The sequence below is a fragment of the Nycticebus coucang genome, chromosome 18 (assembly GCF_027406575.1).
Source record: "Nycticebus coucang isolate mNycCou1 chromosome 18, mNycCou1.pri, whole genome shotgun sequence".
Taxonomy (NCBI): domain Eukaryota; kingdom Metazoa; phylum Chordata; class Mammalia; order Primates; family Lorisidae; genus Nycticebus; species Nycticebus coucang.
In genome coordinates this window covers 43040727-43101674 of record NC_069797.1, presented here as the reverse complement: position 1 = coordinate 43101674, position 60948 = coordinate 43040727, and the positions used below count along the sequence as shown (strand labels likewise).

General features: G+C 41.7%; 3 protein-coding genes and 1 pseudogene across 4 annotated transcripts; 2 read left to right on the top strand and 2 right to left on the bottom strand.

Annotated features, from left to right (window-relative positions):
* The first annotated feature begins 598 nt into the window (after window positions 1-598).
* On the top strand, window positions 599-53587 carry GDPD1 (glycerophosphodiester phosphodiesterase domain containing 1). 2 transcript variants are annotated; one of them, XM_053567799.1, is made up of 10 exons: window positions 599-861; window positions 21935-21977; window positions 28140-28275; window positions 32866-32911; window positions 40372-40490; window positions 41140-41229; window positions 47896-48029; window positions 49360-49419; window positions 51020-51071; window positions 52285-53587. In XM_053567799.1, exons 1-10 carry the CDS (start codon window positions 720-722, stop codon window positions 52405-52407), a joined length of 945 nt encoding a protein of 314 aa, XP_053423774.1. In that variant the 5' UTR covers window positions 599-719; the 3' UTR covers window positions 52408-53587. The 2 variants fall into 2 exon arrangements, with proteins under 2 accessions (XP_053423774.1, XP_053423775.1); XM_053567800.1 differs by lacking the exon at window positions 49360-49419 and having other exon boundaries at window positions 652-861.
* Window positions 4455-4906, bottom strand: LOC128570171 (NADH dehydrogenase [ubiquinone] 1 alpha subcomplex subunit 5-like). The gene is made up of 2 exons (XM_053569135.1): window positions 4886-4906; window positions 4455-4852 (listed from the first exon to the last, which is right to left on the bottom strand). Exons 1-2 carry the CDS (start codon window positions 4904-4906, stop codon window positions 4520-4522), a joined length of 354 nt encoding a protein of 117 aa, XP_053425110.1. The 3' UTR covers window positions 4455-4519.
* On the top strand, window positions 14898-16887 carry LOC128570170 (bublin coiled-coil protein-like; annotated as a pseudogene).
* Window positions 39461-40067, bottom strand: LOC128569601 (60S ribosomal protein L17-like). Its single transcript, XM_053567801.1, has one exon. The coding sequence runs from the start codon at window positions 40036-40038 to the stop codon at window positions 39484-39486; it is 555 nt and encodes a 184-aa protein (XP_053423776.1). The 5' UTR covers window positions 40039-40067; the 3' UTR covers window positions 39461-39483.
* Window positions 53588-60948: the final 7361 nt, after the last annotated feature.

Below are 60948 nucleotides of genomic sequence, written 5' to 3'. Positions count from 1 at the left end.
TAATATAACCTTGCCATAGTTTTTTTATATTAAATGGACTTGTAAATAAACAAACATTCCTTCCTAATGCCTCTCATGTATAAGGCATGGGGTTTGCACTTTAACACTAAAAGGTGGGAGGAGAGGAGCTAGTTGATCTCCCAGATGCTTGATAAACGAGTTCCTTTTATGGTATGTTTGGCAATAGGGAAAATTCTCCGTCGGCTAATAAATGGAGGGGTTTATTATTTGTTATAACAAGTTTTAACGCCTTCATCGGTTAACAGTTCTTTGCATTCCATAAAGGAGGGGTTAAGAGGTACCCTAAAATTTTTCCTTTTGATACGGATTTTCCATGTCAGACTTTTCCGAAGACTGTCCTTGGATAGCCTTTCTGCTTGAGCGATGGCAAAGACACTAGCGGGTTTGCAAGCTTTCTCCTCAGTTTGGAGCTTCTTGCAAACACCCCGGGTCTGACCGCAAAGCCAAGTGACAAACGCGCACTGTAGGACCTCCGCAGACTCCTTCCCGGGAGTCAGAGCGCGCCTGCGTACCGGAGCCCCTTTGTTGCTCGGCTGCTGGGGTCCGTCTGCGCCTGCGCAGTAGGCTGGCGCCCACTAGTGCGCTTCAGCACAGGCACCGGCTGGGGGCGAGCAGACCTCGAGCCGCCGCAGCCGTTGCGACTGCCGCAGCGGAGTTCAGAGGGCCCGAGGTGGGAGTCTTCCCACACGGTCATTGAGATGTCTTCCACGGCGGCTTTTTACCTTCTTTCTACCCTGGGAGGGTACTTGGTGACCTCATTATTGTTGCTGAAATACCCGACCTTGCTGCACCAGAGAAAGAAGCAGCGATTCCTCAGTAAACACATCTCTCACCGCGGAGGTGAGAGGGGTCCCCAGAACCCGGTGGCGGGGGTGGGGGAGGCTTTTTTTCCCGACTCGAGCTGAGGCTCCTTTGGAGCTTCGCAAAAGGCAGCGGGTGGAAATACAGGAGAGTTTGAGGAAAAATGGGGTTGTGTGAACAGAGGAGAGGGCTCCTCTGGAGGCGAAGGCGGTGTGAAGGGGAAGTCTCCCGAGGGGAGGGAAGGACAGGGGTCTCGAGTCCGAACCGCCGTGGGGAGTCTGGAGTGTAGCGGTGTCAGAGGTTCTGCGAAGAGGAAAGACCGGGGCGAGAATGAAGGGGAGATGGAGCGTTTCTCGGCGGATGGAAGGATAATCGCAAGGTCTCTTCCTGGCAGCAAGGTACAAGGTGGCGGGGGGTGGGAGGAGCGCGGTCCTGAACCGAGTGTGCCCGGCGGCGGAGACCGGGAACAGACTGCTCGGAGTGAGCTGTAGCTGAGCGGATGGGGAGAGCCGGATGACGAGCAGGCTGAGGATCTGCGAGAACTTAGAGCAGGTTGTAGCCCTGTGTCTACGGCGTCTGGTGGCTGATCCTATCCCACGCTCCCAGCATTCATAATTGAGAAGAGAGGGAAACCGAGTCCCCAAGACAGGGACATTTCCCAAGGTCACAGAGCTTGGGCTGGACTGGGACAGCAGTTCAAACCTTGCACCTGTTTTGTTTATATGTTTTTGTTATTTTTTTTTTTTGAGCCCCACCCTGCACCCTGGCAAGGACACGTGGATTTCCAAAAGACTAAAGGATGATTTAGTTTATGACAGGACAGTAATTGTTTTAAGAAAACAAACATAAATTTCTTTTGGAAACGTGTTTTGCTAAAAGGAGCCTAAGTAATCTGTTCTCTAAAAGGAGCCTAAGTAGTCTGTTCTCTAATTTCCAGATAATAGGCCAGTAATGTGTCTTCATTGCATTTCAAGCACGGTGTATAAGATGTTGTGAAATTGTATTATTTCAATTGATATTTAACTGCCCTTTATGGATGAATATCAAACCAGGTTAAAATTGCTTGGAATTTACAGTCTAACACATACTTGAAATGGTAAATTCTAGGAGTTTACAGTGTAAAACTTTATTTAGTGGCATAATCCCCTTTCTTTTTCTTTTTTTTTTTTTTTGTAGAGACAGAGTCTCACTGTACCGTCCTCGGGTAGAGTGCCGTGGCGTCACACGGCTCACAGCAACCTCCAACTCTTGGGCTTACGCGATTCTCTTGCCTCAGCCTCCCGAGTAGCTGGGACTACAGGCGCCCGCCACAACGCCCAGCTATTTTTTTGTTGCAGTTTGGCCGGGGCTGGGTTTGAACCCGCCACCCTCGGCATATGGGGCCGGCGTCCTACTCATTGAGCCACAGGCGCCAACAAGTGTTGGTCAAGGAATAAGGTTTTAAATATTACATAAATACATTATCATTCTTTTGTATAATTTTATCAGTTAAACATGGTTCTTGTAAGTTACTTCAATAATTGTTCTAGTCTCCCACTCATAAAAAGCACAACGGGGCTCGGCGCCTGTGGCTCAAGCAGCTAAGGCGCCGGCCGCATACACCTGAGCTGGCGGGTTTGAATCCAGCCCGCCCGACAAACAACAATGATGGCTGCAACCAAAAACCAAAAAATAGCCGGTGGTTGTGGCCGGCACCTGTAATCCCAGCTACTTGGGAGGCGGAGGTAGGAGAATAGCTTGAGCCCAGGAGTTGGAGGTTGCTGTGAGCTGTAATGCAACAGCACTCTACTCTGTGATGACAGCTTGAGGCTCTGTCTCAAAAAAACAAAAACAAACAAACAAAAAAACACAAAGGTAGGGTTGTCCACTAAATGCTGTGTTATTGCTTATTCAGTTTATCTGTTTTAATAGATACATGATTAAATTGTAGTATTACATGTAACTACTAATATGCCTTCAATGGTTACAGGGACCAACTTTTACTATTCAATTTGTTGCCATAGAAGCAAGTTTCAATGATAGTAGTCCTATTCAGGGAATAGGTAATACACACTACTGTTGTGTTTACTGATTGACAAAGAGAAAGGCATGCTTACTAAAAACCCTAAACCAAAATAAAACTAGATCCTCTAAAAAGCTATCTAAACTATCATTATGAATGATCAAAATTTTACTTTGGAAGAATTACATGTTAATCTTTGAAATTTTGTAACACTATACAGGTGAGGGAAAAAAACAGCATTCTGTAGGAGTTAAAAAATATGTGCAATCACAGCAAGAATCAGAGGTCTCAAATGCTTATTTATTGTTGAAAATACTTTTAAAATATTTCTCCCTAGGTAATAAATCATATCACTCCTTTTGTAAAAATTTTCATTTATTATTTATAAATGTGACATCAATATTTGTATATTTAAAGATGTAACTGAACCTTTCATGGTAGTCTTGTTAAATATCTGCAGACTCAAAATTTGTTTTACCCCCTGTATGATGGTCCTGCAGGCACTGTGGTAAGTTCCTGCATGTTAGTGCTTAATATGCTTTTATTGGGTATTTGCACCAAGTAATACAGTTGAATCCAGAGTGATAGAAGAGACAAAACATTTTGTAACTTAAGATAGTCTCTGGAAAATACTCTTATTCCATAGGTCTCTCTCTGTCTCCTCTGTCTCTCTCTCTCTTTTTTTTTTTTTTTTTTTGAGACAGAGTCTCACTTTGTCACCCTTGGTAGAGTGCTATGGTGTCACAGCTCACAGTAATCTCAAACTCTTGGGCTCAAGTGTTCCTCTTGCCTCAGCCTCCTGAGTAACTGGGACTTAGGTGCCCTCCACAACACCCAGCTATTTTTTTAGAGATGGGGTCTCGCTCTTACTCAGGCTGGTCTCAAACCCATGAGCTCAGGCAATCTACCTGCCTGGGCCTCCCAAAGTGTTAGGATTACAGGCATGAGCCACCACGTTTGACCTCTTTTTTTTTTTTTTAAACTTTATTCAAAGTAATGTGAGGGTACAATATTTAGGTTACATTGTTCACACTTCCAGGGTAAAATTCTATTTGTAGCATAGGTCTCTTACTGCTTTTAATTTTTGTATTGGATACTGATCTCTGTGCAATCACTGGTCTCTGTGCAAATTGCTAATATTTTGGCTTATTCTCTATTTCACTAATGGCAAATATGTGATATTTCTTATAAACCAGATGTAGGACTATTCCAGTATTGAAACATTGATCATTCTTTGTGTATAAATATATGCACCTGTATTGGTATAACTTGAAACTCTTATACAGTTTTTTTCTTTTTTTTTGAGACAGAGCCTCAAGCTGTCACCCTGGGTAGAGTAATGTGACATCACAGCTCACAGCAACCTCCAACTCCTGGGCTCAAGAGATTCTCCTCCCTTTGCCTCCCAAGTAGCTGGGACCACAGGCACCCGCCACAATGCCCAGCTATTTTTTGGTTGCAGCTGTCGTTGTTTGGTGGGCCTGGGCTGGATTCGAACCCGCCAGCTCAGGTGTATGTGGCTGGCACCTTAGTCACTTGAGCCACAGGCGCCAAGCCTTTTTTGATACTTTTTTTTTTTTTTGGAAACTCTTTTATGTCTATTACAAAAACAAAGATAAAAGATTTTTTTTTTTTTTAATAAAACATTTAATTACATCAATTTCCCATCAACCCACCAAAGTCATTCAACAATGATTATATTGGCCATTTCCACTGATTGGCAGGAGCCTCTTCCACTAACGGCTCCCATGGCTTCCACTGCATCATTTTTCTTGCCAGACTTAGTTCATGTTCAGCCTGAAGAATCACCTCTTCTATTTGGCCACCCTGAAGTTGGTCTTCTAATTTTTTAACATCTGGTTCTGCTTTAACCATAGCCAGCTTCTCATTTGTAATCTGTTCTGTGTACTTTCTATACACTGCAGTTTTAGGGATTTGCTCAAGAACATCAAGAATCTTTGTATACAATATCCTTAACCTCTCGTGTGGAGTCTCACATACGGCCAATCCCACAAGGCCAGTAGTAATCTAAACTCCAACAGTGACCTCCAGTCGTCTCACCTTCTTCAGCGCACCCGCCATGACAGCGCCAACTCAAAAACAAAGATAAAAGATTTTAAGCACCCGTGTTAGATTCTGGATTGGATCCACTAGAGGTTAGCCTTGGAAATAAGCCTTAGTGTCCTTATGTATACAATGGGGACTGTTTGCTTTGCTCCACTTGTTTGGATTCTTAGGACCATCAGGTACATAAAAACCTCTTTGAAACTGTGAAATTGTTTTAGAAAAGTAAGTGTGGATACAAGGGATTAACAGTTGTAGTTTGTGTAAAACTTTGAGTTCATTGAGAAGGAATGAGATCATGTTTCAAAGTTTTAATGAATACTTTTGCCTTTTGCTAAGATTGATTGTCCTTTAAAGTAGAAAACACTCTAATATTTTAAAAATCAAATGCTGTAGGCTCTTTTGTTGTCTTCTTAAATTTGACATTGCATTACATTATGTTGTGTTAGAACCTATTAATACATCTGCTTCCTTTATCAGACTGAGTTTCTCAAGAGTAATAATCATATTTATTTATTTATTTATTTAGAGACAGAGTCTCACTATGTCACCTTTTGGTAGAGTGCTGTGGCGTCACAGCTCACAGCAACTTCAAACTCTTGGGCTCTAGCGATTCTTTTGCCTCAGCCTCCCAAGTAGTTGGGACTACAGGCACCTGACACAACACCTGGCTAGTTTTTTGTTGCATTTGTCATTGTTGTTTAGCTGGCCCGGGCCAGGTTCGAGTCTGCCACCCTTGGTGTATGTGGCTGGCACCATAACCACTGTGCTACGGTCACCAAGCCAAGAATCATATATATTTTATTATTATTTTTTAGACAGAGTCTCACTGTGTCATCCCAGTAGAGTGCCATAGCATCACAGCTCACAGCAACCTCTAACTCTTGGACTTAAGCTATTCTCTTGCCTCAGCCTCCCAAGCAGCTGGGACTACAGGCGCATGCCACAACTCCTAGATATTTTTGTTGTTGTTGTTGTTGCAGTTGTCATTATTGTTTAGCAGGCCCGGGCCGGGTTGGAACCCACCAGCCTCAGCATATGTGGCTGGCGTCGTAACTACTGTGTTATGGGCACCGAGCCAGAATCATATTTATTTATTTATTTATTTATTTTTTGTAGAGACAGAGTCTCACTTTATGGCCCTCAGTAGAGTGCCGTGGCCTCACACAGCTCACAGCAACCTCCAACTCCTGGGCTTAAGCGATTCTCTTGCCTCAGCCTCCCGAGTAGCTGGGACTACAGGCGCCTGCCACAACGCCCGGCTATTTTTTGGTTGCAGTTTGGCCGGGGCCGGGTTTGAACCCGCCACCCTCGGTATATGGGGCTGGCGCCCTACCGACTGAGCCACAGGCGCCGCCCAGAATCATATTTATTAATTATCATGTCTCTAGCCTTTAGTACAGATCCTGACATATAATAAAAATAATAACTGTCTGCTAATTATCTATTGTATGCTAGATGCTTTCCTAAGTTTATTTGATCAAAGAACACTTTATAATTATCGTATGTTGATGAAACATCAGTAGGACCAAACATATACCTTTTGGATTAAATGGTAATTAAGTAATACTCTCAAAGATTATTTTCTTAGTTATGTATGAAATTATGAATTTTATTTTTTTTTGTGCTGTATATTTTTTCAGTTGCATAAGTAACTCATGTTCATTGTAGAAAATTTGGAAAACATAAAAAAAAAGAAAAAATAATTCTTTTTTTCTGTTTGTTTGTTTTTGGCCGGGGCTGGGTTTGAACCCGCCACCTCCGGCATATGGGACCGGCGCCCTACTCCTTGAGCCACAGGTGCCGCCCAGAAAAAATAATTCTTAAAACTTTACTATCTGGAGATTAACTCTGTTAACTGTTAACTTTATTTTTTATTTTATTTTTTTATTATTATTGTTATTATTTTTTGCAGTTTTTGGCCAGAGCTGGGTTTGAACCCGCCACCTCCGGCATATGGGGCCAGCACCCTACTCCTTTGAGGCACAGGCACCGCCTTATTTTTTATTTTTGGAGACATAGTCTCACTCTGCCACCAGAGCTTGAGTGCCAGGGCCTCAGTCTAGCTCACAGCAACCTCAACCTCAAATTCCTGGGCTTTAGCAGTGCTCCTGCCTCAGCCTCCTGGGTAGCTGGGATTACAGGTGGCATTGCACCTGGCAAATTTTTCTATTTTTAGTAGAGAGGGATCTTGCTTGGCTCACACTGGTCTCAAACTGCTTACCTCAAGTGATCCTCCCACCTTAGCCTCCTGGAGTAATAAGATTACAGGTGTGAGCCACCACGAAGGCCACCTGTTAACTTTTTTTTTTTAGAGACAAAGTCTCACTTTATCACCCTTGGTAGACATCACAGCTCACAGCAACCTCCAACTCCTGGGTTTAGGCGATTCTCTTGCATCAGCCTCCCCAGTAGCTGGAACTACAGGCACCTGCCACGACGCCTGGCTATTTTTTTTGTTGCAGTTTGGCCAGGGCTGGGTTTGAACCCACCATCATTGGTATATGGGACCGGCACCGCCCACTTTTTTTTTTTTGAGACAACAAGATCTCGTTCTGTTGTACATAGTGTAGTGCAATAACCCAATCATTGCCCATTATAACCTCAAACTCCTGGGCTCAAGCAGTCCTCTGCCTGAGCCTACTAAGTAGCTAGCTGGGACTTTAGGTGCTCTCCAGGGATCTTATTGTGTTGTCCAGGCTGGTCTTGAACTCCTGGCCTTAAGCAATCCTCCAGCTTGGCCTCCCAACGTGCTAGGACTATAGGTGTGAGCCACACTGCACGTGGCTTTCTGTTAACATTTTGAAGTATACTTTTGAAGGACATATTTTTCTACATTTGGAATCATACTGTATTACATTTATTCCACATGCCCACTGAGTTAGCTAGAGAATTAAACACTAGGATTAGGGCCTAGTGACCAAAGAATAAAAAAGTATCCCCAGTTGATCGAATTCCACATTTTCTACTAATCTTTTACCCTTGGTCTCAAGGCAGAGTACTGCCACAGTCAGATTGATTTGGCAGGTAACAATTTGAGGATAAGGATTGTTCTTAAGACAATTTGGCTGCTTGTTGTTCAGGGTTGTTCCAGGGGAAAATTGTGGTTATCAGTTTGAGCCTCAAAGTATCACTGGAAGTAGCATTCCACAATTATACCTGAAACATGTTCCATCTCAGGGTATTGATTCATTTCACCTCTTGTTCCTTCACTCATATTATCAGAAAACTCTTCCTTACTTATCAATGAGGACTTTTTACAGCTCGCTTGGTCATTCCTATTGATGGCATATTAGCAGTGTAGTAGTTTATTATTTGTCTAAAATAACTATCCTCCTTAATAAAATAAATTTTAAAATATACTGGTTTGGCGCCTGTAGCAAAGTCGTTAACGGCACATGTACCCAGGCTCAGCTAAAAAACGACAGCTGCAAAAAAAATGGCTGAGCGTTGTAGGGGGCACCTATAGTCCCAGTTACTTTGGAGGCTGAGGCAAGAGAATTGCTTAAGCCCAAGAGTTTGAGGTTGCTGTGAGCTGTAACGCTTTGGCACTCTACTGAGGGCAACATAGTGAGACTCTTGTCTCAAAAAATAAATTAAAATGTGTATGTAAAATAGTTATTTGCAGAGCCTAGAATTGTGTAAGCTCCTTATTGGAGGAAATGAAAATTAATGGGAAGCCTCTTCTGAGAATTATCTGATGATAATTGGAAGGAAAGGGATTCAAACCATTTTATGAGGCAAGAGTTACCACTAAATAATTCCTTGGAGAGGGATGTCATGCTATTTAATTAGTCCCTTAGTTACTCACCATATGGACCCAACAAGTAATTTCTGGGGATTATCATTGTGGAATTTATCTTCAAGCTTTACAAACAAATAGAAGTATATGGGACTAACGGCCAATATGAATAACTTTTCTATAAAGCTGAAATAGAAGGTGCTATATGAGTGGCAGCATAAAGCCTGCAGCATGGCTACTGATAAAAAGAATGGGCTTTGAAACCACACACTTATACTTGAATCCTAGTTCCTCTTTATTGGCTATGTGACTTCAGCCAGTTTTTTTGTGGGGATAGTACCTTCTGGTGGTTGTAAGGATTTTAATACAATAATAAATAAAGAGCTAAGCACAGTATCTGGCTTTTGAGAATTATTAATGCCTTGACCACCTTTCACTATTTTGATAATGACTATGTAAGTTAATGAACTTAAAAACATAGATGAAAGAATTGGACAATGTTTGCATGCTTAAACTGTTAGGTTTAAGTGAATTAATATTAACGTTAATATGTAAAGCAGACATAGAAGACATTAATAAGCATACTTGAAATACAAATATTAGTAGCAAAGATTTTCTTTCTTTTTTTTTTTTTTTTTGTAGAGACAGAGTCTCACTTTATGACCCTCAGTAGAGTGCTGTGGCCTCACACAGCTCACAGCAACCTCCAACGCCTGGGCTTAAGCAATTCTCTTGCCTCAGCCTCCTGAGTAGCTGGGACTACAGGCGCCCGCCACAATGCCTGGCTATTTTTTGGTTGCAGTTTGGCCAGGGCTGGGTTTGAACCCGCCATCCTCGGTATATGGGGCCGGCGCCCTACGGAAGCAAAGATTTTCTTAACCATGGGGAAATTTATTTTAGAGTACTGAATTTCTGTCCTATTTTCTTCCTAACATATTTTCCCCAAATAAAAAGATCAAACACAAAGCGTCTTTTGAACTTTTTATTATGGCACATTTCAAACATGTACAAAAGTAGTAAGGCTCGGGCGGCGCCTGTGGCTCAGTCGGTAAGGCGCTGGCCCCATATACCGAGGGTGGCGGGTTCAAACCCGGCCCCGGCCAAACTGCAACCAAAAAATAGCCGGGCGTTGTGGTGGACGCCTGTAGTCCCAGCTACTCGGGAGGCTGAGGCAAGAGAATCGCTTAAGCCCAGGAGTTAGAGGTTGCTGTGAGCTGTGTGAGGCCACGGCACTCTACCGAGGGCCATAAAGTGAGACTCTGTCTCTACAAAAAAAAAAAAAAAAAAAAAAGTAGTAAGGCTCCATGAACCCATGAATTGTATCATTAGATACAATTATCAGTTTATGCCCAATCTTTTTTTTCTTTTTTTTTTGAGACAGAGTTTCACTATGTTGCCCTTGGTAGAGTGTCCTGGTGTTACAGCTCACAGCAACCTCAAACTCTTTTTTTTTTTTAATTGTTAAATCATAGCTGTGTACATTAGTGCAATCAAGGGGTACAATGTGCTGGTTTCATATATAATCTGAAATATTCTCATCAAACTGTTCAACGTAGCCTTCATGGCATTTTCTTAGTTATTGTATGTAGACATTTGTATTCTGCCTTTCATAAGTTTCTCCTGTACCCATTCTAAGATGCACCGTAGGTGTGGCCCCACCCATTACCCTCCTTTCACCCTAACCTCCCCCTTCCCTTCCCCTTCCTTGGCCCTCAAACTCTCTTGCCTCAGCCTCCCAAGTAGCTGGGACTATAGGTGCCTGCCGCAATGCCCAGCTATTTTGTTGTTGTTGTTGTTGCAGTTGTCATTGTTGTCTAACTGGCCTGGGCCGAGTTCGAACCCACCACCCTTGGTATGTGTGGCTAGCGCCATAACCACTGTGCTACTGGCACCGAGCCTTTATGCCAAATCTTGTTTCATCTACATACCTGCTCATTCTTCTCACCTAGATTATTTTGAAACAAATTTTACATATCATGGGGCTGGGGCCAGCTATGGATGCCTGTAATCCTAGCACTCTGGGAGGCTGAAGTGGGTGGATTGCCTGAGCTCACAAGTTTAAGACCAGCCTGAGCCAGAGCAAGACCTTGTCTCTAAAAAATAGCTGAGCATTGTGGTGGGTGCCTGTAGTCCCAGCTATGTGGAAGGCTGAGGCAAGAGGATCAGTTGAGCCCAAGAGTTTGAGGTTGCTGTAAGCTATGAGGCCACAGTACTCTACCAAGGGTGACAAAGTGAGACTCTGTCTCAAAAAAAATTTTGTTTACATGTCATATAATTTCCAGCATTATAAATATTTAACACCATTTTGTAGTTACTCTAAAAAAAGTTAAGACAAAATTCTTGCCATTGGGATTTGAGGGGGCTAAAAGAGAGCACTGCTTATTTTTCCTTCTCAAATTTGCAACCAGTTTAGAAATAAAACGCAGGCATCAGATACATGGAAGTCAAAATATTAAGTTTACTACTAAAAGAGCTGAGCTTGGGCTATATAAAGCCCTCAGTAAATTGAACTTAACACTAAATGGAAGCCTTTTCCTTGTGGTGGCAGGGGCTACCCTGCCGAACTTTCTGTATAGTTGAGCAGAAATTTTGTTCTTATATATATATATTTTTTGCAGTTTTTGGCCAGGGCTGGGCTTGAACCCACCACCTCCAGCGTATGGGGCCAGTGCCCTACTGCTTTGAGCCACAGGTGCCACCCAGAAATTCTGTTCTTTTTGAAGTTGAGCCACTCTGAATTAAAAGCACTCTGGAGGTTTGAAACACAGATAGTTCTTTTTCCTCAGTCACTTCTGCTCCCATAAGGAATGTGTGAGGGAATAAAGGTTAAAAATATTCCTTCCATGGGTGGCGCCTGTGGCTCAGTGAGTAGGGTGCCGGCCCCATATACCGAGGGTGGCGGATTCAACCCAGCCCCAGCTGAACTGCAACCAAAAAATAGCCAGGCGTTGTGGCAGGCGCCTGTAATCCCAGCTGCTCGGGAGGCTGAGGCAGGAGAATCCGGAAAGCCCAAGAGCTGGAGGTTGCTGTGAGTCTTATGACGTCGCAGCACTCTACCAAGGGTGGTAAAGTGAGACTCTGTCTCTACAAAAAAAAAAAAAATTCCTTCCAGGCTCAGCACCCGTAGCACAGTGGTTACGGTGCCAACCACATATACCGAGGTTGGTGGTTTGAACCTGGCCGAGCCAGCTAAAGCAACAATGACAACTGCAACAACAACAACAACAAAAATAGCTGGGAGTTGTGGTGGGCACCTGTAGTCCCAACTACTTGGGAGGCTGAGGCAAGAGAATCGCTAAGCTCAAGAGTTTAAGGTTGCTGTGAGCTGGGATGCCACAGCAGTCTACTGAGGGAGACAGTTTGAGACTGTCTCAAAAAAAGAAAAACGTTCCTTCCATTTTTTCCCTTCCTGGGGGATTAGTGTGCAATTTTTCTTCATAGGTGAAGACAGATGTAGTGGAAGATGGATGTTCTCCCCAACATTTGCCATCAGAAACCCTTCATAGACTTCAGCTGAATATACTAAAAGACAAAAATCATAAGCCTTTTTTAAATTGAGGGAACCCTTCATAGACTTCAGCTGAATATACTAGAATACAAAAATCATAAGCCTTTTTTAAATTGAGGGATAGCATACATGTAATAGAACAATCCTTCAATGTACAGCTTGATTTAAAAAGTGCATACACCAAGGTAGCACCACTCAGATCAAGATGTAGACTTTTAGAACCCTATAAGAGTCCCTTGGTTTCCTTTCCAATCTGTCTCCCTCTATCCCCAGGGGTAACTAGTACTATGATTTTTATCATCAAGATCAGTTTTCAAATTGTGGTTTGTGGACTGGTGGGGATCCAGGGGTCCTCAAACTTTTTAAACAGGGGGCCAGTTCACTGTCCCTCAGACCGTTGGAGGGCCGGACTATAGTTTTTAAAAAAAAAAACTATGAACAAATTCCTATATGCACAGCATATATCTTATTTTGAAGTAAAAAAACAAAACGGGAACAAATACAATCATACCACCTCATGTGGCCCACGGGCCACAGTTTGAGGACCTCTGTATGAGACCCTTTGAGAGGTCTGTAAGGTCAGACCTATTTTCATAAGATATTATTTGCCTTTTTCACTGCATTGACATTTGCACTGATGGTACAAAACCATTAGTGGGTAAACTACTGTTGCCTTAGCACAAATCAAAGCAGTGGTACCAAATGTACTAGTAACCATTGTACATTTCACCATCGTATACCCACAGTTTAAAGAAAAAAGTCAGTTTTACTTAAGAATATCCTTGATGTGGGCTGCGCCTGTGGCTCATTGGGTAGGGCGCTGGCCCCATATACCAAGGGTGGCGGGTTCAAACCCGGCCCCAGCTGAACTGCAACAAAAAAATAGCCGGGCGTTGTGGCGAGCGCCTGTAGTCCTAGCTGCTCGGGAGGCTGAGGCAGGAGAATTGCCTAAGCCCAGGCGTTGGAGGTTACTGTGAGCAGTGTGACACCATGGCTCTCTACTGAGGGTAATAAAGTGAGACTCTGTCCCTACAAAAAAAAAAAATAGATATCCTTGATGTATTAGTAAAAATTATTAATTTTATTAATATTTTTCTTTGAGGCTCGGCACCTGTGGCTCTAGCAGCTAAGGTGCCAGCCACATACACCTAAGCTGTTGGGTTTGAATCCAGCCCAAGCCACCAAACAACATTGACGGCTGTAACCAAAAACTAGCTGGGAGTTGTGATGGGCACCTATAGTCCCAGCTACTTGGAAGGTGGAGGCAGGAGAATCACTTGAGCCCAGGAGTTAGAGGTTGCTGTGAGCTGTGATGCTACGCACTCTACTTAGGGCAACAGCTTGAGGCTGTCTCAAAGAAAAAATATATATGTTTTAAAATATATATTTTTTCTTTGAGACAGAGCCTTACTTTGTCACCCTTGGTAGGGTGCTATGGCATCCTAGCTCACAAGAACTTCAAACTCTTGCGCTTAAGTGATTTTCTTGCCTCAGCCTCCCAAGTCACTGGGACTATGGGTGCCAGCCACATGCCTGGCTATTTTTTAGAGATGGGGGTCTTGCTTAGGCTTAGTCTACCTGCCTCAGCCTCCCAGAGTGCTAGAATTACAGGCGTGAGCCACCAAGCCCGTCCAGCTTTCCAAGTCTTAAAGACTTCCTAAACAAGAACAGATTAGTTAAGGCTCAGCGTCCGTAGTACAGTGGTTATGGCACCAGCCACATGCACTGAGGCTGGCATATTTGAACCCAGCCCTGGCCAGCTAAACAACAATGACAATTGCAACAAAAAGCTGGGTTTGTGGCAGGCGCCTGTATTCCCAGCTACTTGGGAGGCTGAGGCAAGAGAATTGATTAAGCCCTAGTGTTTGAGGTTGCTGTGAGCTGTAATGCCACGGCACTCTACCGAGGGCTACATAGTGAGACTCTGTCTCAAAAAAACAAACAAACAAAAAACAGTTGTTAACAATGGGATTTTTAATATTGCATAATGAAACAATTGGAAGATTAATGTAATTCAGTGAATCAATATTTTTCAAATATCAATGCATGATATAAATCATGCATGAGTGAGGCTTGGCGCTCGTAGCACAGTGGTTTTGGTGCCAGCCACATACACCGAAGCTGGTAGTTTCAAACCCGGCCCAGGCCTGCTAAGCAACGATGACAATTGCAACAAAAAATAGCCAGGCTTTGTGGCGGGCACCTGTGGTCCCAGCTACTTGGGAGGACATAGTGAGACTGTGTCTCAAACAAACAAACAAAAAAGAAAACCATGCATGGGTGAAAGATCCATTCGAATTTCATGACAGGCTTGGCGGCGCCTGTGGCTCAGTGAGTAGGGCGCCAGCCCCATATGCCAAGGGTGGCGGGTTCAAACCCAGCCCCTGCCAAACTACAACAACAAAAATAAATAAATAAAAGAAACGAATTTCATGACAGGCCAATGCATTTTCTTTTTCTTTTCTCCTCCCCTGCCCCCCGCCCCCCGAAACCCAGTCTCACTCTCTCTCCCTGGGTAGAATGTGTGTCATCATCATAGCTCACAGCAACCTCAAACTACTGAGCTAAAGTAATCCTTTTGCCTCAGCCTCCCAAATAGCTGGAACTACAAGCATGTCTCACCATGCCTGGCTATTTTTTTTTCTATTTTCAGTAGAGATGAGGTCTCGCTCTTGCTCAGTCTGGTCTTGAACTCCTGAGCTCAAGCAATCCACCCTCCTCAGCCTCCCAGTGTGCTAGGATTACAGGCATGAACCACTATGCCTGGCCAGGCCAATGGATTTTCACATAGTAAGGGTATAAAGGTCTGGTAATAATAATGATGACGGCAGTTCTCAACTTTCACTGGATGTTCACTATAGTATTTCATTGCATCTAATGCCATTGGTTATAAATTACTAAATTTTTGTGTGCTGTTAATAAAAAACCTGTCAATTAAGCTATTATACACTATCCATTATAAAATGTATTCTTTTCTTTTTTTTTGAGACAGAGTCTCAATTTTGTTGTCCTTGGTGAAGTGCTGTGGCGTCACAGCTCACAGCAACCTCAAATTCCTGGGCTCAAGCGATTCTCTTGCCTCAGCCTCCCAAGTAGCTGGGACTACAGGCGCCCTTCACAGTGCCCGGCTGTAAAATATATTCTAACTCAGAGATGTTATAAAGTGAAAAGCTATCATTTTAGAATTGATGACTTACGGTACCTTGAATATTCATTTAATTATACTAATCCAGTGAAATAGGTACCATTATTATCCTCATTCTAATAGATAAGGGAGCTCCATCACAGAGAGGTTCGGTAATTCTCCCAAGGTCACACAAATATTAATTAGATCAGAAACCAGGCAGCCTAACTCCAGAGTCTTACCCTTAACTGGTACATTTTACTGTCTTCAACCAAGGTCATTAAAATGTAGTCAGTTCTGGGTGGTGCCTGTGGCTCAACGGGGTAGGGCGCCTGTCCCATATGCCAGAGGTGGTGGGTTCAAGCCCAGCCCTGGTCAAAAAACACACAAAAAAGAAACGTAGTCAGGTCTTTTAAGCAATTCTTGGGAAAGGGAGGAGCAAGACAGGTAAATAATTTATGCTACTATATGATAAATGGTTTAGTAGAAATACACATAAGCGTTTATGGAGATGCACCAGTTTAACTCTGTCTAAGGAGATGTATGTGTACTAAGTCCTCTTCTATCTTTCCTTTGACAAATAAGCAGATCTTTCTTTCTTTCTTTTTTTATTAAATCATAGCTGTGTACATTAATGCAATCATGGGGTACCATGCACTGGTTTTATATACAATTTGAAATTTTTTCATCAAACTGGTTAACATAGCCTTCCTGGCATTTTCTTAGTTATTGTGTTAAGACATTTGTATTCTACATTTATTAAGTTTCACATGTACCCTTGTGTGATGCACCGTAGGTATAATCCCACCAATCATCCTCCCTCCGACCATCCTCCCTCCTCCCTCCCCTCCCTTTCCCCTTGCCCCATATTCTTAGGTTATAATTGGGTTATAGCTTTCATATGAAAGCTATAAATTAGTTTTCATAGCAGGGCTGAGTACATTGGATACTTTTTCTTCCATTCTTGAGATACTTTGCTAAGAAGAATATGTTCCAGCTCCATCCAATTAAGCAGGTATTAAAACTTAAAAATCACCTTCCGGCCCGTGGTTGTCCGCCACCTCCACCTTCCTCCCGGAGCCGGCTTTCGGTGCAACGGTCGCCGGGTTCCATCGTCGCACGGCCCTTGCAGTGCTGGAACCTGCAGTGTCGGGCCCCAATGGGGACCTGGGCATGCCGGTGGAGGCAAAAGCGGAAGGAGAGGAGGACGGCTTCGGGGAAGCAGAATATGCTGCCATCAACTCCCATGTTGGACCAGATCAGCTCTTGTCTGGACCACCTGGAGGAGAAGAACGACCACCTCCATGCCCGCCTCCAGGAGCTGCTGGAGTCCAACCGGCAGACACGCCTTGAGTTCCAGCAGCAGCTCGGAGAGGCCCCCAGTGATGCCAGCCCCTAGGCTCCAGGAGCCCCCAACCAGGCCTCAACCCTGAGTATCTGGACCAGCCTCTGGCATAGGCACTCACCCCCTGGCTTAGATACCTTCTCAAATGCCACCTGCCTTGGGCAGCCTCCACCAACTGGCATCCCCTCCTGAGGCCAGGTGTGGGCCTGTCTGCCCAATTTCTGGGCACTCCCCACTTTGCCCAAGCCTGCAGTGTTCACATTAAATGGGTCTCCCACAAAAAAAAACAAACAAACTTAAAAATCATGCTTAGATTCTTCCTGTGTGCATTGCTGTGCCTATTTTGATTTTTGATTCCTACTGGTGCAGCAAAAAACAATTGACAATATAGGTTGAGGGCGGCGCCTATGGCTCAGTCGGTAAGGCGCCGGCCCCATATACCGAGGGTGGTGGGTTCAAACCCGGCCCCGGCCAAACTGCAACCAAAAAATAGCTGGGCGTTGTGGTGGGCGCCTGTAGTCCCAGCTACTCGGGAGGCTGAGGCAAGAGAATCTCCTTAAGCCCAGGAGTTGGAGGTTGCTGTGAGCTGTGTGAGGCCACGGCACTCTACCGAGGGCCATAAAGTGAGACTCTGTCTCTACAAAAAAAAGAAAAGAAAATATAGGGTTGAGCTTCCCTAACCTGAAAATCCAAAATCTAAAATGCTCCTAAATCCAAAATTTTTGCATGTTTGTCATGATGCCACAAGTGGAAAATTCTGTAGCTAACCTCATGTGAAAGGTTGCAGTCAAAACAAAGACAAACCACACATAGTTTATTCAGCATTCTCAAGGGGAAAAGGACCCTTCTAGCCCCCTTCAGTCGTGAAAACCTTTTCCACATATGTCCAGATTCTGCCAGGCAAGGATGGCCACAAGGGTAATAAAATGGCACAACCTGCAGGCCAGACACATCAAAGGCAGGTTCCCCATGCTGCCCCACATGGGGCCAAGACCTATATGCCTTAATCACTGAGTCTTTTGGCTTATTCTTTGCTCTGTGGTGTAAAGGTATTGTTTTTTTGTTTGTTTGTTTGTTTTTCTGTAGAGACAGAGTCTCACTTTATGGCCCTTGGTAGAGTGCTGTGGCCTCACCCAGCTCACAGCAACCTCCAACTCCTGGGCTTAAGCGATTCTCTTGCCTCAGCCTCCCGAGTAGCTGGGGCTACAGGCGCCCACCACAATGCCCGGCTATTTTTTGGTTGCAGTTTGACTGGGGCCGGGTTTGAACCTGCCACCCTCGGCATATGGGGCCAGCGCCCTACCGACTGAGCCACAGGCGCCGCCCTAAAGGTATTGTTGAAAGTGTCAAAAAGGCCTGCAGATTATCATCACCATGGTTAATAGTGATAAGGAAATGGAAGTGTTTATGTTTATCAATAGCACAGAAAGTCAAAATACTTGGGAGGCTGAGACAAAAGGATTGCTTGAGCCCAAAAGTTTGAGATTGCTGTGAGCTATGATGATGAAACCCAGGGTGACAGAATGAGACTCTGTCTCCAGAAAATAAAAAGTGAAGGTCAAAAGTTAATAACAAAGAGAAGAACACTATGTGAAGATAAAAATGTGGTCAGGTGCTGGAAAAAAAAAAAAAGTGAAGGAGAAAAGTTAATGACAAATAGAAAAACACTATATAAAGCTAAAAATGTAGCCGGTGGTATAGCTCTCACCAGTAATCCTAACACTCTGAGAGGCTGATGTGCGTGGGTCCTCTGAGCTGAAGACTTTGAGGCCAGCCTGAGTAGGAGCAAGACCCTGTCTCTACCAAAAATAGAATAACTAGCCTGGTACTGTGGTGGGCACCTGTGGGTAGTCCCAGCTACTCAGGAGGCTGAGGCAAAAGGATAGCTCCAACCCAGGAGTGTGAGGTTGTTGTGAGCTATGACACCATGGCACTCCACTCAGGGTGACAGAGGGAGACTTTGTCAAAAAAAAAAACAAATAAAGCTAAAAATGATTATTTCAATTATGTATTGAAAGTGTGAATCCATCATTATCACTGTGAATACCTGCCACTTAATGGTATGCTGATCGTGAAACAAGCAAAGATCTATCTTAATAAACTAAAAATTGAAGGGAACTGTGAATATTCAAGAGGCTGGTTGCAGAAATTTAAGAAAAGATACAGCACTAAATTTTTAAATATTGTGGTGCTGAAGCATCTGCTGATCCTGAGGCAGTGGAAGAATTAATTGACGAGTTTGCCAAGGTCATTGCTGCTGAGAAGCTGATGCCAAAGCAAGTCTGTAATGCTGAGAAACTTCACTGTTTCAGCATTACTGTTCCATAAAGACACTGACTAGAGCTGATGAGACAGGAATTAAGGGAGCCAAGGATAGAATTACTGTGCTGGGATGGTGCTAATGCAGCAGACATGCATCTCTGTAAACTTGCTGTGATAGACAAAAATTTTCATCCTTGCTATTCTCAAGGAGTGAATTTCTACCAGTCCATTGTGCTAACAAAAAGGATGGATCACCAGGGACAGCTTTTCTGACTGGTTTCAGATACATTTTGTACAAGTGGCTTGTGCTCGCTGCTGGGAACCTGGACTAGATGATTGCAAGAGTTTGTTATTCTTTGACATCTGTTTTTATCATCTTCCAGCTGAAATTCTCATTGAAAATAATGGCAGTGTCTGTGGCTGTCTTAAAAAAGCTAATAAAGTTTGGCATGTACTTTCCTCCAAAAATGTAACTTCATTAATTCAGCCGTGGTGAGCAGGGTATCTATAGATCAGTGAAAAGTAAATATGAAAACACATTCTTTGGCTTGGCGCCTGTGGCTCAAGTGGCTCATACACTTGAGTTGGCGGGTTCGAATTCAGCCCTGGCCCACCAAACAACAATGACAGCTGCAACCAAAAAAAAAAAAAAAAAAAAGCCGGCATTGTGCAAGTCCCTGTAGTCCCCACTACTTGGGAGGCGGAGTTAGGAGAATCGCTTGAGCCCAGGACTTAGAGGTTGCTGTGAGCTGTGATGCCATGACACTCTACCCAGGGCGACAGCTTGAGGCTCTGTCTCAAAAAAAAAAGAAAAGAAAAGAAAACACATTTTTTTAATGGTGTACTAGCAGCAGTGGATGGAAGCATGGAATGTAGAAGGATTTCTTTCTTTTTTCCTTTTTTTTTTCTTTTTTTTTGAGGTAGAGTTTCACTTTGTTGCCCTTAGTAGTGCTGTGGCATCATAGCTCACAGCAACTCAAACTCTTGGGCTCAAATGATTCTCCTTGCCTCAGCCTCTTGAGTAGCTGGGACTACATGCACTCATCACAATGCCTGGCTATTTTTTTAGAGATAGTGTCTCCCTCTGACTCAGGCTGGTCTCCAACCCACCTCAGCTTCCCAGAGTGCTAGGATTACAGGCGTGAGCCATGACACCTGACCCTTTCTTTTTCCTTTTAACAAAGCTGAGAGACATGGAAGGTTTTCAAAAGGAGTTTAGTATGAAGGATGTTGTATATGTTGTTGCTGATTCTTAGACTACAGTAACTAAAGACAGAATTGTGCATATCTGTGCAAATCTTTGGCCTTCTATAGTGTTCAGTGATGAACACAGTGGTGACTTTTTTTTTTTTAATTTTTTTTTTTTTTTTGTAGAGACAGTCTCACTTTACCGCCCTCGGTAGAGTGCCGTGATGTCACAGGACTCACAGCAACCTCCAGCTCTTGGGCTTCTGCGATTCTCCTGCCTCAGCCTCCGAGCAGCTGGGACTACAGGCACCTGCCACAACGCCCAGCTATTTTTTGGTTGCAGTTTGGCCAGGGCTGGGTTTGAACCTGCCACCCTCGGTATATGGGGCTGGCGCCCTACTCACTGAGCCACAGGCACCACTCACAGTGGTGACTTTTAAGGATTCAAATGTCAAGGGAAAAAGAAAAAGATATCTAACCTCCGTACATAATACAGAAAATATGCCACCAGAGTCTGTCAGGAAATGGAAAGAAGTAGATATTGAAGAAGTTTTTAACATTGATAATCAGGCTCAGGTTGTTTATTCATTGACTGATGGTGAAATAGCCAAAATGGTTTTGAATCAAGTAGGTGATCATGATGATAATGACAATGAAGATGCCATTGTTAACATAGCAGAAAGAGTGCCTGGAGACAACATGATGAAAATGTGTGATAAGCTTATTGAAGGACTAGAGCAGCATGCATTCATAACAGGAAATCATGTCCGTTTGTAAAATCAGAGCCCTCTAATTTAAGACAAAAAGTACTATAAATGAGGTACATGACTCTGGAGGAAACATTTTAAAAAGCCACCCACAGAATGCCTCCTCATCCGTAGGAGACCCACTTTCTGGTTCCTCAATGGCTTCTGATATTTCCTTTCACCTAAAACAAAACAAAGCAAAACAAAAAACCTTGTTGTTTGTTTTTGCTATTGTTTTAGCCGGTACAGGTATTTCATTGACGCTACTGTGCTGCCTAGTTACCCAGAATACATTCATTATGTTTTCATTGTATTAATGGTATGTCATATTTTTTATTGTTAAGTACTTATGGGTGAATAAGTGTAAGAAAATGATTGCTTATTGGTAGCATATAAATTCAGAGTCAGATATGATGGTGATGCCAAACAATCATCTTGTCCCCTTGAGTGGCTGAGATAGTGACATCATTTTTTTTTTTTTTTTTTTTTTTGAGACAGAGTCTCACTATGTTGTCCTCGGTAGAGTGCCATGGCATCCCAGCTACAGCAACCTGAAACTCTTGGGCTTAAGTGATTCTCTTGCCTTAGCCTCCCAAGTAGTTGGGACTATAGGTGCCTGCCACAATGCCTCGCTAGTTTTTTGTTGCAATTTTCATTGTTGTTTAGCAGGCCTGGGCCGGGCTTAAACCCACCAGCCTTGGTGCATGTGTCTGGCATCCTACTCACTGAGCTACAGGAGCAGAGCTGACACCTTTGATTTTGATAGTTCAATATATGCAAACTTGATTTCATGTGTAAAATTATTTAAATTGTATAAAAATTACCTTTAGGCTATGTGTATAAAGTATATATTAAACATTAATGAGTTTCATGTTTAGACATGGGTCCCATCTCCTAGGTGACTCTCTATAGATGCAAATATTCCAAAATCTGAAAAAATCTGAACTCCATAACACTTTGGTACCCAGCATTTCAGATAAGGGATGCTCAACCTATACCTATACACTCTTTGAAACACTTGTAATATCTATAAAACAAATATCGGGATTCATTAGATGTACCTTAATTCCTGGAAAAGCAAAATTTCCAAAATACCTAAGTAAATAAAATTTAAATTTAACGTTTTCACAGGTGCTGGAGAAAATTTGGAGAATACAATGGCAGCCTTTCAGCAGTAAGTGTGTAAAAAGATATTCCTTTTTTTTATAGTTTATCTTTCAAGTGATTATAATTCACACAGTGCAGATAGTATACACATAGCATCTATTTGTGATAGTTGTTTCTATTTTATTAAATGTACTTTTAAATTTAGTTAGTCTGAAGTGTTGCTAAGAGTGTTTGGTTTCTGAATTACTAAAAAACTAGATCAGAGTTTCGGGTAATCAAAAGATTTTATAGTTCCAAAGCTGAAAGAAGACATTTATAACAAGGAATGCACTGTGTATAATGCTAATTAGTTTTGGAGAGAAAGAGAAAATGAAACAACTGTTACATTGGCTGCTATTTATGAATAGAATTATGTGTCTTTGTATGCATTAATTTTTGCACAGACCTGAACCAGCAATCTGATTTCTATCTTGGAAGCCTCATAAACATTGATCTTATTTTTTAAAATAAGGTAAAATTTTTAAAAATCCTATTATAAATTATAAATTATTCATATTTCACATAGATGTCTTTTTTGGGGGAGGGGAACAGGGTCTCACTTTTTTGCCGTTGGGAGAGTGTTGTGGCGTGATAGCTCACAGCAATCTTAAACTCTTGGGTATAAATGATCCTCTTGCCTCAGCCATCCAAGTAGCTGGGACTACAGGTGCCCACCAAAGTGCTCAACTATTTTTAGAGATAGGTTCTCACTCTTGCTTAGGCTGATCTTGAACTTGAGACCTCAAGCAATCTACCAGCTTCAGTCTCCCAGAGTGCTAGGATTACAGGCATGAACCACCTTGCCTGGCCCTTCGTATAGATGTCTTTTAGAGCACCTCACAGTTTAACAGGAGGAAACACAGGAATGAAAACTTAATAAAACCTTGTTCTTTGTCTGTGATTATCATCAGTTTATGGTAAGGGACAAGAACACTATTTTCTTTGCTCTCAAAAATAAAGCAAGGAATGTGAAAAGTTAAACCCAATGAAAGGTATTATCTATCCATATTTAATAAGAAAAAATATTTTTTTTGAGACAGAGTCTTACTGTTGCCCTTGGTAGAGTGCCATGGTATCAGCTCACAGCAACCTTAGACTCTTGGGCTCAAGCAATTCTCTTGCCTCAGCCTCCCAAGTAGCTGGGACTACAGGCACTCATCACACTGCTCAGCTATTTTTAGAGATGAGGTCTTGCTCTTGGTCAGGCTGGTCTCGAACCTGTGAGCTCAGGCAGTCTACCCGCCTTGGCCTCCTAGAGTGCTGGGAGGGATTACAGGCATGAGCCACTGTGCCTGGCCGTATTTTGTTAGTTTTGTTTTGTTTTATTTATTTATTTATTTATTTATTTATTTATTGTAGAGACAGAGTCTCACTTTATGGCCCTTGGTAGAGTGCCGTGGCCTCACACAGCTCACAGCAACTTCCAACTCCTGGGCTTAAGCGATTCTCTTGCCTCAGCCTCCCAAGTAGCTGGGACTACAAGCGCCTGCCACAACGCCCGGCTATTTTTTGGTTGCAGTTTGGCCGGGGCCAGGTTTGAACCCGCCACCCTCGGTATATGGGGCCGGCGCCTTACCGACTGAGCCACAGGCGCCGCCCTGTTTTATTTTTTTGGAGACGACCAGAGTGGAGGGTTAATTTTTCTGCTTATAATAGGGATGGGATCTTGCTTTTGCTCAGGCTGGTCTTGAACTCATGATCTCAAACAATCCTCCTACCTCAGCCTCCCAGAGTGCTAAGATTACAGCATATAAGCAGCTAACATAAATATTGTGCTTCAGTATGGTATATACTTGATAGGATGCGTAGTTGAAGGAGAGATAGTAAAAAATATAATGACCAATTAAAACTTAGACTGAGGACTGGGCATGGTTGCTCACACCTATAATCCTAGCACTCTGGGAGGCTGAGGCAGGTGGATTGCTTGAGCCCACAAGTTCGTGACCAGCCTAAGCAAAAGCAAGACCGCCATCTTTACTAAAAATAGAAAAACTAAGGCTAGAGGATTGCCTGTGCCGAAGAGTTGGAAATTGCTGTGAGCTATGATGCCATGGTACTCTACCTGGGACAACAGCTGGAGACTGTCTCAAAAAAAGTAAAATAACTACTTTGTTTTTATGTACATATTAAATATGTACGTAAAGATTGTATTTAGGCACATACTTAGATATACATTTCACAAAGTATATAAATTATGACCTAGAGGTGAAGATGAGAAGATATTAGAGAAATTGTAAATGTCAGTATGGGAAACCTGATTAAGATCAACCAGGAAGGGCAGTGCCTGTGGCTCAAAGGGGTAGGGGCACCAACCCCATATGCCGAAGGTGGTGGGTTCAAACTCAGCCCTGGCCAAAAAACTGCAAAAAAAAAAGATCAACCAGGAAATCAAAAGATACCAAGGCCAGAAGAGTATCATTTGAAGAGAGGAAGAATGTATTTTAAAAATGAGAAATGTAGGGTGGTGCCTGTGGCTCAGTGAGTAGGGCGCTGGCCCCATATGCCGAGGGTGGCGGGTTCAAACCCAGCCCCGGCCAAACTGCAACAAAAAAATAGCCGGGCGTTGTGGTGGGTGCCTGTAGTCCCAGCTGCTCGGGAGGCTGAGGCAAGAGAATTGTGTAAGCCCAAGAGTTAGAGGTTGCTGTGAGCTGTGTGACGCCACGGCACTCTACCCGAGGGAGGTACAGTGAGACTCTGTCTCTACAAAAAAAAAAAAAAAAATGAGAAATGTAGCTGGATGTTGGGGTGGGCACCTGTAGTCCTAGCTACTTAGGAGGCTGAGGCAAGAGAATTGCTTGAGCCCAAGAGTTTGAGGTTGCTGTGAGCTGTGACGCCATGACACTCTTCCTGAGGGCAACATAGTGAAACTCTGTCTCAAAAAGAAAAAAAAAGAAAAAATTATTGCATTTAACAACTTATGAAATGTTCTTTAATGTGATTTATAAAATGCTGCCACAGGACTGGGCAAGGTGGCTCACACCTGTAATGCTGGCACTCTGGGAGGCTGAGTCAGGTGGATTGCTTGAGCTCAGGAGTTCGAGACTAGCTTGAGCAAGAGCAAGACCCCATTTCTACTAAAAATAGAAGAATTAGCTGGGCATTGTGGTGGTGACTATAGTCCCAGCTACTCAGGAGACTGAAGCAAGAGGATCACTTGAATCTAAGAGTTTGAGGTTGCTGTGAGCTATGACGCCATGGCACTCTAGCCTGGGGTAACAGAGTGTGACTATCAATCAATCAATAATTAAATACAAAATGCTTTCATCGGGCGGCACCTGTGGCTCAAAGGGGTAGGGCGCTGGCCCCATAGCCTGGAGGTGGCAGGTTCAAACCCAGCCCCAGCCAAAAACTGCAAAAAAAAAAAAAAATGCTTTCATGAATACCATGTCCCTTAGGTTATGAATATGGCTCTTCTATTATTTCCTTAGGAGCAGGAATCTTTACTTATTGACCCCTTAATCCCTAGCGCGCAGGCTCTGACATGAGTAGGCTATCACTAGTTGCTCACTGAATGAATGGAATGAGGCATTCAGGAATTAAACAGATACTAGCAAAAGACAGATGAAGCAAACAGAACTCCCTCCATAGTAAGCATAGAACCCAAAACTAAGGAATTATATTACATATCCGCACACAGAGTCACTAAGCCCTTGGGTATGTAAAGTATGGTTCTTTTTTTTTTTTTTTTTTGTAGAGACAGAGTCTCACTGTACCGCCCTCCGGTAGAGTGCCATGGCGTCACATGGCTCACAGCAACCTCTAACTCTTGGGCTTACACGATTCTCCTGCCTCAGCCTCCCGAGCAGCTGGGACTACAGGCGCCCGCCACAACGCCCAGCTATTTTTTTGTTGCAGTTTGGCCGGGGCTGGGTTTGAACCTGCCACCCTCGGCATATGGGGCCGGTGCCCTATTCACTGAGCCACAGGCGCCGCCCTAAAGTATGGTTCTTAAGGGCTAATAAACTAGGTTATTACACCAGGATGCCCTTATAAATACCCATGGGACAATGTGATCCCTATGGTATTAAGGAGAAAGAAACAAATTTTATTAGCAATAGCTGGAAATATAAATTGGCAGACAGTCAAAGTAATTAATCAGTGACTTGATTCTCATGATAAAAGAGAGTTGTTTTTTTGAGCCAGAGTCTTACCATGTCACTCTCAGTAGAGTGTTTTGCTATCACAGCTCATAGCAACCTCAAACTCCTAAACGATGCTCTTGCCTGAGCCTCCCAAGTAACTGGGACTATAGGTACCTACCACAACGCCTGGCTATTTTTTTGTAATAGTTGTCATTGTTGTTTAGCAGGCCTGGGCCAGGTTTGAAAATGCCAGCCCTGGTGTATATGGCTGCTCCCTGACCACTGAGCTATGGGCACTGAGCCAATTTTTTTTTTTTTTTTTTTTGAGACAGAGTCTCACTTTGTTGCCCTCAGTAGAGTGCCATGGTGTCATAGCTGACAGAAACCTCAAACTCTTGGGCTCAAGCAATTCTCTTGCCTCAGCCTCCCGAGTAGCTGGGACTACAGGTGCCCACCACAACACCTGGCTATTTTTTTTCTTTTTTTTTGTAGAGACAGAGTTTCACTTTATTGCCCTCTGTAGAGTGCCGTGGCATCACACAGCTCATAGCAACCTCCAACTCCTGGGCTTAGGCGATTCTCTTGCCTCAGCCTCCCGAGTAGCTGGGACTACAGGCGCCCGCCACAATGCCTGTCTATTTTTTTGTTGCAGTTTGGCCGGGGCTGGCTTTGAACCCGCCATCCTCGGTATATGGGGCTGGCGCCCTGCTCACTGAGCCACAGGCACCGCCAACACCTGGCTATTTTTGGAGATGGGGTCACTCTGGCTCAAGCTGGTCTTGAACCTGTGAGCTCAGGCAATTCACCTGCCTCAGCCTCCCAGAGTGTTAGGATTACAGGCATGAGCCACCGGACCTGGCTGAGTTTCTACATTTTCAATTAAAAATAAGAGTATAAGAACAATACCAACAATTTCTTTTTTTTTTGAGATTGAGTCTCACTGGGTCCCCTTGGGTAGAGTGCTATGATATCATATCTTACAGCATTCCCAAATTCCTGGGCTCCAGTAGTCCTCCTGCCTCAGCTTCCTGAGTAGCTGGGACTACAGGTGTCTACCACCACCCTGGCTAATTTTTCTATTTTTAGTATAAATGGAGTCTTGCTCCCCTGCTCAGGCTGGTCTTGAACTCCTGAGTACAGGCAATCCTCCCACGTTGGCCTCCCAGAGTTCTAGGATTATAGGCGTGAGTTACCACATCTGGCCATGAGTAATATTTAAAGAAATTTTAAAATCCAGAGAAATAATTCTGTGACTCTAAAGACTGCTTTTTTTTTTTTTTCCTATTTATTTCTGGACTTTAATTTCATGTGTCTTTGGCTTTAATAAGCACACAATTGGCAAACAAATGTTCCCTTTTAAAGGTGAATATATTTTAGAAGAGGACACCTAATGTTAAGGACTTAATCATTTAGGTCAAAGAACCAGGATCATTTTTTTTTTGTAGAGACAGGGTCTCACTTTATGGCCCTCGGTAGACTGCCATGGCCTCACACAGCTCACAGCAACCTCCAACTCCTGGGCTTAAGTGATTCTCTTGCCTCAGCCTCCCAAGTAGCTGGGACTACAGGCGCCCGCCACAACGCCCGGCTATTTTTTGGTTGCAGTTTGGCTGGGGCCGGGTTTGAACCCATCACCCTCCGTATATGGGGCTGGCGCCTCACCGACTGAGCCACAGGCGCCGCCAGAACCAGGATCATTTTATTTGTTTATTTTTGTCTAACTGGTAGTCATCGGGACATTATGGCAGGAGGATGAGGTGTTACATAAGAAGTGGGGGAGCAGGTGGGCCTGTGTGAAGTATTGTAGTATGATATGTTGGGTAGCACAGCAGCCTCATTACCATGGCAGTAAGTGGCCATGTTTTTAGAATGGGATGCTGATGGTGGCAGATCCTTAGAAGTAGGTTAAGTAAAGGAAACACGATTCTCTTATTCTTGGTTCACTTAGAATATTTTCACATGAATAAGTCAAAATAAGTGATGGTATTGAGATATTTTAGTATTATAGGATGTTTTTGGATTTGTAACTCTAAATTATTACATCTGATGCACTTAAGTTAAATGTTTACTTAAATTTCAGAATGTCCTTCTTCTCTTTATTTCTTCAGTGCAGTTACAATTGGAACTGATATGCTAGAATTGGACTGCCACATCACAAAAGATGAACAAGTTGTAGTGTCTCATGATGAGAATCTAAAGAGATCAACTGGGGTCAATGTAAATATCTCTGATCTCAAGTACTGTGTAAGTAAATATGCATGATAAACTAATGTCTAATAGATATTAGGACCTGTAAGATTTTTAAAACCATGAATGCCAGGTATTGCTTAAATAAGTAACTGTTTTTAATGATAGTGGTTCAATAATGAATGTCAAAGGAAATATGAAAAACTATTCTGACTTCCAATGAGGATCTATGTTATATACCAGTGCATCTATGGAGACTTACTTTTATGAATACTTTAATAAAATTACCAAAGTCCTTCCATGAGAAATGAAGGCCAAAAAAAGAAAAACAAAAAGTCCTCAGATGTAAAACTACTAGAGTTAAACTTGTTCGAAGTATTCTATGTATACTTTATTTTGTTCAGATTAAAGACATTTATTTGTTTTAGTCTTCAGGTATAGGAAAGCACTATTTAAAAATTTGATCGTGGCTGGGTACAGTGGCACACACCTGTAGTCCCAGCTACTCAGGAGGATAAGGGGAGAGGTCCCCATGAGGCCAGCAGTTCAAGGCCAACCTGAGCAATGTAGCAAGACCCTTTCTCTAGAAAATAAAATTGGCTGAGTGTGGTGGCTCACACCTGTAATCCTAGAACTCTGGGAGTCTGAGGCAGGTGGATTTCTGGAGCTCATGAGTTTGAGACCAAACTGAGCAAGAGCGAGATCCCATCTCTTAAAATAGCCGGGCATTGTGGTGGGCGGCTGTAGTCCCAGCTACTTGGGAAGCTAAGGCAAAGAGGATCACTTAAGCCCAAGAGTTTGAGGTTGCTGTGAGCTGTGACACCACAGCACTCTACCAAGGGCAACAAAGTGAGACTTTATCTCAAAAATAAATAAATAAATAAAATAAAAATAAAATAAAATTTAAAAAACCTAATCATAATAGTTTACATGGTCTTTATAGCAAATACTGACAAATGGAAGGAAAAATAATGCCTAATTTCACCACCTAAACAAAACTTATTTTGACTTGGTGCCATGGCTTACACCTGTAATCCTCTTTGGGAGGCTTAATGTCGGTGGATTGGTTGAGCTTGGAAGTTTGAGACCAGACTGAGGAGGAGTGAGACCGACTCTTCTAAAAATAGAAAAATTAGTCAATGGGCTCAGTGGCTTATGCCTACAATCCCAGCATTCTGGGATGCCAAGGTGGGTAGATTGCCTGAGCTCACAGGTTCAAGACCAGCCTGAGCAAGAGCAAGACCCCGTCTCTAAAAATAGCTGGGCTTTTATGGCGGATACCTGTAGTCCCAGCTACTTGGGAGGCTGAGGCAAGAGAATTGCTTGAGCCCAAGTTGGAGGTTGCTGTGAGCTGTAACACCATGGCATTCTACCAAGAGCAACAAAGTGAGACTCCGTCTCAAAATAAATAAATAAATAAATAAATAAAAATAGAAAAATTAGCCAGGCACTTGTAGTCCCAGCTACTTCGGAGGCTAAGGTGAGAGGATTTCTTGAGTTTGAGGTTGCTATAAGCTATGATGACTCCACACTATAAACATCTGCACCAGAGAAGTACTTTTTTCCTCTTCTCTTTTCCTTTTTTTTTTTTGGCCGGGGCTGGGTTTGAACCCGCCACCTCTGGCATATGAGACTGGCACCCTACTCCTTGAGCCACAGGGGCCACCCTCCTCTTCTCTTTTGATAACTTCCGTAGAAGTGGTACATTTTTTACCGTAATGAACATACATTGATGCATTATTATTGCCCATAGTCCATAGTTTATATTAAGATTCATTCTTGTGGGCGGTGCCTGTGGCTCAGTGAGTAGGGCACTGGCCCCATATGCCGAGGATGGCGGGTTCAAACCCAGCCCCGGCCAAACTGCAACAAAAAAATAGCCGGGCGTTGTGGCGGGCGCTTGTAGTCCCAGCTGCTGGGGAGGCTGAGGCAAGAGAATCACGTAAGCCCAAGAGTTAGAGGTTGCTGTGAGCCGTGTGACGCCACGGCACTCTACCCCAGGGCGGTACAGTGAGACTCTTTGTCTCTACAAAAAAAAAAAAAAAAGATTCATTCTTGTTGTTATAGATTCTTTGAGTTTAGGCAAATTTATAATGACACATAGCCACTATTATACTATCATACAAAATGGTTTCACTGTCCTAAAAATCTTATGTGCTCTGCTTATTTAAAGCCTCCTTTTCCTCATCCCTTGGCAGCCGCAGCTCTTTTTACTATCTCCTTAGTTTTGCCTTTTCCAGAATGTCATATAGTTGAAATCACACAGTATTTAGTCTTTTAGATTCCATGGTTATATTTTGTGAACATTTTAAATGACTGGAAATATAGTTTGTTTGTTTTTTTCTGAGTGGATATATAGTTATTTTTAACCATTCCTCTGTTGTTGAATATTGGATTAGTTCTAAGTTTTCACCATTATAGATAATACCACACTGAACATCTTTATGAGTAAAGATAAAACTTTCTGTATCTTCAGATACATATATAAAGATGATTATATAAAGTTATTTATAAAGATATAAGTAAAGACATATTTATAGGCCAGGTATGGTGGCTTATACTTGTAATTCCAGCACTTTGGGATGCCAAGGCAGGAGGTTGCTTGAGGTCAAGAGTTCAAGACTAGTCTAGGCAACATAGTGAGAACCTGTCTCTACAAAAAAAATTTAAAAAATTGGTCAGGCGCAGTGGCTCATGCCTGTAATCCTAACACTCTGGTAGGCTGAGGCAGGTGGATTGCCTGAGCTCCCAGGTTCGAGACCAGTCTGAGCAAGAGCAAAACCCGTCTCTAATAATAGCCAGATGTTGTGGCAGGTGCCTGTAGTCCCAGCTACTCTGGAGGCTGAGGTGAAAGAATCGTTTGAGCCCAAGTGTTTGAGGTTGTTGTGAGCTAGGATGCCATGGCACTCTACCAAGGGCAACAAAGTGAAACTCTGTCTGTCTCCCCCCCAAAATTTAAAAATTAGCCAAGTGTGATGGCTGGTACCTGTAGTCCCAGCTACTCAGTAGGCTGAGGTAGGAGGATTACGTGAGCCCAGGAATTCAAGGTTGCAGTTAACTGTGATCACGCCAGTGTACTCCAGCTTGGCAACAGAGTAAGACACTGTGTCATCAAAAAAAAAAAAAAAAAAGGAAGATGTTTATAAGGATATACATATAGGACTGGGCACGATGGCTCACACCTGTAATCCTAGCACTCTGGGATGCCAAGGTGGGTGGAATGCTTGAGTTCATGAGTTCGAGACCAGCCTGAGCAAGAGAAGACCCTCTCTCTACTAAAAATAGAAAAACTGAGGCAAGAGGATCACTTAAATCCAAGAGTTTGAGGTTGCTGTGAGCTATGATGATGCCATGGCACTCTACCCAGGGTGAACAGTGAGACTATCTCAAAAATATACATATATATGGGCAGCGCCTGTGGGCTCAGTGAGTAGGGCGCTGGCCCCATATGCCGAGGGTGGCGGGTTCAAACCCAGCCCCGGCCAAACTGCAACCAAAAAAAATAGCTGGGCGTTGTGGCGGGCGCCTGTAGTCCCAGCTGCTCGGGAGGCTGAGGCAAGAGAATCGTGTAAGCCCAGGAGTTAGAGGTTGCCGTGAGCCGTGTGAGGCCACGGCACTCTACCGAGGGCGCTACAGTGAGACTCTGTCTCTACAAAAAAAAAAAAAATACATATATATAAATATTTATATTTATTTACATAAAGATAAAGTTTTCTTTATATTAAATATTATTTCTCCAATTGTCCTTCTAGAAGGGAAATTGCTGGGTAAAAGAATATCTACCATTATTGGACATTATAATTATACCAAAACTTTGTTAATTTGCTGGATTAAATTTTAATAAGCTTCTTTGATTATTAGTGAGTTTAAATATTTTTCTTTTTAATTGAATTATCCATTCTAGACATTTTCTACTGCATATTTTATTTTAATTTATTTTATTTGTGAGACAGAGTGTTATTGTCTTGCCCTTAGTAGAGTACTGTGGCATCATAGCTCACAACAACCTCAAACTCTTGGGCTCAATAGATCCTCTTGCTTCAGCCTTCTGAGGAGCTGGGACTACAGGCACCTGCTACTGCCCAGCTATTTTAAGAGACGAGGGTCTCACTCTTGCTCAGGCTGGTCTTAAACTCCTGGGCTCAGGTGATCCACACACCTCAGCCTCCCAGAGTGCTAATTTTTTATGTATTATTTAGAAAAGGTCTAAATTTGGGCGGCGCCTGTGGCTCAAGGAGTAGGGCGCCGGTCCCATATGCCAGAGGTGGCGGGTTCAAACCCAGCCCTGGCCAAAAAAAAAAAAAAGAAAAGGTCTAAATTAAATAGGAAAGATTTTTTTCCTTGTAGGTGGTAGAAGTAAGTAAGCAAATGGTTAGTTTGCTGTTGGGAATGTTCTGCTAAAGGATGCCCTAGTGAAAAACAAAACATATGTGGTATTTTGCTCTTTTATTTTGAAGAAGCAAATCTTCACTTTATGTCTTTTTTTTTTTTTTTATTGTTGGGGATTCATTGAGTGTACAATAAGCCAGGTTACACTGATTGCATTTGTTAGGTAAAGTCCCTCTTTCACTTTATGTCTTAATATAAGGCAATAAAATATTTCTTATTTTTTGAAAGCTAACTTTTTTCCAATAATATCTTTTAAAGGAACTTCCACCTTACCTTGGCAAACTGGATGTCACATTTCAAAGAGGTAATATTTTTCATTTGTGCCTTAAACATTTATCCTGAGAAGCACATGTGTGTTATCTTGTAAGGGTAAGTTCTTACTAAAAGTGCTGGCCTCTAAGCTTGTTCTCTTGTGCCTACAAATCTGAAACCTTGATAGTCATCATCCAAGTCGGAGGTGATTAGGCTGAAAGATTTAACTGGTTGATTCTATTTAAATTCATATGCCCTTAATTTAAACCGGAATTGCAATTACAAAAGCACTGATATTATTGGAGTACATTGTACGTCTATACCTTCAAATTCTAGAATACTGCTATACCTTATAGTAGTCATCCATCAAAAATATAACAAAGAATAAATAACAGACCAGGTGGGCGGCTCCTGTGGCTCAAAGGAGTAGGGCGCCGGCCCCATATGCCAGAGGTGGCGGGTTCAAACCCAGCCCTGGCCAAAAACTGCAAAAAAAAAAAATAATAATAACAGACCAGGTATGGTGACTCATAGCTATAATCCTAGCACTTTGGGAGGATGAGGCAGTTGGATTGCTTGAGGTCAGGATTTCAAGACCAGCCTGAGCAAGAGTAAGACCTTGTCTCTATAAAAAATAGAAAAATTAGCCAGGTGTGGTGGCATGGGCCTGTAGTCCCAGCTACTAAGGAGGCTGAGGCAACAGGATCACTTGAGGCCAGGACTTTGAGGTTGCACTAAGCTCTGATGACACCCCTGCACTCCAGCACGAGTGACACCATGAGTCTCAAAAAAAAAAAAAAAACAACAACAACACTAAGCAGGGCTTGGTGTAGTGCCTCATGCCCATAATCCTAGCACTCTGGGAGGCTGAGGCAGGAGGATCCCTTGAACTTAGGAGTTCAAGAGCATCCTGAGCAAGAGTGAGAGCCCATTTCTACCAAAAATAGGGTAGCTGGGTGTTGTGGCAGGCACTTGTGCCTTGGGAGGCTAAGGCAAGAGGATTGTTTGAGCCCAAGAATTTCAGGTTGCTTTGAGCTAGGCTGTCACCATAGCACTCTAGCCTAGGCAACAGAGGGAGACTCTGTCTCAAAATGAATAAATTTTCTAGTACTTTCTACAGTAAGTAGAAAAGAGGAGCCCCTTTCAGATACTTTCTGCTTCTATAACATTTGATTCTGTCATTTAGCTGCTCCATATTTTAGATGATTGAAGAGACTTCTGTCACTCAAATAAACAATTTTCTAGTCCACTTAGCAATTTTCTTTCTTTTAAGGGAACATTTCTCACAAGAAAAATGTCCCTTGACCTAATTTATTAGTCACTGCATGTTAGAGTGGAATATATACCACTTTGAGACACAGGTGCTGAGCAAATAGAGACTCCCTCATCACAAGTCAGCCTCATGTTTTGAATGATTCAAATATATAATCCAATAGAACTATAAGATGCTATGTCATGGACTTAGGTATGGTTTGCATTTAGTTGAAATTTTGGATAAATGTCAAGGATCTATCCATATTAATTTTCAAAAAGAACTGCAACTTCCATGAACTAGATTTAAAATTGACCAGTGTAATTTCTCATTTATAGGGAAATTTTGGAAAGCTAAATAAAAATCAGAAAAATTTAAAAACTGGCTATCTATAAGGGATATTTAAATCTCATGTATGTTTGACTTTGCTTTCCATGTTAGTATCATTAAGCTGTGTTCATTTGAAGAAATATTTTTTCATTTTGCAATTTATAGGATTATATTTGCCAAACTATTATAGCATTTGAGTCAATTTTGCATTTGTGAAGGTTAAGAAAATTTTAGAAGTGAACTTTTTTGTATTTTTCCTTTTTTGAGCAATTCTAAAGCCCCACAAAGATCAAAAGATCCTTTGAGGAAAAAAATGTTTCACCTTTTTTCTAGTTTTATATTGGTCTCATAAAGTCATAAAACTTTTGAATGTGAAGAGACCTTTGAGACTGCCTAATGCAAATTAACTTCATCAAGTGTATACAAATAAATGAAAATGCTAGAACTTTTTTTTTTTTTTTTGAGATAGAGCCTCAAGCTGTCACCCTGGGTAGAGTGCTATGGTGTCATCATAGTTCACAGCAAGCTCCAACTCTTGGGCTCAAGGATCCTCTTGCCTCAGTTTTTCTATTTTTTTAGAGATGGGGTGTTGCTCTTGTTTAGGCTGGCTCCAACTCGTGAGTTCAAGCAATCCACCCACCTCAGCCTCCAGAGTGCTAGGATTATAGGCATGAGCCACTGTGCCTAGATAAAATGCTAGAACTTGAAACTACATCTCTTCTTTACCAGGCCAGTATTCAGCTATACCATATTGCTTCTCCATCTGAACAGTCTCCTCAAATGCTATATTAATAGCAATGCCAAGTACTCTTAAGTTTCAGACAACTGTAAAGAATAAGCTTTCAGGGCGGCGCCTGTGGCTCAGTCGGTAGGGCGCCGGCCCCATATACCGAGGGTGGCGGGTTCAAACCCGGCCCCGGCTGAACTGCAACCAGGAAAGAGTAAGCTTTCATTTCATATTGCATTAAACACATACCATAATTAACTTTGTGTGTGTGTATATATATATATTTGAGACAAAATCTCACTCTTTTGTCTGGGCTCAGAACTAGTGCCATGGCTCAGAATTAGCTCACAGCAACTTCCAACTCCTGAGTTCATGTGATTCTCTTGCCTCAGTCTCCCAAGTCTGCAGGCCCACCACAATGCCTAGCTAATTGTTCTACTTTTTAGTAGAGATGGTGGTCTTACTCTTGCTCTGGCAGGTCTTGAACTCCTGAGCTCAAGCAGCCTCCCAGAGCTCTAGGATTACAGGTGTGAGCTACTGCCCCCCCACGCCAATAATTAACTTTAGTTGATTCCTCAAATGTGAAGTTGAATGCTTTTGAAACAGACTAGTAAATAGCCAGCTGAGAGCAGTGGCTCATGCCTATAATCCTAGCACTTTTGGGAGGCCCAGGAAGAAAGATTGCTTGAGACCAGAAAGATTGCTGGAGACCAGAAGTTCAAGATCAGCCTGGGCAATACAATGAGTATTCTACAGGAAAAAACAAAAAAATAGACTAATAAATAGTAGTTTGAAAACTTAATTCCAGGTAGTCAGAAAGTTGTTTGTTTTTTTCTGTCCTATCCTCCTGACTAAAACTCTTACTTTTCATTAAGTGCCAGAGAGAAAGACTATTCAGAGGAATACAAATTTCAAGCCTCTTGCTCTCTTTGTGGTTCACAACTTTGCTGAAGAACTAATTAAGTGTTCTCTGTTAAAGGGTTCTTTGATGTGTCATAGGTACATTAAAAAGGAAATGTAAAGAACATAAAAAGTGTTAAGCGGATAATTTGTTATTTTCTTCCTGCTTAAGTGAAAGTAGCTTTGTTTCATGGAAAACATATAATTTGGATAATTTAAATTTGATGATAATTATCAATTTTAAAGTTCTAGCATGGTATAGGGGCCACTGTTCCATCACCCTTCACATCCTATAGCATACTCCTTATCTATGTTTCCTGTTTCCTGTTATTTTCCTCTTTCCTTTGCCTAGGCCACCATTTCCTAATTGTTTTTCCTCTACCAGAAAAATACTGGGACAGATCATTCTTGCTGGATGAGCCATCTAACTTACATATCTTCACATTACTTTAGCACATTTTTTCCTTAATACACAAGACATATGCAAGAATCAAATTAGAAAACTTTAAAACAGACAAAACTAACTTTGGAACAGCAATATAACACATATAAGTATTAAAACTAGCTGGGCATTTTGCCATGCACTGTAGTCCCAGTTACTCGGGAGGGTGAGGCCTGAGGATTTCTTTTTTTTCTTTTTTCTTTTTTTTTTTTTTTGTGGTTTTTGGCCAGGGCTGGGTTTGAACCCGCCACCTCCGGCATATGGGACCGGTGCCCTACTCCTTGAGCCACAGGCACTGCCCGGCAAGAGGAGTTCTTAAACCTAAGAGTTTAAAGTTGCTGTGAGCTGTGACTACATAACTCTACCCAGGGCGACAGAATAAGACTGTCTCAAATTTTTTTTTGTAGAGACAGAGTCTCACTTTATAGCCCTCGGTAGAGTGCCATGGCATCACACAGCTCACAGCAACCTCCAACTCCTGGGCTGAAGCGATTCTCTTGCCTCAGCCTCCCCAGTAGCTGGGACTACAGGCGCCCGCCACAACACCCGGCTATTTTTTGGTTTGCAGTTCAGCCGGGGCCGGGTTTGAACCCGCCACCCTCGGTATATGGGGCCGGCGCCTTACCGACTGAGCCACAGGCGCCGCCCCCCAAATTTTTTTTTATTTATAATTTTTGAATCATGTACCCTATGGTAAGTTTATACTTTTTCAGTTATAAGCGCTAGACATGCATCTCAAGATAGCTCAAGCAAAAAAGAAATGATGAATTTCTTTCTTCTCATAATTAGAAAGTCCATGGTTAGTGCCTTTAGCCATGACTAGTTCTAGTTGCTAAGGCAATAACTGATCTCTCTTCATTTCCATTTCTTGGTTCTGCTTGGTCTACGTTAGCTTTGTTCTCAGGGACACCTTTTCTACATAGACTTTTGGCAGCACGTGTAGTATCCATTCACCTAAGGATTTTAGCAGAACTGTGAGCATGTTGTTATGCTTTAAAAGGTCTCAGACTCATCATGTGCTTACTCTGGGATTAGGGAAGTAGAATAATTGACAGTCCCATCGGAATGACTCAGAGCCCCATCAGAATTACAAGGAAGACGGTAACAGAGTATTTCTTTTCTTTCTTTCTTTTTCTTTTTTTTTTTTTTTATTCACATGCTGCTTTTTGCATGACTTTTTATAAATACTTTAATTTTCTGGCATGGCTATAATTTACTTTTTTTTTTTAATTGAGACAGAGTCTCACTTTGTTGCCCTCTGTAGAGTGCTATGGCATCATAGAACTTTGTGCTAGTTATTCACAGATTAGTGGAACCGAAGTTTCAGATGGAAGGAGAAATTTTTCCAGTAGTTACATAGTATGTCCAGTAAATTATTTAGAGTCAAAAGGTGAGAGGTACCAGAATAGAGTCAGGGGAAGGCAGGGAAAGGGTCTATAAAAAGGAGAGGAGGCCAGTCCAGGAATTAGTAGGCCTTTATTAGAAGAGAGAAAGTGTGGAGTGGAGTCTAACCAGGAGTCAGCTCATTTCACAACGTCAAGAGGCTTTTATTAGTGTAGTTGGAATGCAGGAGGGAAGTCATCTTTTTTCTGCAGAGTGAATGATGCTGTGTCAGGGACCACTGATCTTAGAATCACTCCCTTCTGCCAAAGTGTTAATCTTGCATCAGGGCTTTATCTCTAGTGTCAGCCAGGACCAGGGTAGGAGATTTCTTACGTTTCTCAGAACACTGGCCTTGAAACATTCCCTGAGTGTGAGAAGGGGGTTACTGTAACCATGCCTTTTGGGCTCTGATTTACTTCCTATCACTATCTGTTCTTCCAAGATGGCTATAATCTTGTCGGGGTCATGAGGATTTACAAGGTGTGGGGAGGGAGTTGCTGTGGTCAAGACATTTTATTTTTGGCCTCCTTTTTCTCACTAGCTGTCTCCCAAAATGGCTGTACTCTTGTCAGGGTCATGAGGATTTCTTCCCCACAAAGGGACTAGAGAGGCCAGGGTTGGTGGCTCACACCTGTGATACTGGCACTCTGGGAAGATGAGATGGGCATCTGATCACTTGAGCTCAGGAGTTTGAGACCAGTCTGAGCAAATGTAAGATCCTCATCTCTACTAAAAATAGAAAAACTAGGCAGGCATTTGTTGTGGGCACCTGTAGTCCCAGCTACTTGGGAAGCTGAGGTGTGAAGATCACTTGAGTCTAGAGTTTGAGGTTGCTATGAGCTATGATGACCCATGGCACTCAACCCAGGGTGACAGAGTGAGACTGTCTCAGAAAAAAAAGGGACTAGAGAAAGAGTAAAGAAAATTATGCTTAGGAAATATAAAGAATGATTAAAATCCCCTTCTAATTTTTTTATTGAATAACTGAATCAATATAATTCTTCAACACGTTGCCAAATTAGTATTTACTTGCCTTGCCTGATTGTTATTAATTTCTGAAAGATTCAGTGTTAATACAAGAACACTTTAGAAACAATCTTGGTATCTACTAGTAGGGGGATGATTAAGTTAAAATAATTAAATTATTGCATAGGTACTCAAGGGAGTATTTTGAAACATTTTAAGCTCATAATAGAATAAGATAGTTTTAGTGTCAATATCATGGTTGAGATATTGCACAGTGGTTTTATAAGGGGCTACTACTGAGAAATATGAACAAAGGATGCACAGAACTCCCTGTAATTTTTTTTTAAGTTAGTCAAGGGAAGCAGTGGGAGTAGAGTCTATATTGTTTCTTACAACTGCTTGCAAAGCTCTCAATTAAAAAATTTAATTAATACAAATTTAAATCAAAATTATAAACACAATGTACCAACATAAAAATATTTGTATGTAAAAAGATCAGGTTAAAATCTATAGGCACACTATATTACTACTGTATTGATTTATACATAGGAAGAAAGAGTAGAGAAAGTACACTAAAGGTTCTTTTTTTTTTTTACTGTTATTTGCATTTATTTTATGTTGCATCTATTCCTGTGCCATAAGTTTTTGTTTCTTCAGTTTCTTCTGGGATATCTTTTTCTTCTGTGCTACCTCTTCTTCTGGTTTGGGAACAATCTGTTCCTTTTCAGTAAGGATCATCTCAATGTGGCAGGGGGAGCTCATGTATGGGTTAATGCAACCATGAGCTCTGTAAGTGCGGCGACGCATCTTGGGTGCTTTGTTCACTTGGATATGCTCAATGACCAGAGAATCTACATCTAAACCCTTAAGTTCAGCATTACTCTCTGCATTTTTAAGCATATGCAGCAAAAATTCAGCACTCTTTTTGGGCCACCGACCCTGTGTCCAGCCCCACTGTTTGGCCTGGGCACACCTACCAACTCCACCATTATAATGTCGGAATGGTACACATTGTTTCTTTAAGGTGACATCCTTCAGATACTTGGTGGCTTTTCGAATATGCATACCCTTGATGGCCTGGGCAGTTTCACGTGTGTTCTTAAAGTGAACACGAAGATTTGAGCCTCTTGACTTGCATGACTTTGTGGGGTTTTCTGGGTCAAGTGAATAGCGAACCATTTTCACAGATCACCTCAGGCCGCTTAGGGGAAGAGCACACCCCTTAGGGGAAGGTTCTTAATGATTATATCTAAGTTGTTGGATTGGTTTCTTTTTTTTTTGCAGTTTTTGGCCAGGTCCGGGTTTGAACCCACCATCTCCGGCATATGGGGCTGGCACCCTACTCCTTGAGCCACAGGTGCCACCCCTAAGTTGTTGGATTTTATGTGATATTTTTTCTTTATACTTTTCCTTACTTTGTAAAAGTCCTTTAATGTATACCACACGATAATCTTTCTAATCATCAAAAAAGCAACTCTTTTAAAAATACATTTAAAAATCTTGCTTTTTCAGCATGCCAATGTGAAGGAAAAGATAACCGAATTCCGTTACTGAAAGAAGTTTTTGAGGCCTTTCCTAACACGCCCATTAACATCGATATCAAAGTCAACAACAATGTGCTGATTAAGAAGGTACCCAAGGCCTGGTCTCCCGGGGTGTGTCCCACCTGATTTCACAAACTGAGGGTAGAGCAGATGACTACATAGATTGATAGTGGTCAAGGAAATGTGATATTCTAAGGATCAGTGTTTTATTTGTTTTTCTTCTTGTTCTTTTTTTCTTTCTTTCTTTTTTCCCCCTTAATATTGTTTTAAATAATGCCCTGGTAGAAGAGGTTACTGGAGGACAGCCTATTTTTAGAGTGAGTTGGCATATCTCAGTCATGGATAATAGTAACCTCATATGAACCAATCATTCTGGCGTTTATACAATTACCTTGTAGTTTAGCTTGTTTCATTTGTGGTTTATGTCAAATTACTAAATAATCGTATTCTATTAAATAAATGTAAGTAATTTTTGTATTTTATAAAGTAGTATGAATTTATATATTTTTTCTTCTCAAATTATATGCTATCCATTGGCAAATAGTCAATTATAGTTCTTTTTTTTTTTTTTTTTTGTGGTTTTTGGCCAGGGCTGGGTTTGAACCCGTCACCTCTGGCATATGGGACCGGCGCCCTACTCCTTGAGCCACAGGCGTCACCCTATAGTTCATTTTTTAAGTTAATTGTTATTAGTGGAGTTACAAATATGCATAAAATTTTGAATTTTCACATACAGGTTTCAGAGTTGGTGAAGCAGTATAAACGAGAACACATAACAGTATGGGGTAATGCCAGTTATGAAATTGTAGAAAAGTGCTACAAAGAGGTAAGCTTCAAAAATGGCACAGAATTATCTCTCTTTGTTCTTGTTGTCTATCTATAAATTTTAAGCTCATACAATAATAATTTAAAAATTTTTTTTTGGTTAGGCACAGTGGCTCACACCTGTAATCTAGCACTCTGGGAAGTCAAGGCAGGAGGATCCCTCAAGCTCAGGAGTTTGAAAACAGCCTGAGCAATAGCAAGACCCCATCTCTACTAAATATAGAAAAATTAGCTGGGCAGTTGTAGCAGGCACCTTTAGTCTCAGCTACTCAGGAGGCAGGAGAATACTTGAACACAGGAGTTTAAGGTTCTGTGCTAGGCTGACACAACAGCACTATAGCCTGGGCAACAGTGTGAAATTCTGTCTCAAAAAAATAGCTCAGTGCCTGTAGCTCAGCAACTAGGGCGCCAGCCACATGCACTGGGACTGGCAGGTTCAAACCTGGCCTGGGCTTGCCAAACAACAATGACAGCTACAACAAAAAATAGCCAGATATTGTGGGGGGGGTGCTGTAGTCCCAGCTACTTGGGAGACTGAGGCAAGAGAATTGCTTAAGCCCAAGACTTTGAGGTTGCTGTGAGCTGCGATGCCATGGCACTCTACCCAGGGCGACAGCTTGAGGCTCTGTCTCAAAAAAAAAAGAAGAAGGCAATGTCCATAACTCAGGGTGCCGGCCACACACACCCAGGCTGGCAGGTTCAAACCCAGCCTGGGCCAGCTAAACAACAATGACAATTGCAACAAAGAAATAGCTGGGTATTGTGGTGGGTGCCTATAGTCCCAGATACTTGGGAGGCTGAGGCAAGAGGCAAGAGAATCACTTAAGCCCAGGAGTTTGAGGTTGCTGTGAGCTGTGACGCCACGGCACTCTACCAAGGGTGAGTGAGACTCTGTCTCAAAAAAAAAAAAAAATTAGGATATAAGTAGCAATTCTCAAATGGGAATTCTTCTCTTTGAGAAGTCCTTCCTTCCTAGTAGGGAAGGCAAAAACATGCAAAGTCAACACCATTAAAATTCAAAATACAGGCTTGGCGCCTATGGCTCAAGCGGCTAAGGCGCCAGCCACATACACCTGAGCTGGCAGGTTCAAATCCAGCCTGGACCTGCCAAACAACAATGACAGCTGCAACCAAAAAATAGCGGGGCCTTGTGGCGGGCGCCTATAGTCCCAGCTACTTGGGAGGCTAAGGCAAGAGAATTGCTTAAGCCCAGGAGTTGGAGGTTGCTGTGAGCTGTGATGCCATGGCACTCTACCCAGGGTGACAGCTTGAGGCTCTGTCTCAAAAAAAAAAAAAAAAAAATTCAGGGCGGCACCTGTGGCTCAAGGAGTAGGGCACCGGTCCCATATGCCGGAGGTGGCGGGTTCAAACCCAGCCCCGGCCAAAAACCAAAAAAAAAAAAAAAAAATTCAAAATATAATTTAGGATGTCATTAAGGCAAGTAAATTTTATGTGTGGTAGGGTCTTGTGTAATTCTAAAGTAGCTTATGTACAAAAGGAGAGAATACAGCAATACTGGGCTGGGTGACTTTATCACTAAGAACTTAGAACTAAGACTTTTCCATAAGTAATAATTGTCTGATGGTATTTTCAGATATTATTACAAGGGAGATAATGTACTTGAGGTTTCATGACCTTCTTCAAAAATTTTAAAATAAAAAATAATGATAATATCAAATGTTGGAAAGGGTGCCGAGAAACTAAATCTCTTCTAGATTGCTGGTGGAAGTGTAAATAGTAAAGCCATGCTCTTAAATGCAGTAGAACCTCCATAGTTGACCACCTTCCTTCATGCCCACCTCCTTAAGTTGACCTAATTTTCATAGACCGGACATGGACCACACTGATGTACAGTTGGCCTAGTTTCTTATGTTGACCACCTCTGTATATTGACCAGTTTGTTACCGTTACTTGGGTGGTCAACTTACAGAGTTCCACTGTAATTAGGTGGTAGTTTCTTATAAAACTAAAGATACAGGGCGGCGCCTGTGGCTCAAAGGAGTAGGGTGCTGGCCCCATATGCCAGAGGTGGTGGGTTCAAACCCAGCCACGCCCCCCCAGAAAAACTAAAGATACACTTACTGTAAGAATTAGTAATCTTATCTTGAGCATTTATCCCAGAAAAATGAAAACTTATGTATATAGAAACCTATCGTGAATGTTTATAGCAACTCTATTCATAAAAACAAAATCCTGGAAATAACCCAGATGTCCTTCAATAAATAAATGGCTGGGCGGCGCCTGTGGCTCAGTGAGTAGGGCGCCGGCCCCATATGCCGAGGGTGGCGGGTTCAAACCCAGCCCCGGCCAAACTGCAACAAAAAAAAAAAAAAAAAAATAGCCGGGCGTTGTGGCGGGCGCCTGTAGTCCCAGCTGCTCGGGAGGCTGAGGCAAGAGAATCGCGTAAGCCCAAGAGTTAGAGGTTGCTGTGAGCTGTGTGACGCCACGGCACTCTACCTGAGGGCTGTACAGTGAGACTCTGTCTTAAAAAAAAAAAATAAATGGCTGAACAAACTTTGGTACTGCCATACAATGGAATACTATTCAGCAATAAGAGGTAATGAACTATCAATACGTATAACAACCTGGATGGCCCTCAAAGGCCCTTTCCTTTCCTTCCTTTCTTTTAGTGAAAAAAATCATCCTCAAACTGTTGCATACTATATTATTCCATTTATATAACATTCTCAAAACTCTAGACATGGAGAGCAGATTAGTTGTTACCAGGGGATAGAGACTGGGGGTGTGGTAGAGAATGGAAACAAACATAAAAAGATAGCACAAGGGAATTATGTGGTGATGAAACAGTTCTGTATCGGGCGGCGCCTGTGGTTCAAGGAGTAGGGCACCGGTCCCATATGCCAGAGGTGGCGGGTTCAAACCCAGCCCCGGCCAAAAACCACAAAGAAAAAAAAAAAAAAAAAAAGAAACAGTTCTGTATCTGCATTTGGTAATCTGTACATTGGTTAAAATTGCATAGAACTATACACACATATACAAATGGATGCAATTTAAAAACATGATGAAAATTGAGTAAGGTCTGTAGTCTGATTAATAGTAATGAACTAGTGTGTGTCGGTTGACTAATGTCAGTTCCTGGTTTTGATAATGTACTACAGTTACATCAGCGGTCACCTTTCGGGGAACTTGGGTACAGGTACATAGGACTATACTATTTTTGCAACTTTTTGTGAGTCTATAATTACTTCAAAATAAAAAGCTCACTTTCACATCATTTTTCCCTTGATTGATGTATTTTTCCAGAAGCCTCTGACTTTCTGTTATTTTAGAATTTAAAAGCTTCAAAAACTGTTCAGCATCATGGTAAAAATGTCTCAGTGAAATTTGAATATTACCAACATGCTATATAATTGATACTTTTTTTGCAGTTCCCTATGTATGATTTGTAAGAATTTTATATTAGTCTTTTAGTTCTCAGATACTAGAAACTCAAAATATAAAAATAAAAGGAATCCATGGCACACACTGGTGATGGGAAAATGTGGTGCTTATTCTCACTTAATGACTTCATATTCCTTCATACTTAGTGCAGTAGGTTTTTTTTTGTTTGTTTGTTTTTTTGAGACAGAGTATTACTTTGTCACGCTCAGTAGAGTGCTCTGGCATCATAGCTCACAGCAACCTTAAAGTCTTGGGCTCAAGCGATTCTCTTGCCTCAGCGTCCCAAGTAACTGGGACTACAGGCGCCCACCACAATGCCAGGCTGTTTTTTTTTTTTTTTTGTAGAGACAGAGTCTCACTGTACCGCCCTCGGTAGAGTGCCGTGGCGTCACACGGCTCACAGCAACCTTTAACTCTTGGGCTTACGTGATTCTCTTGTCTCAGCCTCCTGAGTAGCTGGGACCACAGGCGCCCGCCACAGCGCCTGGCTATTTTTTTGTTGCAGTTTGGCCAGGGCTGGGTTTGAACCCGCCACCCTCGGCATATGGGGCCGGCGCCCTACTCACTGAGCCACAGGCGCCGCCCAATGCCAGGCTGTTTTTAAAAGTGAGGTCTCACTCTGGCTCAGGCTGTTTTTAAAAGTGAGGTCTCACTCTGGCTCAGGCTGGTCTGGAACCTGTGAGCTCAGGCAATCCACCCACCTCGGCCTCCCAGAGTGCTGGGATTACGGGCGTGAGCCACTGCACCCAGCCCTAGTGCAGTAGTTCTTAAACTTGCTCATACATTGGAATTTCCTGAATAGTAAAAAATACATCAGCACACAATTCCCTTGTGCTTTTTATATTTGTTTCCATTCTCTACCATGCCCCCAGTCTCCAAATGCCTGTATCCCATACAAAATTCTAATTTAAGACCAGGCGAGGTGGCTCACACCTATAATCCTAGCACTCTGGGAGGCCAAGGCAGGTGGATTGCCTGAGCTCACAGGTTCAACCAGCCTGAGCCAGAGCGGGACCCCATCTGTAAAAAAAATATCAGATGTTGTGGCGGGTACCTGTAGTCCCAGCTACTTGGGAGGCTGAGGTTGCTGTGCGCTATGATGCTACGACACTCCACCAAGGGTGACAAAGTGAGACTCTCTGGAAAAAAAAAATATATATATATATATATCTGGAGTACAGCGAGTATACTGTCTTTTTACCCCTCACTGGCAGACTTAGATAGCTCTCCAGAAGTACCAGTTACTGTTTTTAGTACCCTGGTTCCAAAGTTGCATAAATTTTGAGAATCAGCCCCTAATCCTATTTTTCTCATAAACTCTGTTATTCTTAGTGTATGAATTTGCAGAACTCAAGGTTTTTCAGGGACTAGTATATTGTGTTACAGCTGAAACGCCTGTATATAAATAAGCCAAAAATGTTACAAAGCATCATATAAACCAAGGGACAAAATAAATTCTCAAACTTGGCTTGGGTCTGTAGCACAGTGCGCAAGCCACATGCACAGAGGCTGGCGGGTTCGAGGCTAACCCAGGCCAGCTAAACAACAATGACAACTGCAGCAAAAAAATAGCCAGACATTGTGGCGGGCACCTGTCGTCCCCAGCTACTTAGGAGGCTGAGGCAAGAGAATCGCTTAAGCACAAGAGTTTGAGGTTGCTGTTAGCTATGACACCACAGCACTCTACCGAGGGCAACGTAGTGAGACTCTGTCTCCAAAAAAAAAAAAAAAATAATAATAATAAATTCTCAAACTTTTTGTTATATATTTTAAAATAAAGAAGTCGATAATTGATAGTTAATTATTTAACAGTTGCAAACCAATGAGGGATGGTCAGTGACATGTGAAAACAAACCATCCTGGCCCCCCTATTGATATGTGACTAAAGTAAATTACTTTTGCATAATTTTCAATGTATTGGGGATTTTTTTTGCAGTTTTTGGCCAGGGCTGGGTTTGAACCCGCCACCTCCAGCATATGGGGCTGGCGCCCTACTCTTTTGAGCCACAGGCGCTGCCCCAATGTATTGGTTTTTATAGAAAAATTCAACTTAACCAGAATTTGTATTCATTTTTAAAAAATATATAGAAGGGGCAAGTTGTTTAATGGTATAGTTTCAGTTTTGCAATATGAAAAAGATTTCTGAAGGTTGGTTACACAGCACTGTAAATATATTTAAAACCACTAAACTGTACACTTAAAATGTTTAAATGATAAATTTTATGTTTATTTTAGCACAAAAATATATAATATGGAAAGTTTGCATTTTAAGTTTTGGAATCTTTAGCACATTTTCTAATAGAAACTTAAAATGGTGGTTCGATTCTCAGACTAACTTAGAAAAAAAATTTTTTTAAGTTTAGAGATAGGATCTCGCTTCATAACTCAGGCTGGAGTACAGTGGTACAGTCATAGCTCACTGCAACCTGGAACTCCAGGGGTCAAGAATCCTCCTGCTGGCTCGGCGCCTGTAGCTCAGTGGCTAGAGCGCAGGCCACATACACCTGGGCAGGTGGGCACAAACCCGCCCCAGGCCTGCCAAACAACAATGACAACTACAACAACAAAAATAGCCAGGCGTTGTGGCAGGCATCTGTAGTCCCAGCTACTTGGGAGGCTGAGGCATAAGCCCAAGAGTTTGAGGTTGCAGTGAGCTGTGACACCACGGCACTCTTCCTATGGTGACATAGGTCTCAAAAAAAAGAAAAGAAAAACGAATCCTCCTGCCTTTGCCTTCCAAAGTGCTGGGATTACAGTCTTCAGCCTCTGCTTGTGGTGTAAAATCTTATTTATATTTTATGTTGATTTATAACATAGCTGAAAGATAATATATTTGCAACAGTAATGCTGTGTATCTGTAGACACTCATATGAATAGATATATAGCTATATATTTTTAAAATAGAAGTAAGGTTATTGAACATCTCATCTATTCATCTTTTCATTTTGTTCTATGAAGAGATGCTGGTATGTTTAGTCTGGAGTTGTAAGTACTATAACCAGCAGACGGAAGTGGTGTTGCAAAAGCAGAGAAAAGGGAAGAGAAGCTTTAGTAACATTGATTATACTGCAAGACTCCAAGGTACTTTTTGAGCCATGTGTCAAGGACTGGTCGTTGTGTGGTGTGTTTGTCAATGGGTATTCATAATTCCAGGAATACTTGCAATAGATGTCAATATAGTCTTGGGAAAGTTTGAGGATTGTGAAATAATCCTCTTTATTTGAGCAACTGTAATAAAGCATACAATATTGTTTGTGTCTTTTAGAATTCAGATATTCCTATACTCTTTAGTCTACAACGTGTTCTGCTCATTCTTGGCCTTTTCTTCACCGGCCTCTTGCCCTTTGTGCCCATTCGAGAACAGTTTTTTGAAATCCCAATGCCTTCTATCATAATGAAGTAAGTGGTTATTCTCTTTTCATCAGTTATCTATTATGGGATGATTAAGATACAGGTTTGTTAATATCACTATAAATGATAAGAAAGGGATTTCTGTAGTTATTTCCATGTTCTATTACCTGACCTATACTAATAGTGCTTTTTTATACAATTAAGACACAGTCTTTAAAATGAATAAGAAAAATTATCTGTGGACTCATCTTGGGTTATAATAATTTTCTGTGCCTGGATAGTCAGAAATCAGGTAAAACTACCATAGCCTTGTAGTAGAGAAAAAAAAAAAAAGTCAGGTAAAAAGAGTTGAGCTGACATAGTGTTGTAATTCCAACTACTGATGAGGCTGAGGTGGGAAAATTGCTTGAGGCCCAGACTTTGAGACCAACCTGGACAACATAGCTAGACCCCATCTCAAAAAAATTGATCCTAATTACAGAAGTTTAATAATTATTTTATTCTGACATCAAATAGCAATTGCCCTTCAACTTCCATCACTTCTTTCTACTTCATTGACAACTATATGCCACTGAAATTCTATTAGCTCCAGGTTCTCCAGTAGTATTACTATAATATGTTTATGAAGAAAAACCACCACCACCTCAAAAACTTCTGGAAATAGGAGAAACTAAATGGTAGAGTTAATTTATATAAAATATTTCCAGGCTCGGCGCCCGTAGCACAGTGGTTCCGGCGCCAGCCACATGTACCAAGGTTTGCGGGTTTGAACCTGCCTGGGCCAGCTAAACAACAATGACAACTGCAACAAAAAAAAACAGCCAGGCATTGTGGCGAGTGCCTGTAGTCCCAACTACTTGGGAGGCTGTGGCAAGAGAATTGCTTAAGCCCAAGAGTTGGAGGTTGCTATGAGCTACAGCACTCTACTGAGGGTAATATAGTGAGAATCTTGTCTAAAAAAAAAAGGCAGGGTCCAGGTCTACAAATATTTAAAAGGAAAGAAAAATATGCTTTCAATGTCTCACTTTTGCCCCCACATCTTTTAATATAGTACAGTTTGGTTATGTGTTTAAATCTCCAACTAAATTATAGCAAACAAAGGAGAAAGAGTTTTCACCAAAAAAAAAAAAGACATGAGCCTAGGACACCAGGGTCACTGAAAAGATGACTTTTATTTATTTATTTTACCCTTGAATAGTGATAGCAAAAAGTTGGCTTGAGACCAGAGGACATAGAACCTAATTGTGATTTATTTTATTTTTCTCTTTTTATGAAATATATTTTTAGATCATTGTTTTCCTTTTCAAACTTGTTTTGTTTTATCCCACTGATATATTCCTGTTTCTAATTAGTAATTCAATATTTTATTTTACCCTAGGCTAAAAGAACCACACACCATGTCTAGAAGCCAAAAGTTTCTCATCTGGCTTTCTGATATGTAAGAATTTTAGTTTATTATTATGCAAGCTATATTTATTAAGTACTACACTTAAAATTTGATACAAGCCTTCCGCTTGTAATTTGTAACAAGGACAAATTGAGCACCCACTGTGCAAATGGATGTATATGAATCATTTAGAAGTAGCTTAATTCCTGGTCACAGAACCTTAGTAGTAATCCTGAGAGATAATCTCATCTAACTTCATGAAAATACTTGAGCCCCCATCCACCTAGTTACATGATTTACTTATCTAGCTAGTTAGTAACAGAGTGGGGATAACCACCCCTTTTACTCATTTGCTGTTTCCACCAGCCCAAAGTAAAAAACATGATGAAAATCAGTGTTAACCTTATGGCATGTGTAAAAGTGCATATTGCCTATGGCACATTTTTCAGAAAAATCCGTGCCAAGTTTTAACAGCAGAAAGACCTATTGTCTACAGGTTGGTCATCTACTTTAAAGAAAATGCCTTAGTTTAGACATGTTGAGTTTAAGTTTAGTTAAAAACCACAAAATAATTGTGCTATATTTTATTTGAAAATGTAACCTTAAGGGCGGCGCCTGTTGCTCAGTAGGTAGGGCGCCGGCCCCATATACCGAGGGCCCAGCCAAACTGCAACAAAAAATAGCCAGGTGTTCTGGTGGGCTCCTGTAGTCCCAGCTACTTGGGAGGCTGAGGCAAGAGAATCACTTAAGCCCAGGAGTTGGAGGTTGCTGTGAGCTGTGACTCTACGGCACTCTACCGAGGGTGATAAATTGTGACTCTGTCTCTTAAAACAAAAGAAAAGAAAAGAAAATGTAACCTTGAATGCTTAAGTATTTTAATAATTCCAAATCATGTTTTTATTATTTAGCTCCTCTTTCAAAGAGTCTTAGAAAATTAAGTTTTATCTTTTCTCTGTGCCACATAATTTATTCTTTTTTGCTTTATTCCTGATTCAATTTTTAGTTTTCAAGGGTGCATTGTAATTGGTGTTAAATTCACATAATTTCTAGTTTTCTGTTATTTAATCATTATCATTCTGATAGGCAGTTAATTCCCATCTTGCTCAACAGGTTTGTATTCTAAAAGTTCACTGTCTAAAAAATGCTTTTCTCCTACATAAAGGATGGCATAATTAATGGACATAATGTTTCTAATCCAGTTTCCAAAAGACTAATCCATTATGTAGCTACTAATCCATTATGTAGGTATTATAAAACTTGACCTGTATTTGCTGCCTTATTTTAACTTAGAAAGTTAGTTAGCAGCTCTTTCTCATTATCAACATAGCTCCAGCAGGGTGAGGAAGCCTCTTCTTCACTGAGCTGTGTGAACAAGAATGGGTCTCCGAGAGATCTAGTAGCAACAAGGAATAGAAAGGAAGTTCTGGTTGTCCACTAGCAACTATCAGTGAAAGAAGATCCAGCAGTTAAGACATAAATTCATCCCTAGTGGCTGTTATCACTTAAAATCATTGCTTGTTTTGCTGAAGCATTGGAATTAAATTAACTAGGAATTACTAAACTCTAAACTGACTAAATTAGGACAAAGACTAATTTTAGTCCTTAGTTAGAACTAGTAAATTTCTAAATCTGTTATGGTTTTCTTTTCTAGCTTACTAATGAGGAAAGCTTTGTTTGACCACCTTACTGCTCGAGGCATTCAAGTAAGTTACTGGTGTGGTGCATTTTGGAAATAGCTTAGCAGTTTAACATAAATATAAAGGGCAGGAACTTTTAACTGACTTAATTTGGTTTCTGACTCTGATGATACTACCTTACTGACTCACAAATGAGGACCGGAACCTTTTCCTTACAGTTAGGAGTAAAGCATTGGCATTTCTGTAATTAGAGTCCTCTTATGTAGAGGTGAGAATAGCTGGTGTCAGATGGGTGAGACAGTGTGTATTTAATGAGTAATGTGAATTTTTTTTTTTGGTAAAGACAGAGTCTCACTTTACTGCCCTCAGTAGAGTGCCGTGGTGTCACATGGCTTACAGCATCCTCCAACTCCTGGGCTTACGTGATTCTCTTGCCTTAGCCTCCCGAGCAGCTGGGACTACAGGCACCTGCCACAGGGCCCAGCTATTTTTTGTTGTTGTTGCAGTTTGGCCAGGGCCATGTTTGAACCCACCACCCTCCATATATGGGGCCGATGCCCCATTCACTGAGCCACAGGCGCCGCCCAAGTAATGTGAATTTTTTTTTTTTTTTTTTTGTAGAGAGAGAGTCTCACTTTATGGCCCTCGGTAGAGTGCCGTGGCCTCACATAGCTCACAGCAACCTCCAACTCCTGGGCTTAAGCGATTCTCTTGCCTCAGCCTCCCGAGTAGCTGGGACTACAGGCGCCCGCCACAACGCCCGGCTATTTTTTGGTTGCAGTTTGGCCGGGGCCGGGTTTGAACCCGCCACCCTCGGTATATGGGGCCGGCGCCTTACCGACTGAGCCACAGGCGCCGCCCGTAATGTGAATTTTTTTAAAAAGTCGAATGATGTCTCGGCGCCTGTGGCTCAAGCAGCTAAGGCTCCAGCCACATACACCTGAGCTGGTAGGCTCGAATCCAGCCCCGGCCCACCAAACAACAATGACGGCTGCAACCAAAAAATAGCCGGGTGCCTGTAGTCCCAGCTACTTGGGAGGTGGAGGCAAGAGAATCGCTTGAACCCAGGATTTGGAGGTTTCTGTGAGCTGTGATGCTATGACACTCTACCCAGGGTGACAGCTTGAGGCTCTGTCTCAAAAAAAGAAAAAAAGGTCGAATGATTTTTTAAAATGAAAGCTCTAAAAGATTATTTCTAAATGTGCTTAGATTATATTGGATAAATATTATAAAAATAATTTTCCATTTTAAAATTTCATCTCATATTTCTAATTTTCAGGTGTACATTTGGGTATTAAATGAAGAACAAGAGTACAAAAGAGCTTTTGATTTGGGAGCAACTGGGGTGATGACAGACTATCCAACAAAGCTTAAGGATTTTTTACATAGTTTTTCAACATAGAAAAAATATGTACATGGATGAATTCAATGAAAATATGAAAAAAACCTAAGAAAAAAACATTTCACCATCATTTCCCTAAGCCATTTCCAGAATGGTAAGAGTTTGAATCAGTTACGTTTTTATTACCTCATTTTTAAGCCTGTATGAGAATGTAGAAACTATATATTGTATATTTATTTTAAACAATATTGCATTTGTGTATTTTACAATTGTAAATTGTCTAGAAAGATAACTGTGAGATGTAAGTAGAAGATTATTGATCAAGATTTCTGTATATGATGCAGTATTCTACTATTATAAGTAATTCTGAAATCAAAGACTATTGGATAAAATTGGTATTAGCCTTCACTAGAATAAGATTAACTAATTAATAAAAAAAATTATTGAAGGTCATTACAGCTATTTGTATTGTCTTGTTGTTCCTATGTATATCGTAGTTAAAGGGCAAAAATAAAATCAGTGATACAGTTAATCTGGCAAGTTAAACATTGAAAACAGCAGGCAGGCACTAGGAGATAACTAAAAGTTGATTACTTGATCAGAAATAAAATCTGTAGACTGAATTAGATTTTTCAGTTGCCGATGTGAATGGGGACTTTCTATTTGGAACCTTTTTAAGGTGTGTAACAATTCTACATGGTCCCTTTTCTGAAAACATTAAAAATGGACTAATCAATTGTAAATTAAGACAAGATCCAAATAGTCATATTTTTATGTTTCCTTTAAAGAAATGTAAGATTTCCATGTTTGGCATCGACTGAGTCTACTTAGAGATTTTACACAATATCTTGAATTCTAATAGTCATATTAAACTGATGAAAGTACATATCATTGTATCTAATACTTATGGTATGGACCTCCTGTTTCTGATCTTTAAAAATTCATTCTTCTGAGTGTTAAATAGAAACAAGATTTTCCAAAGTATTAGAAAATACTTTCTCAGCTTTTTGATGTGACTTTACGTAAGTCTGTTTCTAATCTTTTTAATTTATTTTCATGATCTCAGATTGTGAGGTACATATAATCTGGAATAATAAGTGTCTTTTACCTAGATTATCTCTCTCATACGGAGTTTGGCAGCTAAACAGCTCTGAAGGATGACTGTATTCTCCCTTCTGTCCCTGGATGACATAAATATCATTTGCTTTGTTATTTAAACTGAAATAAAGTTTTACAAGAACAAAATAAGGGTTCTTGGGGTTTTTTTTTTTACAGTTTTAATTTCAAATATGCATTATAAATTTTTCTTTGAATAATTTAATGAGGTGATACACTGATAATATAAATAAATGCACCTGAGATTTCTCTCTAAAGAAAATATGGAAGCACTTTTATGGTAAGTAAATTGCTTCTTGACTTTTGAACAAAAAACTTGGGCAAATAATCCATTAAATCAGTCATTTTTATTTTCACTTATTTTAACGTATGGTTATACATGCTAGGGATGATTTTGATAGTCTTTGATACTTTGAAGATTTTTTTTTCCAAATTTTTCTTGGTTATGATTCAGAGCAGGTCATATTTTAGGGCCAGCACATATCTTGTGTCAACCAGTAGAAAACAAGGTACCTAAAATGGTAATGACATTTAGATAATCATGTTTTAAAGATTTGATGATTTTGTAGTTAAGGTGGCTTTAATTCTTGTTTTTTTTTTTGTTTGTTTCTTTTTGTTTTTTTGAGACAGAGTCTCATTGTGTCGCCTGGCTATTTTTTTGTTATAGTTGTTATTGTTGTTTAGCAGGCCTGGGCCAGGTTCGAAATGCCAGCCCTGGTATATGTGGCTACTCCCTAACCATTGCGCTATGGGCACTGAGCCAATTTCTTTTTTTTGAGACAGGGTGTCACTTTGTTGCCTTCAGTAGAGTGTCATGGTGTCATAGCTCACAGCAACCTAAAATTCTTGGGCTTAAGCAATTCTCTTGCCTCAGCCTCCCAAGTTGCTGGGACTACAGGTGCCCACCACAATGCCCAGCTATTTTTAGAGATGAGGTATTACTCTGGCTCAGGCTGGTCTCTTGAGCTCAGGTAATCCACCTGCTTCGGCTTCCCAGAGTGATAGGATTACAGGTGTCAGCCACCGCACCTGGCTCGACTTTAATTCTTTTATATATTTATTTTATTTTGAGACAGAGTCTCACTATGTCACCCTTGGTAGAATGCTGTGGTGTCACAGCTCACAGCAGCCTCCAACTCTTGGGCTTAAGCCAGGGGTCCTCAAACTTTTTAAACAGGGGCCAGTTCACTGTCCCTCAGACCATTGGAGGGCCGGACTATAGTTTAAAAAAAAACTATGAACAAATTCCTATGCACATTGCACATATCTTATTTTGAATTAAAAAAACAAAACGGGAATAAATACAATATTTAAAATGAAGAACAACTAAAGTTAAATCAACAAACTTACCAGTATTTCAATGGGAACTATGGGCCTGCTTTTGGCTAATGAGATGGTCAATGTCTGGTTCCATATTTGTCACTGCTAGTCGTAACAAGTGATGCAAGTGTGCATCAGTTAGTCCCAAGACTGAGAGGAATGGAGACAGAGAGGAGGGGAGTCAGAGAGTGCCACACACATTCCACACATGCGCACTGTAGCAGGACAAGCCGCGGTGGCAAAAACACAGAGAGGGCCGGATCAATGTCCTTGGCAGGCCGCATGTGGCCCATGGGCCGTAGTTTGAGGACACCTGGCTTAAGCGATTCTCTTGCCTCAGCCTTCCAAGTAGCTGGTACTACAGGTGCCCACCACAATGCCTGACTGTTATTAGTTGCAGTTGTCATTCTCGTTTAGCAGGTCTGGGCAGGGCTAAAACCTGCCAGCTTCAGTGTACATGGCTGGCGCCCTACTCACTGAACTACAGGCGCCACACCAGTTTTAATTCTTTTAATAAAAACATAGAATCTTATAATAAGGGAGTTGATATTCATTATTAGATGACATCTGAATACTAGTTTTCTGATTGGGACATCATGTTTTAAAAGAAATTCAGTAGGGCTGGACGCAGTGGCTCATGCCTGTAATCCTAGCAGTCTGGAAGGCCAAGACAGGTGGATTGCCCGAGGTCATGAGTTCGAGACCAGCGTGAGCAAAACCTCATCTAAAAAATAGCCATGTCTTATGGTGGGTGCCTATGGTCTCAGCTACTCGGGAGGCTGAGGCAAGGGGATCACTTGAGCCCAAGAGTTGGAGGTTGCTGTGAGCTTGTGAGCTATGATGCTATGGCACTCTTGCCAGTGAGAATCTGTCTCAAAAAAAAAAAAAAGAAAAGAAAAGAAAGAAAGAGAGATTCAATATGTTTTCTTTTTTTTGAGACAGAGCCTCAAGCTGTCGCCCTGGGTAGAGTGCCGTGGCATCACAGCTCACACAACCTCCAACTCCCGGGCTTAAGCGAGTCTCCTGCCTCCGCCTCCCAAGTAGCTGGGACTACAGGCGCCCACCACAACGCCCGGCTATTTTTTGTTTGTAGTTGTCATTGTTGTTTGGCAAGCCTGGGCTGGATTCCAACCTGCCAGCTCCCGTGTGTGTGCCTGGCGCCCTAGCCACTGAGCAAGATACCGAGCCAAAATAAGCACTCTTGAACTGCTGGTGGGAATATAAATTGGCAGAACACTTTGAAGATCAATTTCTAAATGTCTTTTTTTTTGTTGTTTTTGAGACAGTCTCACTATGTTGCCCTCAGTAGAGTGCTGTACCATCACAGTTCACAGCAACCTCAAACTTTTAGGCTTAAGTGATTCTCTTGCCTCAGCCTCACTGCCCAGCTATTTTTTTGCAGCAATTGTCATTGTTGCTTAGCAGGCCCAGGCTGGGTTTGAACCCTCCTGCCTCAGTGTACGTGGCCAGTGCCCTAACCACTGAGCTACGGGCACTGAGCCTCAATTTCTAAATTCCATCCAGAAATTCTAGTGCTAGGAATAATATTTTCAGAAAAAGATAGTGCTGGCCGAGGGCGGTGCTTGTGGCTAGTGAGTAGGGCACCAGCCCCATATACCGAGGGTAGTGGGTTCAAATCCGCCCTGGCTAAACTGCAACAAAAATATAGCCGGGCATTGTGGCGGGTGCCTGTAGTCCCAGCTACTTGGGAGGCTGAGACAAGAGAATCACCTAAGCCCAAGAGCTGGAGGTTGCTGTGAGCTGTGATGCCATGGTGTGGGTGATAAAGTGAGACTCTGTCTCTAAAAAAAAAAAAAAAAAAAAAAGATAATGCTGGCCAGACTCAGCGGCTGACAGCTGTAATCCTAGCACTCTGGAAGTCTGAGGCGGGTAGATTGCCTGAGCTCAGGAGTTTGAGGCCAGCCTGAGCAGGAGCAAAACCCCCCATCTCTAAAAATAGCTAACTGTGCACCATTAGGGACTGGTAAAATAAATCATGATAGCGCCATGTAAAATATTATATTCTTTATTGCTATGAGATGTTATTAAGTGAAAAGACTAAGCTGTAAAAATCTAATGTGTAAACAAAAAATTTTAATCATTCATTTTTAAAGTCTGAAATTATATCTATCAAAATGTTAATAGTTTTTTTTTAATTATGTTAAGAACATTAAACATTGAGTTTTTAAGTGCACAATACAGTATTGTTATCCATGGGCACAGTGTTGTACAACACATCTCTAGAACTTGCATAACTGAAATCTTACACCCATTGGTTAGCAGCTCCCCACTTTTATCTCTGGAAACCGCCACTTTATTCTTTGCTTGATTATTAGTGTGACTGAGTTGACTAATATTTTGATTCTTTTTATTTTTTTTTCCAGTTTTTTGGCCAGGGCTGGGTTTGAACCCACCATCTCCAGTATATGGGGCCGGCGCCCTACTCCTTTGAGCCACAGGTGCCACCCCTAATATTTTGATTATTTAGATAACCTCATATAAGTGAAAACATGCAATATTCATCTTTCTGTGATTGGCTTATTTTGTTTACATAATGTCTTCAGGATTCAACAATGTTGTGGCATGTGGCAGATTTCATATCGCAACATTGCCTTCCCTGTGCAAAGGCCCTGAGACATGCAAGAGTTTGGTGGGCACTAAGAATAGAAAGAAGGGGAATGGAGTAGAATATAAATGGAGACTTGATGGGAAGATGAACTCTTCATTGTATCAGAAGAGAATCAAGGGACCAATAAAAGCAGGGTTTTATAGCTTTGGTGATGGGTTCTAATTTCTCATTGACAGATTAGCTAAAGTCTTTAGCTAAAAGTGATAATAGCAGGGCATAAAATGTTTTAAGAAAGGGAAAGCTTTGCAAAGAAAACAAAAACAAAAACTGCAAAAAGAGAGGGAAAGCTTATTATGGACATTATAGGGAGTGGGACTGTGAAGCTATTAGAAAAATTTAGCAGGATTGCTGGGCAGTTCTGAGTGCTAATATGAGGCTTGAGATTTTGCATTTAAAGTGAAATTGATCAACAGTGCAGTTTCACAAGACTTACAACAAAAGAACTGGAAGAGTTGAGTGGGGGGAAAAGACTGAGCAGAAAGTCAAGCTTAGAATATCCCCATAGGAGACAGAGAAGGAGAACGTGTGGTCTGAGAAATAGAAGTAGGGGAGTGTAGTGTCCTCAACCCCATGAAAGTAGAGAATTTAGGAAAGGTGATTATCAGCAGTGCCCAGAACAGGACATTGAGATCAAGCAAGGCAAGGACTGGAAAGAATGAGTGCATTTCATTTAAAAGGAGGCCCCTGTAACTAAGGTTCATTTATCTCTGTAGTTGATGGGATGGATACAAGATTGCAGAAGAATGAAGAGGACAGAATGGTTCCGAATGAGGCTGGTAAAAATCAGCCACTTATCCAAAGGAATTAGAGAACCAGGACATTTGAAAGGGCAGCAGTATCAAGTGAGTTGTGTTCTAAATAGGACGGCTTATAAACATGAAAGTAAGAAGGAGCTAGTGGAAAGAGATTAAAGATATTGAACAAAGAGTACATGTGAGTACAATCCTGAGTGGATTGTAATTTATTCAACAAATATTAACTGAGTGGGTTGTAATTTATTCACCAAATATTTATGAATGCCTATCTTGCCAAGCACCTGAGTTACAGCTGTGAGTCACGTTAAGCAATTTCTGCCTTTGATACCTGTGGTGTAGTTAAATAATCCAGAGCTGAGAAAAAAAAAGGAAAGAAAGACGTGAATTTTTCAGCTCAGTGCCCGAAGCACAGTGGTTACAGCGCCAGCCGTGTAAACCGAGGCTGGCGGGTTTGAAACTGGCCTGGGCCTGCTAGACAACAATGACAACTGCAACAAAATATAGTTGGACAGGCTCAGTGCCTGTGGCTTAAGCGGCTAAGGCGCCAGCCACATACACCCAAGCTGGTGGGTTTGAATCCAGCCCAGGGCTGCCAAACGACAGCTGCAACCCAAAACTAACCGGGTGCTGTGGCAGGCGCCTGTAGTCCCAGCTACTTGGGAGGCGGAGGCAGGAGAATCGCTTGAGCCCAGGACTTGGAGGTTGCTGTGAGCTGTGATGGCACAGCACTTTACACAGGGCAACAGCTTGCGGCTCTGTCTCAAAAAAAAAAGTTCGACATTGTGGCGGGCACCTGTAGTCCAAGCTACTTGGGAGGCTGAGGCAAGAGAATTACTTAAGCCCAAGAGTTTGAGGTTGCTGTGAGCTGTGACTCTGTGGCACTCTAACAAGGGTGACATAGTGAGACTCTGTCTCAAAAAAAAAAAAAATACAGGCAATTTTACCTGTTCTGTCTTCTGTGATTTTTGATGAATTTATAGTTGTCTATTAAGTCAAAAGGTCAGATGACGTATACAGTCCCTTACAGGTTCTTTCCTAATCCCTTTTCTTCTGTAGCTGATTCATTTCCTTTTTCGTTGGATATAAGCTTGCAGTCATCATTTTTTAGGTCATGTGTTTCTGAAATAATACACATTGAGGCAGTTTTGCAAAATATGACAGGATACACTTGGTCCTATTGATCACTAAAAACAAGACAAATTTAACCCAGCACAAATTTAAGATAAATGACATAATCTTAGAAGAAAGAAACCTCTTGACTCAGGTGAAAAATGCTGCAAAGACGTATGGCAACCTTTCTCACAGGAAAAAAAATGTTCTTTCTTTAAATTCATTAGTTTTTTGTTTTTGTTTTTTCAGTTTTTGGCCAGGGCTGTGTTTGAACCCGCCACCTCTGCTATATGGGACCAGTGCCCTACTCCTTAAGCCACAGGCTCCACCCTAAATTTATTAGTTTTTGTATTTAATTATCCCAAATAACTCATTTTTAAAAGTTATTAGATACGGGCGGTGCCTGTGGCTCAACTGGATAGGGCACTGGCCCCATATGCTGGAGGTGGTGGGTTCAAACCCAGCCCCAGCCAAAAAAAACTGCAAAAAAAAAAAAAAAAGTTATTAGATACTTGAGTGTGGAGGTTCATGCCACTAATTTCAGTACTCTGAGATGCCAAGGTCAGAGGGACTGCTTGAGGCCAGAAGTTAGAGACCAGCCTAAGCTATATAGCTAGATCCCATCTCTACTAAAACTACAAAAAAAAAAAAAAAAGTGGGTCCAGGTGTGGTGGCACATGCCTATAGTGCTAGCTACTTAGGCTGAGGCAGAAGAATTGCTTGAGCCTAGAGTTTGAGCCTACTGTGAGCTATGACTGTGGCATTGCATTCCACCCTGGGCCACAGACTGAGACTCTGTCTCTAAAAAACAGACAAAAGTTATTAGCAACACTCACACTAGACCGGGCACAGTGGCTCATGCCTGGAATCCTAGCACTCTGAGAAGCTGAAGCAGGTAGATTGCTTGAGCTCAGGAGTTTGAGAGCAGCCTGAGAAAGAACAAGACTCTGTCTCTACTAAAAATAGAAAAACTGAGGCAAGAGAATCATTTGAGCCTTAGAGTTTGAGGTTGCTGTGAGCTACGATGCTACAGCACTCAGGGCATCAGAGTGAGAATTTGTCTCAAAAAAAAGGAAACACACAACCTGTTAGGATGGCTGCTATTCGAAAAATACAGAAAATGGGGTGGCACCTGTGGCTCAGTGAGTAAAGCACAGGCCCCATATACCGGAGGTGGTGGGTTCAAACCCGGCCCCAGCAAAAAAAAGAAAAAAGAAAAATACAGACAATAGCAAGTGTTGGAGAAGTTGTAGAGAAATCAGAAGCCTTGTGCACTATGGTGGGAATGTAAAATGGCACAGCTCCTATGGAAAACAGCAGGGCAATTCCTTTAAAAAATGAAAAATAGAATCACCACATGATCCAGCAATTCCACTTATGGGTATATACCTGAAAGAACTGAAAACAGGAACTTGATGAGATATTTGTACACCCATGTCCATAGCAGCATTATTCACAATTGCTGAAACAAGGAAGGGAAGCAACCTAACGTCCACTGGTGGATGAATGGATAAACAAAATGTGGTATGTAGGTACAATGGAATATCAATCCACTTGAAAAGGAAGGAAATTCTGACACATACTACATAACATGGGTTGAACCTTGACGACATCATATTAGGTGAAATAAAACAGTCATGAAAGGGGCGGCTCCTGTGGCTCAGTGAGTAG

Excerpts from the sequence above, each read along its gene's own strand:
- GDPD1 (XM_053567799.1), top strand. The coding sequence starts at position 720 with ATGTCTTCCACGGCGGCTTTTTACCTTCTTTCTACCCTGGGAGGGTAC. Across the intron at positions 40,491-41,139 it reads ACAATGTGCTGATTAAGAAG|GTTTCAGAGTTGGTGAAGCA; the intron begins GTACCCAAGGCC and ends TTTCACATACAG. Across the intron at positions 48,030-49,359 it reads ATGCCTTCTATCATAATGAA|GCTAAAAGAACCACACACCA; the intron begins GTAAGTGGTTAT and ends ATTTTACCCTAG.
- LOC128570171 (XM_053569135.1), bottom strand. The coding sequence starts at position 4,906 with ATGGCGGGTGCGCTGAAGAAG. Across the intron at positions 4,853-4,885 it reads TGGCGGGTGCGCTGAAGAAG|ATTACTACTGGCCTTGTGGG; the intron begins GTGAGACGACTG and ends GTTGGAGTTTAG.
- LOC128569601 (XM_053567801.1), bottom strand. The coding sequence starts at position 40,038 with ATGGTTCGCTATTCACTTGACCCAGAAAACCCCACAAAGTCATGCAAG.